The following is a 70,335-nucleotide window of genomic DNA, read 5'->3' on the forward strand; positions in this document are numbered from 1 at the left end:
AGTTAGAGGGAGCAGCCTGTGGAAAGATCCTAAGGCAAGAATACCTGAGGGGCGCCTGGTGGGCTCACTCAGTGGAGAGCCTGACTCTTGATCTCAGGGTTGTGAGTTCGAGCTTCACCCTGGGTGTAGAGATTACTTAAATATAACTTAATTACTTAAAAAAAGAGAGAGAGGGAGAGAGTGTCAGAATGTGAGAAGTGAACACTCGGAGTGCCAGCAAAGGGAGAAAGGGACTACGTTGGTGGTTTTTACCCATCTAGGACGCATCCCTCTTCTTCGGGTAACAACACCCCATTTTTCCTTTGGGGAAGCACCCCTTCCCCACTCGCCTTCCATATTGATCCCATTTCCCATCTGGGGGAGAGGGATGGCTCTGGACCCAGGTCCAGCCGATCAGAAACAGGGCCGAGGAGACAGTCTTGGGGTCCAGGGCTGGTGGTGGGGTAAGAGCCCCCCTGAGGAGGAAACCAGTCCCGAGGAAGGCAGAGCCAAGATCTGAAGCAAAGTCTTCATCTGAACTTTTACCTGCCGGTGGCTTCTGTACGTGAGGCAAAAAGAAATTCCCTTTTTGCTTGAGCCAGTGTGAGTGGGATTTTTTCTTAGTCACAAGAAAAAAATGTGTTGACTGGTGCCAAGTGGCTGGGACAGCCTCTCTGGGGAAAGGGCGTTTACACAGGGACCTGGAGGATGAGCAGCAGTGGGGCAGGTGGGGAGGTGGGGAAGATGTTCCAGCTGGAGGGACCAGCGAATGTGAAGGCCCCAGGAACGAACGGGTGAAGTGGGTTGGAGGAGCTCTGGGACAGTGGGTGTGGTGGTGGCAGGGAGAGTGAGGAGCTGGGCAGGGAGGAGACTGGACCTGGGTCCCTCACAGACGGCCTCCCAGGGGTTGTCAAGGATCAGGGACTTGATCCCACTAGCGACAGGGGAGTCCGGCAGCGTTTGAAATGGGGACTGACTTAATTTGCATTTTGACATTATTTGCATTTTAATAACACTCTGGGGGCTGTGTGGGGACTAGATTGACAGGAAAGGAAAGTAGTACAGGGGGATTATTTGGAAAATTATTGCAGACCTCCAGGCTAGAGATGACGAGCACAGATGACCTCCAGGCTAGAGATGATGACTCAGACAGAGTCGGGGCAGTGGGCAGTACAGAGACTAGATGGCTCTTGGGACAGCTAGTCTCCCAAGATGGCCCCAATGAACCAGCCTCATCCCACATTGAATCTGGGACAGCTCCGTGATCCGCTTTAGCCAATAGAATGCAGAGGAAGTGACACTGTGCCTTTCAAGGGCAGGAGGCCTGGTGTCCATGTCATTAAGGACTCAGCTATGTGACCTCTTTGAAGGACCCAGTCTCTCCCAGACATGAGGTGTGACTAGAAGCCTCTGGCTCCCTCTAGAGTGGATTCCAATGACTCTGGCTCTGACCTATCACCTGGGCACAGTCTCTGTGTCTCTGATTGGTGCCTTCACTGGAGGCCTAAGGATGTGGGGATGTTTAGTCAGCAGTGGGGGAGGGGAGCAGAGCACCCTGAGGTGCAGACATGGCTGCCTGGCTCCACTCTTCCTGGGGGTGAGTGAGCAGTTTTCCAGAGGAGAACATGACTACTACAGTAATTTAGAAAGAGGCCCAGCTTGGGTCGGGCTTGTATGACTCAGTGCTCAGCACATGGGCCTCAGTCCCATTTTCTTGGGGAATGGAATGGAATTCCACCACCCACCCCCTCATGCTGGGCTGACTCTCCTTGAGCCTCTGACCCCTGCTGGGTGTCCCTCAGCCCAGGTCGCCAGACAAACCTCTTGTGGGGCTGCTTCTCCCACCCTGCCCCAGCAGTGTCCTTCTGATACATTTCTGGATTTTCTCCTCTGGCCTCCTGGCTCAGGGTAATAACACTAATTGCTACTATGTAGGATGCATTTGTGAATGCACGTACCAGGCACTAGGCAAAAGCCACTGGAGAAGGCGGGAGAGGCCACGGCCTTTTCCGTCCCCTCCCAGTGGCTCCAGGGACGGCAGCTGGAGAAAGGGAGAATTTTCAACTGAGTCGTTTTTATTTGGTTGTTATTGTTTTCCTATCACATTTGTCAGAAATGACTCAGGTCTGGCTTGAGAGAGAGCGTGGGCATTCCTTAATTGTCACACACTATTACTATTTTTTCACATTCATGTTCCGCCTAAAAGAGAGTGGAAGTAAACATAAAGAGAACCCAGCTACCAAATTCAGCATCTCAGCACCTCACCCGTCTAGGGCAGGGGTGTGACAATCATCCCACATTCGGTTAACACCCTCGAACTTCGCCTCCTCAGTGCCTCGCCCTGGGCCTCTGTCCCTCCTGCCTCTATGTCAGGGGACCCAGGCACCTCACTAATAACTAGAATTCTGGGTTCCCAGGGTTGGGGTCCAAGGTCTGCTCCCACATGACACTGGGCTACACCACCCCAATCCCCTCACCGACAGCTCTGAGGTGGAGTCCAGGCTCTGCCGTCTGCCAGCTGTGTGGTCTTGGGAAAATCACTTGGCCTCTCTGGGCCTCAGATGCGTCCATCGTGAAGTGAGAGTAATAATTCTCACCTTGCAGGCTTGTTGGGAGGACGGAGGAAATGTATGTAGCCGGTGGTGCCACACTCACGCTGTGTGACCTTGGGGCGGCTAGCCTCTCCTGCGTGCTGCCTCCCCCATAACACCAACAGTCCACACCGTATAGGGCGGCTGAGAGGCCGCGTGATGGCCAGGACTCCGGCGATGTCAGCTATGACCATCAGTAAGCACATAATACCGTGCCCGGGGCCTAGAAGACGCTCAATCCATGGCAGCTGCCGGTGTTATTTGTTTCCATCCTTAACCTGAAGCCGGCTCTGACCTTGCCACGCCTCGCTTCTTCCAGCTTCTGGTTGCTTCAAAGTCTCCATCGCACTGAGCCTCCTGGGAGTTTGCAGTTCGTGCCCTTTCTGCCAGTTCATCTTGTGTCTGACTCTCAGTTCCAGCCTCTCTTGGGTCTCCTGTTGTTTGCTCTTGGCCTGGTCTTCGCCTTCTTTGTTCTGGCTTCCTGCCCCACTCCCAGGGCCTAGCTCATAGGCATCAGGTTTGCCGGACCAGAGTAAGGTCCCAGCTCTGTTACTCACTAGCCGTGGGATCTTAGACAAACGATTTAGTCCCAATTTTGTCATCTGTAAAATGGGACTAACGGGCATCTGGGTGGCTTAGTTGGTTAAGTATCTGCTTTCTGTTCAGGTCATGATCCCAGGGTCCTTCAAAAAAAAAAAAGATTTTTTTTATTTATTTATTTTTTGAGAGAGAGAGAGAGAGAGAGAGCATGGGGGTGGGCAGGGGCAGAGGGAGAGGCAGGCTCCCTGCTGAGCAGGGAGCCCAATGCAGGACTCCATCCAGGACTCTGGGATCATGACTTGAGCCCAAGGCAGACACTTAACCGACTGAGCCAGCCAGGCACCCCAAATAAATAAAATCTTAAAAACAAAAAGAAAAAAGAAAGAAAACAGGGTCTTTACATAAGTAATCAAGTTAAAATGAGGTCACTTGGGTGGGTCCTCCCCCAATATGACTGGAGTCCTTATTAAAAGGGGAAATTTGGACACAGAATCAGACACATACACAGGGAAGATGATGTGAAGATGCAGGGAGAAGACAGCCATGTGAGTGGGGGAAGATTCTCCCTAAGGACCATCAGAGAGAGCCTGGCACGGCTGACACCTTGATTCGGGACTTGCAGCCTCCAGAACCGTGACAATAAACATCGGTTGCTTCAGGCCAGCCGGTCTTTGGTACTTTGGTGCAGCAGCCTTAGGAAGGTAACAAATGTGCAATTTGGTGATGGCTGCCTGAGCGAACTTTCCTGATGGCTGCAGTGTGCAGCGCTGGTGTTTAACATCGGTAACAGTCGCGTGGAGATGGAGACGATCAGTCAGAAAGGATACCGAGCAGGAACAATTTGTCAATGTTAGCCCTGGGAATGCTCCAGCAGCCATTCTGGGCCATGAGGCTAACGGTCGGAGCTGAGGATGACAGAGTTGAAAGAGGGGAGGAGCCTTGGTTCCTGATAACCTTGTAGAAGGTCATGCCAGCTTGGACTGCCCACTTCCAATGTTACACTATAGACATAGCAGAATAAACCTGAGTTTGTTGATGGCTTTGTGATTTTTTTTTTAAGACTTTATTTCTTTATTTGTCAGAGAGAGAGAGAGCATGAGCAGGGGGAGCAGCAGGCAGAGGCAGAGGAGGAAGCAGGCTCCCCGCTGAGCAAGGAGCTCGATCTCAGGACCCCGGGATCATGACCTGAGCCGAAGGCAGACGCTTAACCCACTGAGCCATCCAGGCACCCTGCTTTGTGAGTTTTGACCTTTTATTTTCCTCAGCCAAGTTTGAATTGAAGCGATGTCCAATCCTGTGAAGCATTGGGAAGCCTGAATGAAATGATGAACCAGAAAGTATTTTGCAAACTCTCCAGTTCTCTACACACGTAAGGCATTTATATTTTTGTGGTAGTTGTGACTATAATTACGATTGGTTTAGGAAGAATGGGTTGAAATTGCCTGACACCTCCTGGCCGGAGATAGAGGCTCTTTGTCCTGCTTCAGCAACACGCTTTTGAGGGCTGTGCATGGATAACAGTGGTACAGGAGACTGGCAGAAGAGGAACCACCAGCCTCTGGTCCGGATGTCAGCAGGATGACTGGGTGACTTTTGTTGATCTGGGGCCCAAATGCTCAGGCACTGGTTGGCAGGTAAGCATAAAGGCTGAATTGGGATGTATGGGTTTAAATCTGGACTTCCCCCTTTACTTGCTATGTAACCCTGGGCAGGTTACCGAACTTCTCTGAGTTTCAGATTCGTCATCTATAAAATGGGAACAATTATAGCCCCTATGACATAGGGTTGTCATGGAGATTCAGTGACATCACATATCCAGGAAGGAAAAAGATAAATCCACAGCTTATCTGTATCCAGTCCAGGGTTACAGATTTTTCTACTCTGACTACTAACCCTTGACAAATTTCGAATAGACAGAGTGGATTCGGGCTTGTTTCTTCTTACCTTTTTTGATTCACTCAGTAAGAATATGAATGTGCCCACTTAAGTATATACCAGGTGATGAAAAGAGCTGGTGAGGCAAATTTAGACCATGGCATCCAAATACAGCCAGCTCAAAGAAAAATTGAAAAAAAAATAAAGCCAGTTTGTTTGAGTGCCCCTACTCTTCTCTTACTGTGATCTTATCTTGAGGTTTCTGCCATAGCTATGTTGGTCTACCCCCTCCCAACCAGTAGATGGTAGTTTCAGGAAGACCTCAGTCACTAATTCATATTATGGTGCAAATGATTGCAAATGTCTCAAAGCATGGACCTGCAAGGACCTGCAAATGACCCATCCTGTAAAGAGGACTGCCCCTGAAAGTCTGCTCCAGTGCATAGAAAGCAAGAAGGGTCCAGGCAGAAGGGCCTAGAAAATTCATTCAGTCTGAACCCTCTCAGTTCACAGAGGGGAAACCAAGCCAGGCAGAAAGAACCTTGGTCTGAGCAGGATGACCCCACCAAGCACACCCAGCGGTCATGTGTCCAGGCTGAGTGGGGAGCAAAAAATGGCTCTTCCATACTCTCATGGTCTACACCATATGTATGCTGAGTACCGTCTGATTAGGCTGTGCATGATGCCCTAGGGAGATACTGAGGGAGGACGAGAACTGCCTCTGGCTTTCAAGAAGCCTACAGCCTGACAGAGAACATGAACACATATGTTAGACGAAAGAGCCCTTTGGCCCCACTGATTTGAAATGCCGCCCCCATTGCCTATCGAATTCTCCAATATGCATGAGACTGTTCTAGACTCTGTCCTGTTTTACTGCTGTCTCTTCCTGCACAGCACCATGATGTTTTAAAGACTATAGCTTTAGAAAATATTTTGATATCTGGTGGAAGAAGTCCTTTCCNAATATGCATGAGACTGTTCTAGACTCTGTCCTGTTTTACTGCTGTCTCTTCCTGCACAGCACCATGATGTTTAAAGACTATAGCTTTAGAAAATATTTTGATATCTGGTGGAAGAAGTCCTTTCCTTCTTTCTTTCTTTCTTTCTTTCTTTCTTCCCTTCTTTCTTTCTTTTTTAAGAAAATGTCTCAGCTATTCTTGTATGATCACTGTTTCAGATGAACTTTTGAATTAGCTTTTGAGTAACACAGATCCAGAATCTTTAGCACTCTTGTTTATGCCAGGCACGGAGCACCCTGAGGAGTCAGGCACTCAGTTCCTGCCCTTGGGAGCTCACAAAATAGCTGGGAAGGGTGACCAAACAAGAAGTGTAAAGCGATAACAGGAATCTCATGCTCTGGGTAACAAGAGCCAAATGAGTGAGGAGTCCCCACAGATGTAACTGCTGTGAGTTCCATTGTCCCTCCAGGCTAGGAAAGTCATGGGACATTCAACAGGGAAGGTGACATTATGCTGTACTTTGAGAGCAGGAGTTTGTCAGGTGTAGAAGAGAAAAAATGCTTTGAGTTGAGGAAGTCAGAGAATGTATCTTGGAGGAGACATTTTATTTGAAGGCGAGTAGGAGTTTGGCGGATTCAGAAGGTGGGATGGGGGCACCTGAGTGGCTCAGTCGTTAGCTTCTGCCTTCCGCTCAGGGTGTGATCCTGGAGTTCTGGGATCGAGCCCCACGTCAGGCTCTCTTGCTGGGAGCCTGCTTCTTTCTCTCCCACTCCCCCTGCTTGTGTTCCCTCTCTCTTTGGCTGTCTCTCTCTGATAAATAAATAAATAAATAAACAAACAAACAAATAAATAAATAAATAAATAAAATCTTAAAAAAAAAAAAAAAGTTGGGATGAAGGGAGAGATTGCCCTGAGCTGGGAATCACATCTCTGAAGACATTTTAGCTGGGTTTTGAGTTGGAGGAATCAGAGAAGACGCTGGGAGAGATAATTAAATAAGAAGGATTTTATTAGAAAAGTAACACAAGGAGATGACATTTGACCTGTGCTTTGAGGGTTGAATGAGCAGATCACCACCAGAGTAGAGGAGAGAGGCACCGGGGAGTGGAGGTAGTCAGAGATTTCCCGGAGCAAGTAGGAAACCTGGCTTTCTGCCCGCTCGCTAAGATCCAAGATCCAGGACCTAAGCTTCCCAGCGTGTAGGCGCTCGGGATTCTGAGGAGGCGGCTCTGCAGTTCCCGTTTCCCAGCGTGGGGTAGCCGCGGAGCCCTCCGGCAGGGAGAATTGAGGCTTACTCGGGTTTGCTGAACAGAGTGGCACAGCTGAATGCTTTATGTCGGAATCGACCAATGGGATGGCTGCACCCGGTTGCCAGGGCTACGGAGGGGCCCCGAGTGGGGCGGGGCCTGGGCGCCAGGGGGCGGGGCCCTGGCGGGGCTTATATAAGCGGGCGGCAGGCGGCAGGCGGGGCGTGGGATCGGTGGCTGCTGGGCGGGCGGGGCGCAGGCCGCGGGGCCCGAGCCGTGGGGAGCGGGCGAGCGGAGGCGCGGAGGATCCGATTCACTCGCTGGGGAGACCTATGGGCCGAAGCCGTGTAAATGCGTTTTAAGGCGAGTGCGGGGAGTGGCTTGGGGAGCCTCCGGGGGCGGGCGCCCCCGGCTCCAGTGCTGACCTGCCCCCGGCCCCCTTGCCTCCTCTCAGCAGGGGCCTCGGCTCCGCAACTGCCACTCCTCCTTGGGGTGTTGCACAAGTTTCGAGGTCACCGGCGATCCCCCCTAGCAGCGCGCCTGGCTCTGGCCCCCGCGAAGGAGGACGGGGCTTGGTAAGGGGGTGTGGGGGGCGGGTCCTCGGCCCTGCACTCGGGAGGGCTCACCGGGGCAGAACCTCAGCCTTCGGTTCCCGCCCGGGAGCCTGCGACCCCTACCCACCATGTGGGCCCATGCACGCTTAGAATCCTGGCACGTCAGGACCTGCCCGCCCCCACCCCCCATTTACAAACGGTGAAACTGAGGCTCGGAGAGGGGACAGGGCGTACCCAAGGTCACGGAGCGGAGGGCGGACTCGAACCTAAGCTCCTGCTCTGGGGCTGAGACCCCTTGGTGGGGCCACTCCCAGCCTCTTTAGTTGGGCGTGGTCAAGACTGAGGGTCCCCTGAAAACTTCCCCACCCGAGCTTCTTGGCTTTCCTGCTCCCTCTCGTTCTTTCCCTTTTTGCTAAAACACGAATTTCGTAACTGGAAAGGAGCTCCACAATAATCCATCCATTTTACAAATGGGGAAACTGAGGCTCGGAGAGGCAGTGACATCTAGGCCTATTATGCCTTGCCCCAGTCCAGGATTCCTGACAGTCCCCACCCTTCTCAGGGGACCTAAGCTCCCCAGGCTTGTGCTGGAGGCGGGGTGTGACAGGACTGGGCGCCCTGGGTTGGGGAGGTCAGAGGGGCAGCGGAGAGCAGCCCCCCAGCGGGCCCCCTCACTTTATCCTCCCTTCCCCCCCGCAGTGTGTTGCATACTTTCTAAGGCGGCGGGGCGGCGGCTCCATCCAGCCCATCGGCTCCTCCTCCTCGGCATGGCTGGCTACTTGAGCGAAACAGACTTTGTGATGGTGGAGGAGGGCTTCAGCACCCGAGACCTGTTAGAGGAGCTCACTCTGGGGGCCTCACAGGCCACCGCGGTGAGGGACTGGGAGTAGGGGTGGATCTCTGGTTCCTGGTGCAGGCCCAGCTGCTTCTCTGGACAGACTCCTCTGGTCCTCATCTTCCCTTATATTTGGAGTTCAGTCCTTGCTGTTGCCCAGAGACGGGCTCATAGGACCCCCATTTCCTTGTTTCTGTCCCAAACTTTGCCCTTCCTTCCTGCCCGGCCCTGATGAACTACTGTCTACCCAGCCCGCTAGGTCAGAAACCTGGGAGTCCGGCTCCCCCCCCCCCATCAGGGCACCACCAAGCTCCTCACACCACCCGCCCGGCTGCTCTGCTGGGCCCTGGCTTTGTAGTTCACACCTCATCTCTCCAGGGGTCTGCTAACCTCCTCCCTGCCTCATCCCACCAGCCCGACTTGATCACAGGCACGCTCCAACTCAAAATTGTCTGGTGGTTCCCCACCACCTGCAGGGTCATGCCGGGGCTCGGCCTTCACAGCCCCGCTCCCGGCGTTGCCCACAGCGGACCATGCTCCATTGGAGCCGAACTGCTGTTGTTTCCCGATGACACCACGTGCTGGTATCGCCCCTCTGCCCAGGCTGTTCCCTCTGCCTGGAATGCCCTTCCGCCGGCCTCTCTTGCTCTTACCTATTTCTGTCCTTCCTCATTACTCATCAGTGTCACTTTGTCCTAATCTTCCAGGCCGATTTTGTATTTCCTTTTCTCTGTGGCCTCCGCTGCATTGTGGAGGAACTTCTGCGGAGCATTTATCGAACGGGCCTGTCATTGCTCAAAGGGTTGGTTGTCTTTAAGACCCAAGCGCCTTCAGGGCTAGAGCCCTGTCTGGTCACCTCTGTCCCTTAGTATCATGTCTGACACCAAGTGGGCTTCAGGTAAAAACTGTAGCATAAAAGGGAAACTGAGTTCCAGCGACTGCTAAAGTAATGCTGTCTCACCCAGAGCCTCGTACATGTTTTGCCCTCTGCAAATTTGTGATGACCGGTGGTTCATAGGCATGGGTTGCAACGGCAGTGGGACTCTCTCAATGCTTCAGCGAGAACCAACGTGTGGAAGGCCGTGGGCTGCAGGCCCTAGCTTTGGCCTGCAAGGAATCTATCTTTTTCTGGAGAAGACGAATGCATATACAGCTCCGATACTTGAAAGCATGTGCAAAAATGCAGTGAGAGCATTAAAGACAGAGTTGCCTTATTGTTTCGGGGAGGTACTTGAAGGTAGACTGGGAATTTGCCAGACCCGAGGGGGGTCAAGCGTATTCTGTGCGAAGGGCATGGTGGGAACAAGAGCTTGGAGGTGGCAAAATGCTCCAGAAAATGCTGAAACTTGAGCTGCAGTGAGGAGAGGGGCTGGAGCCAGATCACAGAACCCCTAGTGCAGACTGAGGAGTCGGCCTTCTGTCCAGAGAATCAGAGGGTTGGGTGGCTTGGTGGCCAGAGTCGGGCTTGGGGCAGGTGCCCGGGAGGACGGCAGATGGCACGCACCAGGAGGGAGCTGAGCGGGGTCTCACATTCTCTCTTCTTGCGCAGGGTGATGTTGCTGCCTTCTTCGTGGCCGACCTGGGCACTGTGGTGAGGAAGCACTTCTGCTTCCTGAAGTGCCTGCCACGAGTCCGGCCCTTTTACACGGTCAAGTGCAACAGCAGCCCAGGTGTGCTGAAGGTCCTGGCCGAGCTGGGGCTGGGCTTCAGCTGTGCCAACAAGGTGAGCCCCTGCCCCGCGCTGGCACACTGACCCTCGCTGCCTGCTTAGCACGCACGAGGTGGGGTGCTGACGGTGGGCCCTGGGGAAACGGGGTGACTTGCCATTGGCCCCTGCCCCCTGGGACGGGGCCACCCACTTGGGAGGGGGGTTGAAGGGATGAGGGAGGGAGAAACAGGCATGGAAGTTCTAAATGGGAACTGTGTGTGTCTCTGGGTAGATGGGACACCTTTTTAATGGAGATTTTCAAGCTTCTTGGCATAGAGCTATACGTGGTATTCTTCTAATTAAAACAAGACAAAAATACCTTCTTATCATTGGGTTTTTTCTTTTATAGTCTTGGTAATGTGTGACACTACATTTTCTCAACTAATCCTTTGAGAATTCTGTTGTGTTGCCAATTTTGCTGCCTCTCTAATGAGATTAATGCTGTCATCTTGATTTCTCTCCTGCTCTCTCTAGACTTACTTTGCTTATTTACTATTATTGTCTATTCGTTGCACTCCAGTGTGTGGGTCAGCGTGTAACTAGGGCTGGCAATACAGTGTTAAGACAGGCTCTGTCGTCTTGGAGTTGAATGCTTCACTCATCTATTTTCATCCTGTTCTTAGTTGATGAAAGCCTTCAAGTTTATAAAGTTTCCTCAGAGTATAGCTTTGGACATATGCATTCATTAAGCAAACCCTTTTTAGCATCTAGTAGGGAGCAAATACTATTCCAGGTGGGGATTTAGCAAGTGATCAAACCAAACCAAACCAAACCCAAAGGCTCTTCTTTCATGGAACTTGCTTTCTAAAAAACAAACAAGTTAAACAATGAAAAGCTATCTAATTTTAGATGGTCAATGCTAAGGAGAAATTTAAAGTGGGGAAGGGAAGTAGGGAATGTTGGGAAGGAGGACTGTGCTTTTATGTAGTTTGGCCAGGGAAGGCTTCGCTGAAATTTGAAAACAGACCTGAAGGAAGCAAAGGATCAAGCCAGGTGGATAACTGGGGGGAGAGCTTCCAGGCAGAGGGGACAGCAATTGCAAGGGCCCTGAGGTGAGAACAAAGCTGGTGGGTGTTGCTTCATGATATTGTCATTCCTGGTATTTTGTTAATGGTTAGTCATGATTGCTTTGAGGGGAACGCCTTTGAAATCCTGGTTCGCAGTATGGTTGGGTGTTGTGAAGAGGATTCTAGAAAGGGATCCTGGAGCAGAAAGGAGGAGAGCTAACCTGGGCAGGATGACAGAGGTGGAGGGATTCTGGGTGGGAAAGAGGTGTGCACAATGGTGGGATGGTGAGAACAAGCAGGTTAACCTTTCTCAAAGACGACAACGCTCTTAGTGATAGGTGAGTCTCTCCCTGTTGTCACCACAAAGCCCCTCTGTGTTAGCTCTTTGCACACCGAGCTTCATGTATGTCTCCCGTCAAGCCCAGGAGAGAGATCGCCATTTTACAGTCGAGGAGACTGGGGGCCACCTGCGTGCAGCTTGCTGGTAGCCCAGCCTGGACGTCCCCCTGTGGGCAAGCGGGGGCTCTGCTCTGGGAGCAGAGGAAGGAGCTCCTTTTCCAGGCTTCTTCGTCTAGGGGTGAAGAACAGGACCCAGACCCCCTGGAAAGCCAGAGGTGGGGCACTGTGCTAAGTCGCCTGGCCTCCGCACTGGCCTCCAGAGAGCAGAGTTAGAGGGTGTTAGGGCTTAGAAAGACCTTGCCGTCCTCGGGGACATTGAAAGCACGTACTGTTGCTGAGCGCTTCTGTCCTGCCAGGCACTTTGCCGAGTGTTTTCTGTATATGATCTCATTTTATTCTCGCCACAACCCTGTGAGGTAATTATTACTACCCTGATTCTGACAACAGCCATGTGAGGAAGCATTTAACAGACCGGCAAGGGGGTGCAGGGGGTGAACGACTGGCTGGGAAGCGGCCATGTGAGTAGGGCCAGCGGCAGGGCGTCTCCTGCTCTCTCTCTGCATGTTTCCATTGTCCTTGGGGAGGGGATGGCAGAGCTGGGCCCCAGCGGGTGCCTTCACTAACCCCCAGGGCCGAGAGAGGCCGCGGGCCCCCTCCCTGTAGGTGCGACAGTCACGCTTACTAAGAGGTGGAGCCGGGACACACAGCTTTTCTTGAAAGGCCGAGGCTGCCCTCTTCTGGTTGGCCATCATCAGTGACAACGCTTAACATCACCACGCCTTGGCCGACATTGACCTAGGGCTGTGTGTGTGTGTGTGTGTGTGTGTGTGTGTGTGTGTGTATGTGTAGGGGGGCTGGGTGTACATGTCATGGACAGGTCAAGGACACAGGCCATGCCTCGCAGGGCTCTGGTCCAACCACCCACCTACCCAAGGACCTTATGTCACCTCCCCTGCCCTCATACTGCCTTCTCTTGTCTCTATCAGCATCCTCCCATCTTAAAAAGCCTTTCTGGGACTCCACACCACGCCCTTGCCCAGTTCCATGCTTCAAACAGAGCTGTCTACACTCGCCTGTCTGCGTGCACCTGGCTCTTTCCCTTAGCCCCCGCATCTGAGCCATGCGTCCCCATTTCCACTCTCACTACTCTGAGGAATCTCTTACCAACGTCCCCAGCGATCTCCAAGATTCAGTAAGCACTTGATTTTAAACATGCATTTTGAATTATTCAAAGAATACATTGATTCACTCACACACACACGTAGGCCATCAGCTTTATGTCTCCAGAGGTAATCACCATTCTGACTTTGAGTTTGGTGGGTATATGGTGTTTAAAAAATATGTACAAATATGATCCATAGAAAATGTACAAAATATAAAAGATTTATATGGTGGATACTGTGTTGCAATAGCTTTAAACTCGGCAGGTGTTGGAGATCTGTCCATGTGGTTGCATTTAGACCTTGTCAGGGACAGTCCTTGGTCCTCTTATTATCCGGACTCTCAACAACACACAACATGGTTAACTGTTTGTTTTTGTGGTAAGAACAGTTAATGTGAGGGGCGCCTGGGTGGCTTGGTCAGTGAAGCGTCACCCTTTGGCTCAGGTCATGATCTCAGGGTCCTGGGATTGAGTTCCACATCGGGCTCCCCACTCAGTGGGGAGTCTGCTTCTCCCTCTTCCTCTGCTGCTCCCCCTGTTTGTGCATGCATGCATGCCCTCTCCCTCGCAAATAAATAAAACCTTAAAAAAAAAACACTTACCATGAGATCTACTCTCTTAACACATTTTTAAGTGTACAGCACAGTACGGTTGACTATATAAACAGATCATGAGGATGCCCTCCATCTTGCAGAATAGGAACTTTATACCCACTGAAGAGCAACTCCCCATTGGTGACAGATTCTTTTTTAAAAACACTGAACAATAACCTATGCTCCTCGTTTTAAAGACTTCAGGAGTAAATGAGCTGAACAGGAGCGCTGCTCTGCACCTGCCCCCATCCCCCGCACCTCCCCGGGCACCTGTGAGAGTTCACACCCTCCTTCTGTACAGACACGAGTTGTAAGACAAGGTTTGCTGCGACAAGAATATATGATCTATGTGTTGTTCCCCCTCTTCTAGATGCGTCCTACTTCCTCCCCTCTCCGCAGGTCCTGGGTGCCCGACTTCCCTCTGTCTCGGTGGGAGAGCTCCTCCGGATTCTGTCTCAGGCTCCCTTTCTCTCGTAAACTGTCCCTCCTCTTAGGGAATTTCATCTCCTCCCACTGCTGTAAATACCATCAGTATGCCGCCACCTCCCACATTTTGATCTCCAGCCAGCCCAGACCTTGCATCTCCAGCGGCTGCCTGGATACCACAGGATGCCTGGAACCCAGTGTGTTCCAAAGCTCTCAACTTCCCTTAGAACGGGGCTGCTTGGCCTGCGGGGCATGGAGTCAGACAGCCCCATGAGCCAGCCACCACCAGGCTTGCCAGCCTGCTCCCAAAATACCTCTCCCCCACCTGCTCCCTCGCCCTGGCCGATTGCGACCAGTCCCCTCAGAATCCTCTTGGCCCTTCCTGAGTCCGCGTTCACACGGTAGCCAGAGCGATGTGCATTTAAACCTTGCAGTTAAAGTGCAAGCCTGACCATGCCGTTTCCCTCCTTGAAACCCTTCCAAAGGATTCCCTTGGCTCACAAGATAAAATACAGACCCACATCAACCTTCTTGGTCTCCCTGCTGGCTCTGCCCACCTCCCTGCAACCCTGTCTTCCCCACCGTGCTCCCCCCGCCCAGGCCACTTCCTTGACCAGGCTGAGCACATTCTGCCTCAGTGTCTCCTGCTACCAGAAATGTTCTTTCCTTCCCTCTGGGCCTGGACGAGGCCTCCTGCAGAGCTCATCTTAACTTTCTGACCCTCAGAAAGGCTGTCCTTGGCTCCTCACATCCGGGTCCCCCATCCCACTCTCTAGTATCCTGTGTCTTTTCCACATTTGTAACTCCGTCATTATTCAGTGCTCATCTGTTCTTGCCTGTTTCCCACCACCTGAAGGCTCCACGGGCTCAGAGGCTTTGTCTGCTCTACTCACCACTTGTTTTCTGTAGCACCGGTCACAGAGCCTGGCATCCCAATCAATGCTCAAGAAACGCTTGTCAACTCAGCCTCGAGGTTGAATTCTCCATCACAGTACGGTCGTTATGAGCTCGTGTGCTGAAGTCAGACAGTCCTGGGTTAGAATCCCAGCTTTGGGGCACCTGGGAGGCTCAGTGGGTGAAGCATCTGCCTTCGGCTCAGGTCATGATCCTGGGGTCCTGGAATGGAGCCCTGTATTGGGCTCCCTGATCTGCAGGGAGTCTGCTTTTCCCTCTCCTTCTGCCACACCCTCTGCTCTGCTCTCTTGCTCACTCTCTCTCCAATAAATAAATATAGTCTTTAAAAAAAAAGAATCCCAGCTTTGCCATTTACAAGCTGTGTGGCTTTGGACAAGTCACTTCACCTCTGAGCCCCTGCTTCCTGCCTCATAAAATTATTATGAGGATTAAATAAAAATGTATATAAAATATTTAATGTGATGGCTGGCATATGGGAATCCTTCAATGAATAACAATAGTTACCGTGTAAGTACTTATAATCCAAGCTAAATCACAAGTCCCAGGTTGCCACCATGGCTTCCTCCTCTTACCGCAGGTGGTGAGGCTCGGAGCAAAAACACAATTTGCACATCCACTCGGACCCAGGGTCTCTGGAAGCCAGCTGTGCGGGCAGCAGTTCCAGCTCTGTCCCACTCTGCTGCGTACTGGCTGCGTTTCTGCAGGCAGGTGGACTTCTCTGAACTCAGTGTGGCCCTCTGTAAAATGTGGCCAGTGTGTACTTCACAGGATGGTTACAGGCATCCCGTGAGATAATGCACATCATTGCCCTGTGCTGAAAAGGGGCTACATTAAAATTAGAGCCTTTTTTTTTTTAAATATTTTATTTATTTATTTGACAGAGATAGAGACAGCCAGTGAGAGAAGGAACACAAGCAGGGGGAGTGGGAGAGGAAGAAGCAGGCTCATAGCGGAGGAACCTGATGTGGGGCTTGATCCCACAACGCCGGGATCACGCCCTGAGCCGAAGGCAGACGCTTAACCGCTGTGCCACCCAGGCGCCCCTAAAATTAGAGTCTTATTATAAACTCAGCATGGCTGAAGGTGGCCCTCTGTCTCCTACGGTGTTTCAGAACTGGCTTCCTCTTGATTTCTTGCCCTCCATCATTGTCAGACTTGAGTTTGAAAGCTGGTTCGGCCTCCTACCTGCTGCATTGCCTCCCTAAGTACCAGTGTNAAATTAGAGTCTTATTATAAACTCAGGATGGCTGAAGGTGGCCCTCTGTCTCCTACGGTGTTTCAGAACTGGCTTCCTCTCGATTTCTTGCCCTCCGTTTGTCAGACTTGAGTTTGAAAGCTGGTTCGGCCTCCTACCTGCTGCATTGCCTCCCTAAGTACCAGTGTCCTTCTCTCTAGAGTGGAGCCAGTACCCCTCTGACGGGGTTATTGTAAGGAGTAAAGTAGCGAATCCAAAGCAAGGGCTGGCGAACAATGGATGGTTAACCAGAGCCGGGCCACTGCCTGCTTCTGTCAAGTTCTCTTGGGTCACCGCCACGCTCGTTCACTTATGCGCTGTCCCTGGCTGCTTTGGTGTTGCGTGGATGTCACAGAACCTATGTGGCCGGGGCGCCTGGGTGGCTCAGTCTGTTGGGCGTCTGGCTCTTGGTTTCGGCTCAGCTCATGTTCTCGCATTTGTTCGATTGAGCCCCACATTGGGCTCTGTGCCTGGTGTGGAGTCTGCTTTGGATTCTCTCTTCCTCTTCCTCCCTCTCTGCCCCTCTGCTTCTCTCTCTGCTCGTGGCTTGCGCACAAGCACACGGGCGCTCTCTCTCCCTCTCTAAAAATAAATAAATAAAATCTTAAAAAAAAAAAAAAAAGAAGAAGAACCTATATGGCCCACCAAGCCCAAGCCTAAAATATTTGCTCTCTGGCCCTTTATAGAAAAAGTTTACTGATATCTCATTCAGTGCCCACTTGTGGTAGGTGCTCAGTGACAATGGTTGCTCTCATCATCATCATTGTCTGTGCCATTAATGCAGCAATCTGGTGGAACAGTGTTCTGTAAAGATGAGGAAGGGGAGGCCCCTGGGGGGGGGGAAGGGCTGGCCAGAGTCACCCAGCACAATGCCACACGCACAGCAGGCCTTAGGATGTGGGATGACCTATGTCAAAAAGATTCTTGGTCTGGTGAACTTTCCAATACATCAAGAAATTTTTTTTTAAGATTTTATTTATTTATTTGAGAGAGAGAGAGAACTTGCACAGGTGGGGGGAGGGGCAGAGAGAGAGGGAGAAGCAGGCTCCCCGCTGAGCAGGGACTCCAGGATCATGACCTGAGCCAAAGGCAGAGGCTTAACCAACTGAGCCACTCAGGTGCCCCCATCAAGCAAGAGTCTTTAAACATTAAAACTGTCAGGAAAATGTATCAGATGCCTATTGTTGGGGCTATCATGACTCCGTATGATGTCTTTGTGTGAATTAGAAAATGTACCCCATCCTTAAGGAACTTACTATACTGAATATACTGATTTTGTGAGACAGATGCTTTACTGCCAGGAAGTTGTAATAAACATATAAATCTACCATGGATTCTCTGTGAATGGGACCTCCTCCCCTCGATTGTACAGTGTGCCACCTGCACGGCTGTCTGTGGCAGTCTTGCCTTTCAAACTGTGATGAACCAGTGTGAGTCCTGATTTTCACGTATCTGTTGTGTAAAAATGAGGCCCACTTCTCAGGGACCTCCTCGTGCATACCTACGACTCTGCATCTCATTCGTGCTTCTTTGACTTCTGTGGGCCCCGTAGGCCCTGAGCCTCCTCACCGTCACCTTTGGGACCCACAGGCAGAGATGGAGTTGGTCCAGCGTATTGGCGTCCCTGCCAGTAAGATCATCTGCGCCAACCCCTGTAAGCAAATTGCACAGATCAAGTACGCTGCCAAGCACGGGGTCCGGCTGCTGAGCTTTGACAACGAGGTGGAGCTGGCAAAGGTGGTAAAGAGCCACCCCAGTGCCAAGTAAGCTGCGAGCCACTCGTGGGGAGGCCTGCGCTGAGTGTGAGGGCAGAGGGGGTGGGGGGAGCAGGCAGGAGCAGAGGACCCTGCCCTGGACCCGGCCGCAGTCCCAGGAGTTTGGGGCGGGCGCTCCTGGACAGGACCCAGCGAGTGGGGGTGGAGGGCTGACGAGGACCAAGGCAGAAATAACCATGACAGCCCAGGCAGAGCAAAGCTGGCGGTATTCTGGAGGTCAGAGTCCCGGGCTGAGGGTGGCGGTCAGGGAAGCTGCACGAAGGAGGTGGCCTTCGAGGTGGGCCTGAGGAGTGAGCAGAACTAGTGGAGGCACCCACAGTGTATCCCAGTGAACCGCCTGCATGGAGAATGCCTGGGGGTCTGAAGCGGCCCGGGGTGCTTGAGGCCTGAGCAGAAATTTGGTGTGGCCGGAATAGACCCTGTGTGAGGGGTGAGGGCAGCTGCGAAGGCTGCTGGGCCACGGCCTCGGGGCAGGGACTTGATGCACTCGGGCTTTGCCAGGAGCCAGGGCTGGACGTTTTGCTCTGGCAGGGGCTTTCACGTGGGGGTTCCAGGGAGGGCCTCCTCGGGGGTGACGGGAAGGCCAGGTGGGGGGCCACTCTGGTTCACCCAAAGCAGCTTCCATTTGGTCGGTTTTACGTGATCTTGGGGTTCTCAGTAAGACTGTGTTTAAAAAATGGTTCCCCTCATACAAGAAAAGTTGGAAAAGCCTGGCTGGTGTAGAGGCCGATTTGGAGGAAGTGGAGCGGCGGGGGAGAGCTGGTGAGGTTGGGGCCAGGGCAGGGGCCGCGGGGACGGGCCCAGGGACGTTTAGGGAATGGATTGGAGGCCTTGGAGGCTGACCGGCACTGCAGGGACAGGAAGGGGTCAGGGGCCGGGGGGGGCGGCTCTGAGTTTGTTCCCCTCTTCTCCGAGAGGACGTGATTGGGGTGGGGGGGTCCAGCCGGCGGAGGTGCGCTGCGTGTCTCCTCAGGATGGTTCTGTGCATTGCTACTGATGACTCTCGCTCCCTGACCCCCCTGAGCTTCAAGTTTGGGGCAACGCTGAAATCCTGCAGACACCTGCTTGAAAACGCCAAAAGGAGCCACGTGGAGGTGGTGGGGGTGAGGTGAGTGGCCGGGAGCCCCACCGTCCCTGCCAGGCCCACTGCCTCTTTCCCAGGAGTTAATCAATTCTCTACGAGACCTCCCTCAGGGCCTCCAAGGAAAGAAAGTGCAGTGTCCCACTGCCTCAACCCCATGATCCCCAGAAGCTCTTGTCCCAGGAGGTCCCAGGAAGGACCTGGCTTTGCAGGAGTTATGCTAACCTATAGGCCAAAGGTTGTGCAGCCACACCTTTGCTCTGCCTCTTTGCTCGAAGGGGTATTGAAGAAGTCATGATAATGACCTAATAGTATAGCTTTCTCGTTTATTCTGTGCTTTGGACCTGCCAGGCACTGTGCTAAGTGCTTCAGGTGTGTTATCCCGCAGCCTTGTGGGATCTTATACCCCCTTTATAGATGGGGGAACAAAAGCACAGCACTGACTGAGAGGTACATACAGACCTGGCTGACTCCGGGGCCCTGCTCTCATCCCAGAGGGCTCAGCCCCAGCGGCGGTGTGAAGGGATGGGAGGGACACCAAGTGCCAAGGGACCTTGTCTCTTGTCCACTCCTCACTTGCCCCATGACCCTCGACAATGCATTTAACCTCCGGGGCCCTCAGTCTCTATATCTGTGGAACGGGCACGATGCCCACTGTGCCCGTCCAAGGCTGCTCCTGGCTGCGGCTGAGGCGGTGGCGCCTGGGGCCCTGCATGCAAGCCGAGGGTTTTCCTCCCTTCCCAGTTTTCACGTTGGCAGCGGCTGTCCTGACCTTCACGCCTACACTCAGTCCATCGCAGACGCCCGGCTGGTGTTTGAAATGGGCGCTGAGCTGGGCCATGGGATGCACATCCTGGACCTTGGTGGTGGCTTCCCTGGATTGGAGGGGGCCAAAGTGAGATTCGAAGAGGTAACCCTGGGGTCCGAAGTGTGGTACTGGGCTCTGCGGGAGGAGGGGTCGGCGTACCCAGTGCTGTTCAGTGGATCCTAGGTGCTGCATGCTGTGCTTGGTGCTTTATCTGGATCGTTTTATTTATTATTATTATTTTTTTTAAAGATTTTGTTTATTTATTCGACAGAGATAGAGACAGCCAGAGAGAGAGGGAACACAAGCAGGGGGAGTGGGAGAAGAAGCAGGCTCATAGCAGAGGAGCCTGACGCGGGGCTCGATCCCATAACGCGGGGATCACGCCCTGAGCCGAAGGCAGACGCTTAACCGCTGTGCCACCCAGGCGCCCCTGGATCGTTTTATTATTAGCCCCGTGTTACAGCCCAGCAAACCGAGGCTCCTCGAGGTCACGTCACTTTCTGAGTCTGCGGCAGAGCTGGCTACACACCCAGCTCTCTCTGACTCTAGTCCCTGCACATATTTGAAGCTTAACCAGGCCTATTTGCATAAGGCCTGAAACTGTCTGAGGGCCTGGCGCGCTCTATTCTCCCTCAGGTGAGCTGATGAGAGGTCAAATGGGAGGGCAGGGAAAGGAAAAGCCCACATTCTGTCTGCTCCTTTCCATCGGACATGAAATCAAGAAAACTGTGCCACCGCAATCCCCACTCCAACCACTAGGGGTCGCCTCTCCCCAATAAGAGCCAAGTCCTGGGACATCCACACGTCAGGACTGACCCTAAGAAAATAATCCCTTACAGACACAAAGAGTGAGCTTCAAAGATGAGCATTGTAGCAGTGTTCAGAACAAAAACCCAGTGGACTTTCCTGGTCCATCTAACACCCGGGAAGTGGTTAAATTATGGTACATTTGTATGACCTCCACGTGAGGTCACTCACAGTCTGAGTAAAGCAGGTTATAAAACTTACGTTCAGCCGTATCATGTTTATAATAAAAAACAGTGTTTGTACAAAGAAAGAATTAAAGGAACTACTCCAAAAAGTTAACAATGATTCACAATCTCGATGACAGAATTAAGGGTGATTTTGACCTTCATTCTTCTATTTTCTGTGAAAAATGTGTCATTTAACACATTGGTCATTTATGAAAGAAAGATCTACATCAGGGCTTCTGGAACCTGAGTACCAAGTATTATGTTAAGAACACCTCTTCCCACTGTGGGGACATTGAGGCAGGTGATTTACACGAGCATAAGGGACTTGACCGAGCTCCGTCTGCTTCCTACCTTCCTGGCCAACTGTCTGCAGTCACCAGTTGGGGCCTTAGCAGCGGCCAAGTGCTTCTTTCTGAAATCAAAGCAGCTTTCAAGAAATAGACTTGCAGCTATATCAAGTCCTCAGTACGTAAACTCCACATTTCACACGTCATTGCCCCCTGTCCCTGTCCCACCAGATTGCTTCTGTGATCAACTCAGCCTTGGATCTGTACTTCCCGGAGGGCTGTGGCGTGGACATCCTTGCCAGGCTGGGGCGCTACTATGTGACTTCGGCCTTCACCTTGGCAGTCAGCATCATCGCCAAGAAGGAGGTTCTTCTGGACCAGCCTGGAAGGGAGGGTAGGTGCCAGGTGGGCAGCAGACCCTCATTTTTTCCCGAAGCTAGGGACAGTGGCTGGCTGAGCAAGGTCTGGTTTTAGGGGATGGGGAATCTGGAGAATGGATCCTTTCTGCAGGGAAACTTACAACCAAGTCCCCTTACCCCCAAGACACTTATTTAGTGTCAGTTTTCCCTATGCATGTTTATATTTTTTTAAGATTGAGATTAAAACAACCTTAGGGAGAACAGATCCTTTATTAACCCATTTTGCAGATGAGGAAATTGAGAGCCAAAGAGAATACAAGTGAATTGCTTGATAGTAAAAAGTAAAGCCTGCATTCCGCCCCATGTCTGTCTCCTCTCCAAAGTATAGGCTCTTACTCATCCTACTGCTGCCCATGACATAATGGAAATATTTAATGACAACTTTTATTTGTCTCAGCCTACTTTATAGATGACAGAACATAGGCCTGGAGAGGTTGAGTCACTAGCCCAAAGTCACACAGCTGGTAAGGGCCAATGCCTGGATTCAAGTTCAGGCTGGGCTGACTCAGGGTTCTCTGCCCATGCTGCAACACCTGCTGTCATCCCTGCCCTTCCAGAGAGATCAGTCCTTTCAGCAACCCCTTGAGTGAGTGGGGTCAGGAGCTCTGATCTTGGGGCCTTGCCTTCTGCTCCAGGGTCCCAGGCAGGAGAACTGAGGTCTGTGTGTCTTGCCCTGAGAATCCACTTGGAGGGGTGGTGGGCTCCAGGTAGAATGTCTTTCGTGTGTGTGTGTGTGTGTGTATATGTGTGTGTGTAAAGATGGCATTCTTCTGGCTTCCTTTATAAATCTGGGTAATTACCGTATCTAGTCCAGCCAGGAGACCTGGTTTCTCATTTCAGCTCATGCACTGCCCCATTGCGTGCCTCTGAGTAAGCGGCTTAACCCCTTGGGGTATTGAGGTGGGTGGGCTGCTCTTTTTCCTTTGCCGGGGCTTCCACGGGCTCACATGCAGGCAGGAAGTATGTCCTGCACGGGGCTGCTCAGCAGGGGTGAGTGTGCACCACGTGAGCCTCGTGTCGTAGGAGGCGGCAGTACCCACCCCATAGCTGAGGAAGGGGCAGCCTTTTTGTTTCAGTTACCCATCGTCCTTGCTGAGCCTCCCATGGTGCCATCGCCCCCCTCCCACCCCTTCACACCGCTGCTTGTGCGGCCCCTGACCCCTCCCCTCCCCACAGAGGAGAATGGTTCCACCCCCAAGACCATCGTGTACCACCTCGGTGAGGGCGTGTATGGAATCTTCAACTCAGTCCTGTTTGACAACACCTGCCCTACCCCCATCCTGCAGAAGGTGAGCCTACCCCATGTGGGCCTGTTTTCAATTGTGTGTGTGTGTTTGTGTGTTTAAATAACATTCTGGGGGTGTTTTTATATAATTTTTAAAAAGTAAAACACATTCATTGTAGAAGATGGCGGGATGAAGATTACCCATAATCCCACCACGTAGAGACAGACTCTTTGAACATTAGATTTCTTTTTAGTCTTTAAAAAATGTATTTGATTTTCAAAAATAAAGTTGGATTGTATTGTTTTGTAACTGCTTTTTTCCACTCGATATGGGATATAGCTCTTCCATGCCATTAGCTAACCTTGGCAACATGCTTGCTGAAGCCTACATAGGACTGTAACCCGTCTAACCTAGCGGCTGGTTTGCTGTTTTTGAGTGTTGTGAGTAAACCTATCTTGACATCCATCTCTGATCAAGCCCTGGAGTGAATTTCTAGAAGCAAAAAGAAACAGTTCATCTTTAGTGGGTTTTTCCAGAGGGACAAGGGAACAGGAATGGACAAAGAGGGGAACGAAAATCAGACACACCGCTGTAGTTTCGCATCTCCAGGCCTTTGTTTGTGTGGCCCCTTTTCTGGAAGGGAACTTCAGTGCCCTTCCAGGCACCCAGATCATCATGAGCATTCAGTGAGTTTTTTCTCTCTTTTTCCATCCTGTCTAGCTTTTTAAGACGCACTCAAATGTCAGCTCCTCTTCCTGCCCCTTATCTATCACAGGCAGAAGGAGCCCCCCCACCCGGTGCCCATGCCATGACTTGATTACGTCCTCATTCCATAGCTGGGTTGTTCCGTGTGGTTTCCTCCAGCTAGTCTGAGTAAACCTCCCTGATGTGCTCAGGAACTCAGTTTTCCGCTGTGATGCACTAGCCCCGCCTGCATTCCTATGGTTTCCCACATCCTACCGCACTGAGAAAGGACCAGGCCGGCTGCGCCCCAGGTCACACAGCGGGCGGCAGCTGCTTCCCAGGTCCTGTCCCCTCCAGACCCCCTCTGCCTTCCAATACCCCTCTTCCTGTCAAATGCCCACTTCCCATTCCCTTCATCAGCAACTCAGATGAACAGGACTGCGGGCCCAGTCACTAGACACCCCCATCTGGGGTCTCCGGTTGCTGCCCCTGCCTCGGGCACCAGGGTGCTACTGACCGTCTTTGTGACCAGCCTGCCCCTCCTCTGGACGCTGTTGAAGCTTCTTCCTTTGGGCTGTCAACCACTTACCAGGTCCAGCCACGTGATCGGATCCAGGGTGGGGCCCCTGTCCGGTCGTGGGACAGATGGCGACACACACAATAAATCCGCTGCAGCTGGACGTGTGTCGGAGAGACCCACCCTGGCTGGGGGTGTCAGCATCTTCTTCCCCAAAGAAGGTCCCCCTCACGAGTCATGGTGGCAGCTTTGCATCCCTGCTCTTCGTTCCCCAGGACTTTGTGTTTGGACTCAGGCACAGAAAGTTCTATTAAACATAATCAATGCATGGTTCAAAGTATACTTCTTATCGCTGGAGGCATCCTGGCTCTTTTTTGGTTTATTTTCTTTCTTTCTTTTTTCAAATTCAATAAACATTTGAGTATTCTCGGTATGCAAAGCTCTATACTGAGGCCTGCGCAGGACAGTAGGTGAGACAGAATTGTCTATGCTTTGGAAATGCAGTCCTGCTGGGTAGGGGTGTGTGTGTGTGTGCGTGCGTATGGTGATCAGTACACAGGCTACAACAGCGTCATAAGAAAAGCACAGAAAACGACATAACAAGTGTTACTGGAATTTTTTCAAAGATATGTCCGTATATATCTTTAAAAGGAAAGGACTTTAGAAAAATCATAATACCATTATCAAATTAAAAATGAACAATTCCATGGTATCCCCCGTCATCCCCCTCATAAATGGTTTTTCTAGTTGATTTACTGAAATCAGCAGCCAAAAAAGGTCCACATACTGCATTTGGTCAGTTGTCTCTCTCTTAACCTATTGGTTTCCCCAACTCTCTCTCTCTCTTTTAATCATTTGTTGATGAAACTGAGTTGTTGGTCCTAAAGTTTCCTGCATTCTGCATTTTCCTGATTGGTGGATTCCCTGGATTTACCTTTAGTGTTATCGACTATGTTATTCCAGGCCCTGTATTTCTTTGAAACTAGGTAGTTAGATTTCCTGGTTTCAGTGGATTCCTAATCAGTTTTGGGGTAAAAATGTTTCATGGGAGGACCTGTCTGTTTTCTTTTTAGTGAAATAAGCATTCTTATCATTTTACCGCCTCATTCCTTTGTCTCTTCCCGTGCAAAGCACCCACTGTTTTGACTCATCTGTTACCATTTTTTTCATATAGGTTTTTTTCTTTCTTTTTAATATAGTTTTTTTTCCTATTGCGGTAAGAACACTTAACATTAAGATCTACTCTTGTAACAGATGGTTAAGTGCATGACCCAGTACTACTATCCGTAGGCACACGTGCTACAGCAGATCTCTAGAATTTGTTCATCTTGTAGAGCCGAAATTTTATGCCCATTGATTATCAACTTCCCATCCCCCCCCATCAATCCCTGGCACCCACACTTCTATTCTTTGTTCCGTGAGTTTGACTATTAGATACCTCCTATAAATGCAAGCATGCAGTGCATGTCCTTCTGTGACTAGCTCATTTCAGTTAGCATAATGTCCTCAACCTTCATTCCTGCTGTTGCGTGTTGCAGGATTTCCTTCTTTGATTAGGCTGATAATATTTCATTGTATGGATATACTGCATTTTTTTAATCCATTCATCCATCCATGGACATTCAGGTCTTGGCAGCTGTTAACAGTGCTGCGATGGACACAGGAGTGCTAATGCCTCGTAGAGATTCTGATTTCAATTCTCTTGGATAAATACCCAGAAGCAGGATTGCTGGATTACACTGAATTTTTTGAGAAGCGCCATCGTATTTTCCACAGCGTCCACATCATGTGGCATTCTCTCCGGTGGCGTACCAGGGTTCCACTTTTTCCACGACCTTGTCAACGCCGGTCGTCTTTTGTTTTTTGAGACAGCCATCCTAACAGGTGTGAGGTGACATATCCTTGTGGTTTTGATTTGTATTTCTTTTATGAGCTTCATTTCATGTGCCTGCTTGCCATTCGCATGGCTTCTTTCACGTAGTTTTGTCACATCAAAGTTTATTCCTCGGGGCGCCTGGGTGGCACAGCGGTTAAGCGTCTGCCTTCGGCTCAGGGCGTGATCCCGGCGTTATGGGATCGAGCCCCACGTCAGGCTCTTCGCTATGAGCCTGCTTCTTCCTCTCCCACTCCCCCTGCTTGTGTTCCCTTTCTCGCTGGCTGTCTCTGTCTCTGTCGAATAAATAAATAAAATCTTTAAAAAAAAAAGTTTATTCCTCAATGTATTTATAATTTGTTTTTTTACTTTACAAAAAGGATGTTAGCCTGTACGTAACCTTTTTGAACTTTTTAAAATGCGTACTGTACAGTCTAAGATGCATGGCCGCTGCTGTGTGTACTAAGGCCCGTCCCTGGACTGCTGTTTCACACTGTCGGCCAGCACGCTGTGGCCTGTCCAGCCGCTCTCCTCTCCAGGCGCTGGGTTGTTTCTGGGTCTTCGCTACTGTGAAATACGCCACTCTGAATATCCTTGTTTGGGACTCCGCGACACAAGGACAAGGAGTGGGATTGCTGGGCATAGATAGGGCACGTGATTGTTCCACCTCATGAGATAGTGCCAGTTTTCCGAATGGGTGTACCGCTTGGCGATCCCCCCTCCCCGGGTAGAGGTCGGGTGGATCCTCGATTTTCCAACACTTGGCATTGTCAGACTTTATTCTCCCAACTGAGTGGATGTGAAATGGTTTCTCCTGTCTTGATGTGCACGCCCCTGATTACTAAGGAAGTTGGATATCTCTCTGTATATTTATTGGACATACATACTTTCTCTTCTTTCAGAGACTTGGTAACCTTCCCTTCTGTTACTGTCCTTCGAGTCTGAACCCCTCCAGCCAGTGGCCTGCACACGCTGCCTTGCCCCCTCAGCTCTCATTCCCTCTTCACACCTTTCCAACGGGATATCAATCGCACAGCCACACAGAGGATGCTCTTGAAAGTCCCTTGCATGTGGCCAGCGCGGGGGCAGCACTTCTGTCTTCAGCAGCTTACCTTCCTCCACCTTCATGCTCTTGGCTTTGCCTCCTCCCCTGTCATTCCCACCTTGCCTCTCTGGCATGTTCCCCGTGGCTTCACCCCCTGAATGATGACTCTCAGGCCTCCATTCTCAATCCTCTTCTCTGCCTACATGCATTTCCTAGGTGAGCTCTTCCAGACTGAGGCTTTCAATATCTTCTACAGTCTCATCATTTTCAAATCTCGATCTCTAGTCTGGCCCATCCCCCTGAGCTCCAGACTCGTGTATCCACCTACCCACTTGCCATTTCTACTGGATGTCTTACAGGCACTCAAATTTAACTTGTTCAGAAATGAACTCTTGCATTCCAAACCAAACTTCTTCCTCCCCACAGTTTTCTCTCAGTAAACAGCACAGCCAGCCAGCCAGCCAGCTGTTCAAGCTATAACACTTTGGCATTATTCTCGATTCTTGCTTTCTTCTCTTCCCACAGGCAGTTCACCTGCAATTTTTCAGTCTAATTCCAAAATACACTTGGAATCCATCTAATTTCTTCCCCGCCCCCGGGGCAGCACGCAAGCTGCCATCACCCCTTCCTGGGAAGTGTATCAATCACTAACTGGTCTTCTCGCCCCGACTCCTGCCTTCCTACCATTTTCCTTCCTACCATTGTTTACCACTGTAGACAAAGTGATTTTTTTAAATACCCAAAGACCATATCTCTCCTCTGTTTAAAACTTTCGGTGGCTCCTGTTGCTCTCAGAATAGAATCCAGACTCCTCACCCTGGCTGCCAAGGGTCCTGCGCACGTCTTTAGCCGCATCCGTCCCCACTGAGCCCCTCACTTACCTGCTTCAGTCCCAGTGGCCTCCTTTCTGCTCCTGGAGCACCTAAGCTCCTTCAGACCTAACGACCATTGTATTCACCTGCCCGAGTGCGCTTCCCCTTGCTCCTGAGATGATTTCCTTATTCTCTTCTGGTATGTCTCAGGTCGGATGTCAGCTCTTCGGGGAAACCTTTCCTGACTGCTCTCTCTCAAGGGGGCTTGCTTCTCACCATCAGATAGTATCGTCATCCCGTTGATTTTCTTCATAAAGTGTCAGAATCTGTAATTATTCTTATTTGGTTTTGTTTCCTTGCATATCATCTGCCTTCCCCACCAGCACGCAGGCTCTGTGGGGGCGGCCACTTTGTCTACTTGTTACCTCTGAATTCCCAGCAACTGGCACAGCAGCTGGTGCATAGTAGGTGCTCGATAACTACTTGATGAATGAATGATGAATGAATGGATCACCCACTACACTGTGAGCCCCTCGAGGGCAGAAACTGTTTCCCCAGTACAGGACCTGGCACATAGTGGGTGCTCTACATTGGAATGGAATCAATATTTAAAAATTATGGGAGCAACCTAAAATTTAAAGGAACAAAGGAGGAAGAAGCTCTGTAATCCTCTATGCTAATTTATCCATAATGTCCCCCCTCTTTCACCAGACACACCGAGTGGCATGTGGCTGTGAGCCTCACATTCAGTGGTGGTGGCTGAAGCCACCGTGCACTTACTGCATACATGGCACTACTCACTTAATCTTTATAATAATCCTATACGGTGGATACTGTTATCAGACCCATTTTACGGATGAGAAAACTGAGGCATGGGGGTGAAGCAACTTGCTCAAAGTCGCACAGTAATAAAGGGTAGAATTTTTAAACTGCAGACTGTGAGCTGCTTGGGGGTAGGGTGCATAGCTAATTTGTCTTCGATTATCTCGGTGTCACCAGAGAACGAGCTCTTAACTACTTTCCTATAAATTTATTGCCTCCAGATAAAATCTTCCCATCACTGGGCATTTGGACATTGCTAATTTTTTTTTAAGGTTTATTTATTTATTGGAGAGAGAGGGGGGAGGGGCAAAGAGAGGGAGAGGGGAAGCAGATTCCCTCCTTAGCGTGGAGCCTGATGCAGAGCTCCATCCCTCCACCCTGAGATCATGGCCTGTGCCGAAACCAAGAGTCGGACGCTCAACCGAGTCACCCAGGAGCCCGGACATTGCTGATTTTTGGTTATGTTCATTCACGTGTCTGAGTATTACCTCTGCCTAGAATGTGCTTTGTGACTCTCTTTGCGTGGCTGGCTCAAGTTACATCCACTGAAAGTAGATTCCCTTTAAAAAACTGCTTTCTTATGATGAGTCCCTAGAATAGGATTACCGGGTAAAAAGAAATGAGCATTTTTAGGTCTCTTGATACATACTGCCAGATTGTTTTCCTCAAAGCTTGGCCCAGTCTATACCGTTAGCAGCTGTGCTCATTTCATAATAAGCTCCCTAGCAGTGCACGCTGTGACTTTTTCTTGTGGCTAATTTATCTGAAATGGTATATACCTCAGTATCTCTTTCATTTCTGTCTTCTTGACAAGGATAAAGCATTTTGTTTATTGTTTTATTTCCTTTGATGTCAATATCTTTTTATATTCTCCGCTTACCTAATTTGGAGTTTTTTCTTACAAATGAAGATGAGCTTGCATATGCGTATATGTGTGTATTTCATATTGTAGTTGATACAAATAGTTTTTTTGTCAATCTGTTGGTTTTATTCTAATTTTATGATTCTTTGTTATTCTTTCATAGAAGTTTCAACATACTATCATACGTCTTAACTAAGTGCTCTGCAATTAATAGTGAGGGAGTTTGTCCCTCTTTACCTTTTGTGCTCTGTGGGTTAGAGATTACCTTTGTTTTATACATATTTTTTCTATTGTAGAAATAGAACGTGTATTCCTTGCTTTGGCAGCACATGTACTAAAATTGGAACAATACAGAGAAGATTAGCATGGCCCCGTGCAAGGATGACATGCGAATCTGTGAAGTGTCCCATAAATTAAAAAAGAGAGAGAGAGAGAATGTTTATTGGGGAAAATCTAGTACAAACAGCCATATAAAGTGATCCCTTAATCCCACCATTCAGTGATGATTATTATTAAAATTTACTTCGATTCCTTCTCTTTCTGAGTGTCATAGTACACATTATTTTTAACTTTTAAAAAGACGTATTGGGAGGTTTCCCTTAAACACTGATATGTTAGGTGGACTTTTTAATGTATAGACATTTTAAATGTTCGCTGAGTGGTCTAAAATGACATATACTTAGGGTTAAAGATATAACTTAATAACTGTGTATTGGCACTTTATAAATGAAAGGTAGAGTTGGGTGTGGGGAGGGACCCAGATGGGGCAAGTACCCCAGGAGTTTTTTAAGAATCTCGGGAACCAAAATTCAGGGTACAAGTTTCTGTCACTCCACTCTGTCCAGAGCCCCTCTCTGTGTTGACAGGATTGGGCTTTCTTACTTGCTATTGTATTTTATTCCAGTGATTTGTGGTTACAAAGTGGGACTCTGTCTTGAGTGTATTGCAATAGCATTTGTTAAGTGGATCTGGTTAGTTGTTGTCTTAAGAATTCTTAAGTAATGATTTCTAATGCTTTTTTGTTTTATTACTGCTTTGCCATACTGTACACTAGTTTTATTTTTTTCATCTCTTGTCTTTGTCCTGTCCTTTTGATATGTTTTTCTTTGTTCAGCCTATTCCGTAGCATTTTGGCAAAAGCTTTGTGCTGTGTTTAGAAAACCGGCAGGGTGCCTTCTATTTCCAGGAATGTGGCAGTCTAGGTACTCTGAACAGCCTCCCCACTGACAACAAAGAAAACTGTATCCTGACTTACAAGAAAGCGGGGGATCCTTCAGAGGTCAAAATTAAGTGAAAGCAGGCATCTCCACTTAGAGTAAAAGCCAGCCTATTCTCCACCCACTAGCCAGAGAGATCCTTTTAAAATGTAAGTCAAATCATGTCTAGTTTTATTAAAACTGCCTAAAACCCCGCGCTGGCTCCCGTCTCCCTCCAAATTAAAGCCAAAGTCCTCCGAGGGCTTCGAAGGCCCTTTGTGATTTGCCCCTGTCTCCCCTCTGATCCCCTCCCTTGCCACTCCCCCTCCCTGCAGTTCCTCGAGCTCCCCCAGGCACGGTCCTGCCTTAGCACCTTTGCACCAGCTTTTCCTTCTGCTTGGATCACCTTTCTTCCACATACCACACAGGCACACTCCTTGACCCCCTGTGCATCTTCGCCTGAAGGTCATCTCAGTGAGGCCTTATGCTTTATCTAATCCTGCCACCTGCCCCTCCCCCTGCTCTGGTCTTTCTTTTAATCAGTACCATTTATTATCTCCTAATTTACTATATAATTTACTTCTTTATTTTGTTGTGTGCCTCCCTCCTGCTGGACTGTAAATACTATGAGGACAGGCCTTGGTCTATTTTGTTCACTAGTGGGTCCCAAGCATGTAAAATCATGACTATTCAAATATGTGGTAAATGAATTCATTAACCCAGAGAGAAAACCTAACTGAAACTGGCTTTCTGTCTGGGAGTGTACGCTGAACAACTGCGGCACTGGTCTTCAGCTTTCACAGCTGCACGGTTCCTGGGCGCTCAGTCAGGATGGAGAATCTGATAGGACCCCTCACATAAAGCCAGGAACCCCCAAAAAGGAAATCAACGTTAGTGTAAGGGTAAACCAGAAAAGCACCTATCCCACAGAGGAGGACAGCAAAAAAACACATGTCTTTTGGATCTTGGTAGTGGTTGGAAGAGGGCACAAAATCGAGACTTTACAGACATAACCTAGCCTTTTCTTGGGTTTGTTGTCCAAATTCATATTAACTGTGTTGTCTGAAAAACCTCAAGGCGGAGAATTTATTTTAACTTGCAGAAGCAAACACAACATCTCACTGGAGTGGAAATCTTTAGCCTAGGTTTTTAAGAATTCTCATAAGTAAAGTGCCAAAGTACATGAGCTTGCAGTCAAAAGTCACAAAACACAAAGGAACAGGTCCCCATGAAGGCAAACCAGCAGAAGTAATAGACAGCAGAACCAGACCTGGAATTATTTCATGTATTAGAATTATCAGATGTTAAAGATAAACAGAATGTTTACAGTGTTTAAAGAAATTGAAAATGTGACCAAGGGGCACCTGGGTGGCTTAGTTGGTTAAGCCTCCAGCTCTTGACTTTCGTTCAGGTCATGATCACAGGGACATGTGATCAGCTCTACATACAGCATGGAGCCTGCTTAAGATTGTCTCTCCCTCTCCTTCTGCCCCTCCTCCCCTGCTTGTGTGCTCTCTCTTGAAAAGAAAAGAAAAGGTGACCAAAGTAAAAGCAAATATAAAAATATGATCTAGCAGATTTTTTTTTAAAGTAGGCTCCATGCCCAGCATGGAGCCCAACTCAGGGCTTGAACTCATGACCCTGAGATCAAGACCTGAGATCAAGAGTTGGCTGCTTAACCAGCTCAAACACCGAGGCGCCTCTCCAGCAGATTTTTAAAAGGATTAAACAGAGCTTCTAAAAATGAAAAAGTATGAAAATTGAAATAGTGCACAGAGTCAGCAAGCTATTAGAGAAGGTTGAAGCGAGAATTAGAGAATGGAAAGATGGAGCTAAAGAACTGATGCCAATGTAGCACAAAGACAGGGAGATAAAAAATACGGAAGGCACAGGAAATGGCAGAATGGGAACACATCAGACACAATGTCTAATTATAGTTTCAGGAAGAGATGGCACGAGGATACAGAAACCATACCAGTAATTTGGGCAGGGAAATTTCAATATAAAGAATTGTCAACTTGAAAGACGGTTAATTACTAAAAGGGGCAAAAGCAGTTACTACTGCTGGTAAGGGGGAGCGAACAAGGAAGAACACAGAGGAGGGCTCCTCCCTCCAAGGCTGAGGTTGAAACCTTTGAAAAAAGGCTGTGATCGTCACAGAGATACGCAGCCTGCTAGTGGCAAAGAAGCTTGTCAGAGGGTGCCTGCCACAGCTGGGTCATAGGGGCAGCCTGCTGCTGAGTGGAAGGGATGCTTGCTGGAGGGTGTGGGCCACGGCTGGACTGTAAGGATCCCTGAGGGGAAGGCTACCAGACCCTCATATGCTGAGCCATAGAGGCCACACAAGATAGCATGCTAAAAGAAGGACAGTCTCTTCTTCCTGATCTGTCCTTGCAGTGTCTTTCTAGCAACCTCTGTTGACAAAGCCTAACATAGAGCTACCTGGCAAAGAAGGAATGTCTATAAGGTTCAGCTCCAGTAACCCAAAGCAAGACAAAGAAGGGTGGATTGGGGACTGAGAAGCAAAAAGTTAGTAACTGGCAGACTGTCAATAGAATGGGAGAGAGGAAGACCCATCTTCAGATTTAGGAAATCCCACAAATCCCACACTTAGACAACATATTAGTGAAACGGGATACCAAAGGCGAAGAGAAGATCTTAAAACTAGTAAGAGAAATGAGACAGATAGAAGATTACCTGTAGAAGAATGACAGACCTAGAGCTTTTCTCTCATAACAATGGAAGGTGGGAGATACTGGAATAGCAGCTTTAATATATCAACCTAGAATTTTGTATCCAGCAAAATCGTTTTTCAAGAATGAGTACGAAATGTAGGCATTTTCAGACAAGGAAATATGATATCCGCTAACAGAAGTTCTAAAGGATATATTTCAGGCATAAGGAAAATGATTCCAGAGGGATGGTCTGTGTTGCAAGAAGGAATGGTGACCAAAGATAGCTAAATATATGGGTCTATCTAAAGGATCATTGACTGTCACCACCACCACCACCACCAGTAACATTTAATTTGTGGGGTTAGAAACAGTTTTCAGGGGCGCCTGGGTGGCTCAGTTGGTTAAGTGTCTGCCTTCGGTTCAGGTCATGATCCCGGGACCTTGGGATCAGGCCCATGTCGGGCTCCTTGCTCAGCGGGGAGTCTGCTTCTCTCTCTCCCTCTTCCTCTGCCTGCCACTTCCCCAGCTTGTGCTCTCTCTCAAATAAATAAATAATAAATAGGTAATATAATGGATAATAGATTATATATAATAGAAATATAGATGTACATAAATAGATAATATAATTGCCAACATTGAAGGCAATTAAAATGGTTTAGTTTAGACACCAGCACTAAAAAAAAATAGAAAAAAACATAGTTGAGAGCACAGGAAAAACCCATACATATCTGGAAAATTGATTTTTGACAGGGCTTACAAAGCAGATCATTGGGGATTGTTTAATATATAATGTTGGGACACCTGATTGTCCACATGCAAAAAATGAAGTTGAATCCCTATCTCAATGCACATGTGAATATAAATCCCAGAAATCCATACAGAATATCTGTTTGACCTTGAAGCAGGGAAGAACAGTAAAGAATCTCTTACAAAGCAAAAAAGGAAAAGACCGATGTTCGTCTACATTAAAATGAAGAGCTTCTGTTCATCTGTTAGCAAAAGGAAAGAGGAAATCACACCCTGGGAGAAAATACGGAAACACATATACAACTGGATAAGGGATCAGTACAGAGAATTTATGAAGGATTCTTTTTTTAAAAAATATTTGAGAGAGAGAGCACGCACACACAGAAGGAGGGTGAGAGGGAGAAGCAGACTCCCCGTGGAGCAGAGAGCCAACCGTGGAGCTCAATCCCAGGACCCCGAGATCACGACCCGAGCCGAAGGCAGACACTCAACCAACTGAGCCACCCAAGCGCCCTATATGAAGGATTCTTACACAAGAATCTTAAGAAAATAAGAAGAAAAGCAGTAAAATATAGAAAGCAATAGAAATATAGACAAAAGACTTTAATAGGCAGTTCACAGAAGAGGAAATCCAAATAGAAAATGAAAAAGTGCTCAACCTCGTTGGTAATCAAGGAAACACAAATTCCAGTGAAAGGGAGACACCATTTTCTACTGACTAGATAAGAAAAAAATTAAAGGCATGACAATATCAAGAGCTGATGGAGGGTACAGAGTAGTTGGATCTCAGACACTGACAGTAGGAGGTGGTATTTCTATTTTGGGAAACAAGTTGGCATTATTCATATAAAGTTAGACATGTGTATACCCTACCTTCCAGCAAGTTCTTAGATAGATATTGTAAAGAATCTCTTGGCACGTGTATCTGAGGAGATATATAAGAATGTTCACAGGAGCAATTTTTATAGTATAAAACACTGGAAACAACATTAACATTTGTTGGCAGGGTAACAGATAAATAAATTACAGTGTATTCCATATAATGAATTTGATGCAGCATACTGTGAATTATGGCTACATATATCAGTTGGATGAATCCAGGCAATGAGTTTCAACAACAAAAAAAGCAAGTTTCAGAGATTACATACTCTATAATTTCATTTTACATAAATTTCAAAAGTGCACTAAATACTGTGCCAAATAGGAGAATGAAAACAAAATTCAGCATAATGGATACCTCTGGAAGGGTTAGGGAAATAGCATGTCATTGGGGTGGGCCATGTGGGGGTTTCAAAAATCTTGGAAATTATATATTTATTTAGCTGGTGGTGGGTAACCAGATATTCATCTTATTGTTATTCTTTATATCTTACATGTGGTACAAATATTTTTTGGTAGAAATTAAGTATTTAACAAAAATTGAGTCTGTCATTATTGCTTATTAGTATTCTTTGATAGACTCACGTTTATTCTTTTATCATGCCACCTCTAACATTCCGAAAGATATCTTGGGGATTTTAATTAGTAGAAGCCTACTCAATCTATTTATTAAATTGGGGAGAATTCTCTTTTTCGCTTTATTAAGTTTTTCCAGCTAGGAGAGGTAGAGCTCTTGTATTTTATTTCTCTCATTAAGGTTTTATTATTTTCTTTGAATAAGTTATTGTGGTTCAAGTACATCCAAGAATTTAATAACATAATGCTTTCATTATTATTGTGAGTGGAAACATTTCCCTGTGTTTCTGAGCTGAGACAATGGCTTGCATACTGAGACTTATTGATTTTCCCCCAAAACTACCCCTTCTCTTTGGATTTTCCAGGTAGGCAAACATGTCATCTGCAATATATATTTTTTTCATTTTCTATATATTCTACCTTTTTGTTTCTTCTCCCCCCAATAGCTATTGCCCACATTTCTCACGATATATAAAATAAGAATGGTGACAGAAAGCTTCAAACTTGGGAGTCAGAAGACATGGGTTTGAGCCCTGCCTTTATTATATAGTAGCTGAGTAACGTTAGTCAGGTTAACTTAATCTCTCTGAGCCTGTTTCTCCCATTTCTTCATCTGGAAAATGAAGGGCTGAACTTAATTACTAAGGTTGATTCTGGTTCTGAAATGAGGCCATTCTAACGTATTTCCATTAAGTTTGAGTTGCCTCTTTATTTTAAATAGTCTCTTTGCACTGCAGGGTTTGACTTTGTTTTGTCTGTAGTTTTAATCAAGAATAGGTGTTACAGGGGCGCCTGGGTGGCACAGCGGTTGGGCGTCTGCCTTCAGCTCAGGGCGTGATCCCGGCGTTATGGGATCGAGCCCCACATCAGGCTCTTCCGCTATGGGCCTGCTTCTTCCTCTCCCACTCCTCCTGCTTGTGTTCCCTCTCTAGCTGGCTGTCTCTATCTCTGTCGAAAAAATAAATAAAATCTTAAAAAAAAAAAAAAAAAGAATAGGTGTTACAGGCTATTGAATGCCGTATTGACATGTACTGGGAAAACTAGATTTGAATTGTAGATTTATATTTTCCATATTATGATGAAGCCAGTGGTTGCCTTGATCATATTGTTCCTGTCTTCCAAGAGAGGTAAATTGTCTATATTGTTCTTAGAGGAAAATCACTGAAGGTGATTCTCTGGCTCTGAGCGCAGATTTGGTTAGTTACAGTTTCATTTCAGACTTTCCCTAACGTTCGCAAGTTAAATTCTGACCATGTTTTTGTTCTTTCTTTTTCCTTTTTGTGTGCTGCCCTTGTTCATTCCATTTTTTTCTTTTAAAAATATTTTTGTGCACTTTATGTAGACGAGTGATTATTGATTTATTCTTTAAAAGTTGGGCAATTATTTAAGGACTCCATCAGGGCCAGAAGACATTTTAAATATTTGTCCTTGTTTCTTGTGTGGATCCACTCACTTATTGGGCCTCTCTGAGGAAGGCAGCCAGTTGGTGCAGCTAGAAGGCCCCTTGTCTGGGACCACTTGGAGTTCTGCTACTATCTCCCTCCAGAACCTAGAGCAGGTCACTTCCATTCTCTGACTTTTCTCATCTGTAAAATGGGACCTGCAGCTGCCTGCCAGATGAGGTGTGAGGCAATGGTGGGCATGCTCTGTAAACGCCCTGCCCTCTCTCACAGAGGGGGCCTGGCAGCAGATTGGGCAGCTTGTATGTTTACAGGTGCTTATCCATTTCCACTCAGTTTCCAGACTCATAAAAAGAGCTAAGACTTAATAAGCCTGTCACCACGTGCTTTTGGAATATTTATTTTGCAGGGTTTTTTTGTTTCTTTTTTTCTTAAAGAAAGGGGGGGTTTATTTTTTTAAAGATTCATTTGTTTGTTTGTATATTTATTTGTTTATTTGTCAGAAAGAGAGAGAGCACAAGCAGGGGGAGCGGCAGGCAGAGGGAGAAGCAGGCTCCCTGCTGAGTAAGGAGCCTGATGTGGGACTCGATCCCAGGACTCTGGGATCATGACCTGAGCTGAAGACACTTAACTGACTGAGTCACCCAGGCATTCCGGCGGTGGGGGGGGGGGGCTTTAAATAGCAAAAGGGTAGCTTTGCATTATTTCCTGTGAAGTTAAAATTTTTTTCCACTGATTTTTATTTATGCCACTAATAAGAGGTAAGAGAACTCTTATTATAACACAAGGGTGTCTTTTCTTTTTACTTTATTGGGGAAGAATTTTGGAATCTCTTTTCTCAGGATCCTCATGGATTCATTTATATAGCATTTCCCCCAAAAGCTTTAAAAGTTAGCTTAACGCTTTTTAAGAAGTGGAGCTAAGGGAAATAATTCAGAGCAACTGAGATTAATTTTACTTATTAACAGAAAGCTCATAAACAAGAATGTTAAGTTATATGAACAAGGATATATTTGTCTCCCTTTTCCAGAATATATACTTCCCAGCTCCTAGATTGGAGCCTGGCACATAGTAGGTGCTCAATAAGTATTTGTTGAATGACTCAATTAATGAATAGGGACAGCTTGAATTTTTGACTTTAATATGTGCGTGTTTTTCATTAAAGAGACTAACAGCTTATTAGCTTTTTATCATATACATGAATATTATTTCTGCTTATGCAATCTGTGGCTTTTCTTTCTCAATTTTACTCATCCCTGCTGCTGGCTATGGTATTGTAACACTTTTTCTTTTTCCCCTGTTGGTCTTCTCCACTACCTCCTTCTAGACTCTTTAGATGGCTTCTATTAATCTCTTCTTCCTTTCTTCCTCCCTCCCTCCCTCCTTTTTCTTTTTCTTTCCTTCCTCTGGTTCTTTCTCGTTCTCATCACTCATGTATTTTTCATTCATTCATTCATTCATTCATTCATTCATTCATTCATTCAAAAGATATTTTTCAAAAAAGCACCTACTCTATGCCAGACTGCTAGGCATGGGGGAGCCAGGAGCGAACAAGACGGTCGTGATCTCTGGGGTCGTGGGATTTAGAGTCTGACAGGAAAGACAGGCCTGAGCGGGTACATTTCACAAATACCTAATTATAAATTATGACAAATGCTATGAAGTCTAAGCCTGTTGGGGGTGCATGGAGCTTTAGAAAAGGCTTTCATGAAGCCGTTGTGGCTGAGATCTAAAGGAAAATCAGGAGTTGGTGGGGTTGGGGCCTCAGGGAACAGCAGGGGGAGGGTTGGGGAGGGGGAAAGGAAGCGAGGTTTTCCTGGGAGCCCAGAGCAAGTAGAGTAACTGGAACACAGTAGCACAGCGGGGATGGACAAGGGGACTAAAGGGCACAGAGTTCATTCGTATCCATCTTTCAGTCAGGACTCCTCCCCTAGGACCTGCCCGGCAGGATCCCACACTGTGACAAATTGCACTGGTTGTCGGCAAATGGTCTGTGTTACAGATTTCTTTCCTGGATTTTTAAGTTATTTAAGAAGAAAGTTTTAATTTTATGTAATTGGTAGTTGTGTCTTTGGGCAAGTCACGTAAACTCTCAGAGCCTCAGTTTTCCTGAAATGGGAGGAATTTTGTCTACCCCATGGGGTCCTCTGTGACCTCTGCCAGGTCACCCTGTGATTATCTGTTGGAGGCCCATCTTCCTGCCCAGACTGAGAGTCAAAGGAGGGGGCGGTCTAGCTCACCTGTGTACTTCTGGTTGCTGTGACGGGTCCTGGCATGGAATGAGGGCATCCGGGAGGCCTTCATAAAAGAGGGAGCCCCAGAGTTGGGCCCAGGGGCCAAGCTGATTTGAGGAAGGGGGAAGGGCTGCAGAGGTGTGGACAGACCCAGGGTCTAGAAAGTGGCAGGCCAGTGAAGACCAAAGCAGAGAGGTAGTAACAATAACAATAATGATAGCGCTACCTTACTGGGTCCATGTCATGTGCCAGACACTGGTCTAAACGCTCTACATATATTCATTTATCCTTTCAGTGACCCTACGAGTTAGGTACTATAATTATTCCCATTTTACAAATGAGCAAACTGAGGTTCAGAGGGATTAAGTACCTTGCCCAAGGTCACATATCTAGTAAGTGTTGGAGCCTGAATTGAAGACCAGGCATTGTGGCTTCAGAATGTACAAGGCAATGAATGCAGAGAAGTAGGAGGGACTTAAATGCCAGACTAGAAGGCCCCTCCAATCTTTATTGTACTGGATATGGGAGCCATGGAAAGCTTTTGAGGGAGGGAGTGCTGAGGCTGTGCTCAGTGTGCCCAGGAAAGCTGACTGTGACTGTGCCTCTCTCCTGCAGAAATCATCCGCGGAGCAGCCCCTGTACAGCAGCAGCCTGTGGGGCCCTGTGGCCGATGGCTGTGACTGCGTGGCTGAGGGCCTGTGGCTTCCGCAGCTACACGTAGGGGACTGGCTGGTCTTTGAGAACATGGGCGCCTACACCGTGGGCATGGCTTCCCTCCTTGGGGGGAACCAGACCTGCCGAGTCACCTATGCCATGTCCCGGGTGGCCTGGTAAGGGGGCCCTGCTAAGAAGGGAGTGGGGAAGGAGAAGGGAGCAGGTAGGGAACAAGAGAAATTTGAGATTTGAGACTGGTTTCCATGTAATCCAGTTTGACAAGTAGCTCTTGGCTATTGATTCCAAGTGAGGCCTGAGCTTGGCACCTGACCGTGGCCATGAATGAGACGGAGCTTCCCTTGAGGAGCTCAGCACCCTGTGAGAGACACAGAGGAGCAGACAGGCACTCCTGATAAAAACCCCCATGCTGTGGAACCTGAGAGCCCTCCCTGATGCCCAGACGGGGACCTCCTGGAGGAAGGAAGATGGGAGTTAGCTGGCAGGAGGCAGCAGGGGTTCCAGGCAGAAGCATGCTGCCTTCAAGAAACTCCCTGAGGTTGGTTGTGGCTGGAGAGGGAGCAGGGCTGGATCTGAGAAGGGTTTTGAAGGTCGAGTGAAGGGCTTTGAGCAGTGGGAAGCACGGACTGATTTGAAGCAGGGGAGTGACACGGTCCGGTTTGGATTTTAGAAAGACCACTCTGGCTACTGGGGCAGTAAGGGAGGACAAGGACAGATGGCGACTGAGCAGACTGGTCGGGGGGCTGCTCTGTGGCCCGGGAAAGACTTGCCTGCTGGCGGAGCCTCCTGAGAAAATGCACACAACTCCCCGCTTGCCTGACCGGGCCAGTGCTGGGACCCAGTGAGGCAAGAGGGGCACGAGACAGACCCAAGTCACATTTGTTAAACCCTTCTGTCAGGCATTGTATGATTATCACCTCTCGCCTGCACAGAATCAGTGCTATCACAGAGAGGTTTGGTCAGTGGTGAAGAGGCCCCTCTGTGGGCTAGGCGGTGCCTGCAGAGGCAGGAGCGGCTGGCGGGACCTCTATGCCGGGCCCCAGGAGTGAGTGCAGCCTGTGTTCTGGAGGATTGAGCACCCTGCCCCCCAACAGTGCTACCAACCCCTATCAAAGTCACCTTTCATTCAACCAGGCAACAGACCTTTGTTGTATCTACTCCCTGCAGGAGCACAGGATTGGGCTGATTCAGCCATTGTGACATCAGGGGTGTTGCGACAAGGCCTGAACCAAACTTAAAAAGCCAACCACACAGGCCTCCTTGTCCCATCCCGGCTGCATCATAAGCAAACACTGGCAGAGGAGGTGCCGGGAGTCAGTTTATTCATTGCTAGAAACAAAACATTTTGATGTATTCAAATGGCTGTGCCAGAAATTCCCCCTATCAAAGGAGTCCCGCCCAAAAGGCCTGCTTTAGAGCCTGGCTTTGTGCCGGGTCCTAAGAGGTAAGAGCACCCGAGATGGCATGGTGACCTGCACACACAGACACGGCGCAGAGAGCAGAAAGGTCACTGGGGAGCACGGGACAGCGGGGGGGGCGGGTGTCAGGGCTAGGAGGAGTCAGCCAGGCGCAAGAAGCTGACGGGGGTGGTCCAGGCTGAGAGATGTCGGGATTTGAGTCCAGTTCATTCAAAGAACTGCAAATAGTTGCATCTAGCTGGAGTGGCCTGTGCAGAAGACTGGAGAGAGAAGGACTCTGGCGGCCCAGGTTGGACTTGATCTCGAAGGCAGTAGGGAGTCAGTCACTGATGCTTTTTAAGAAACTGGGCCAACCCATTTTGAGAGATAAGGAGACAGACAAAGGCGCTTGGCCTGGGGAGCATCCTGCCGGCAAGAACAGCCTGACCACTGACTTGCTGTGGAAGTGTACATGTCAGCAAGGAGGGAGACCTTCCTGCAGGTGGGACACTGGGCTGGGCAGGGCCTGAGAGCAGACGGAAGCTGCTGGCGACTCAAGTGCAGGGATTTGCCTCCTGGAAAAATGAACCTGGGCCAGAATTGTCTGCAGGAGGCAGGAGCAGAGCAGGGAGACTGTGTAGCCCCGGCTAGAGACAGTGGTGGCCCTGGGAATAGAGACAGGTGGGTACCTGTGAGGAAGTTCGGGAGCTGGGCTCGGCAGGGATGGACTGGGAGCGGGAACAAGATTCCAGGCTTGTGGTTGAGTAGTTGGTCAGACGGTGGAGCCATTTATCAACCTGGGTAGGTAGGTTTGTAGGATTTTTGAGGGGGGTAGGAGAGGATTTTTTTTTTTTAAGTCCTAAGCCCGGGAAATAAAGAATGTGGGCTTTGGACTGAGAGAGTTGTGTTGAATCCTGGTTCTACCACTTTCTAGGATGTGACCTTATGCAGGTCACTTCTCTCTCAACCTCAATTTCGTCATTGATAAAATGGGGATGATAATGCTGCCCTTACATGGTCTGGGGGAGGACACAATTAGATACTAAAGCAAGGTGCCTGACACAATGTGTGGCCTGTAGTAAGTACTCAATAAATGTGGGTTGCTTTTCCCTTCCTATGGAGGTGGGCCACAGAAGAGAAGAGAGCGGTGGGGCAAGAAGTCAGCAGACCCACCCCCATTCCTGCCCTAGGCTGGGCTCTGGGGCCAGGTGGGAACCCTATATACAGAGGGGGCTGGCTCTTCTGGCGCAGAGGCCTTCAGGAGCCCCTGGCCTGTGGGCCCCATGCTGCCTGCCTCCAGGGCCCCTCTCTCGCCTGCAGGGAAGCCCTTCGAGGGCAGCTGCTGCCTGCCGAACAGGATGAGGACACCGAGGGCATGTGCAAGCCTCTGTCCTGTGGCTGGGAGATCACAGACACCTTGTGCGTGGGCCCTGTCTTCACCCCGGCGAGCATCATGTGAGCAGACCCCGTTCCCCACCCCCGGAGAACTCCAGCAGGGCCGCAGAGATGTCTCTGGGAGATGTGGGGAAGGCAGCAAGCAGGGGCACGCTCTGGCCAGGACTCTGGTGCTCGCTCTGCTGCCCCCCCCGCCCCACCTGTGGTGTTTCCGCCCTGTAAATAGGACCAGTCTTACACTCGCTGTAGTTCAAGTATGCAACATAAATCCTGTCCCTTCCAGCTGTGTCCGCCTCCTGTGCAGCGCAAGGGGCCTGGTCAGCCAGGTGGGGGGGGTTCTTGGGGTCTCCCTCGGTCTCCTTCCCACCTTTGTAAATATGAAGCAAATAAATATTTAGGTGTTTTTTTTTTAATACTCCAGTGGAATCTAGCAGTTCAATTCACAAAGCAGCCCGGACTAGGCCAGGGCTGAGACTCTCCCACCCTGCACTGATGACCCCATGGCTTCTGCTTCAGTCCTGACCCAGCTGCACTGTGGGAATCTCCTACTGGCACCCGGCTTCTCTGACTCATCTCTGTCCTCTGCACAGGCCGCCAAGCCGGTGTCATGAGAAAGAGCGAGCTGTTAGGGATGAGGCGGGAGTCAGAGTTGCCATCCTTCAGCCTTGGAGCTGCAGCTCCCGACTGGTGAGGGGCCTCTGTGTGAACCCAACACCCAGCCTAAGGCCTGGCCCAACATGGGGGTGACTGAGTACCTGACACAGCTTTGGAAATTCTTACCAAAGATAAAGAGCAAAGAGATGGGCATTAGAGACGTTCTGGAGAGACCCTGAACCCTTACTGTCCTTGCAGGTCTGCAAGGCAGTAAGAGCGATGCAGATATGGGCGGTTGGTTTTGCTCATTCAGGCAATAACTGCCAGGGCCAGGCTGGCCACACAGCACTGCCACATACGGTGCCAAGGGCCTGATACTGATGCGTCCTCAACTGGAAGTTCCTTGTCACTGCTAGGGTCCCAGGCGATGCGCCTGGGGGTGTGTGAGCTGCTTAGCAAAGGAGATCAGACTTTAGAGCTCCCCCAGCTGCTACAGGGGACCTGAAAGATTTTTCTTCTGCAATTACAAAAAATTGAAATGTAAAATTCACATGCCTTAAAACCCACCCTTTCCAAGTACAGAATTCAGTGGTTTTTAGTACATACACAGAGTCTGCACAACCATCACTACTGCCCAATCCCAGAACATGTTCACTACCTCGAAGAGAAACCCTGTGCCCGTTAGCATTCACGCCCCATTTCCCCCCTCCCCAGCCACTGGCAGTCACTAATCTACTGCCCATCCCTGTGGATTATTGACCTGTTCTGGACATAACATTATGACTGTTTTTATACCTTCACTTGAGCTCCTCTCTGGGTAAGCCTGGTACGTGGGGTTTTTTTCCACACTGCCAAGCCATTCTCCAACACCAGCTGTGTGTCCCGCAATTCAACTCGATTCTGCCACTATCTACCCAGAGATAGCTTCAGATCCCATGGGTTAAGGGCTCAGTCCTACAAGACCGCCCCACTCTCCCCCCACTTCAGACACTGATCACCAAGTCCAGGCTGTGACCTGTGTTTGCACCAACTGGCTATAGAAAGGAGGTTCCAATAACCCCCTTCCTTGGGTTCAATTAACTCGCTAGAGTGGCTCACGGAACTCAGGGCAACGCTTTACTTACTATATTGCTGGTTTATTATGAAAGGATGTAACTCAGGACTAGCCAGAGAAAGAGCTGCATGGGGCAGGCTCTGGAGAAAGGGTGCAGAGCTCCCGTGCCCTCTCTAAGCATCAGTCTCCCAGCACTCCCATGTGTTCACCAGCCTGGCGGCTCCCCAAACCCTGTCCTGTGGGGCTTTTATGGAGGCTTCATTACCTAGGCAGGACTGATTAAATCATCGGCATCGGCGATTGAAACTCAATCTCCAGCCACCTCCCCTCCCCAGAGTTTGAGGGCAGCCTATAACAAAAGACACCTTTGTCACTCTCATCACTTAGGAAATTTTAGGATCTCTGTGCCAGGAATGGGGATGAAAACAAAACACACGTCTGTTATTGTAAGTCACAATATCCTACCTGGTCAGCCAGTTTCAGCGTCTCAGCCAGTCCTGGGTCCTGCATGTGGCTCCGAGGTCACCTCAGGAGGCAACGTGTTCTGAGTGAACTGGGAGCTTATTAAAAGCAGAGATGCCTCTTCCAGGCTGGGCCTAGTTTGTGTTACTTTGACAATAAGCAGGCTGAAAGGTCAGGACCCCAAGAGACGCGGGGACCAAGCAGATAGGGTCACTGCACTGCCCGCTGGTTCTCCACCCCCCACCAGGTTCTGCATCTTACCGTGCTGGGCTCTGCCCTCGGACATGAGGCTATTTCTGAGACGTCTTCCGTTTTGATGCTCGAGCAGCTCTGGACCCGCTCATGCTTGTCTGGAGAAGAGGAAAGGAGGGCAAACACAGGTTCTGCTGGAACCGGCCATCTGCTTCCAAAGGCAGCAGATGTGCTACTAAGACCGCTGGCTGCAGGGAGATCCAGGCATAACTCACTGCCTTGTCCGAGGCAGGTTCGCTGGGGGGATGCCTCTGTGGCTTTTAAAGTGACAGCAGCTGGCACGGAGTTGGAACTGATTTCTCACTGGAGCCTTTCAAATGTTTCATGTTCCATTTGCTGCAAGAGTGTGAAATTTATACTTTTCAGAGAGAGATATACACAGAAGTTGATGTGACTTGCTTGAGAATAATAAACAGTCATTTCAGTTGTTTTCGTTTGTCATTCCCATCTTTTTGTGAAGAGGAGAGTATTAAACGTGTGGAGGATGTTAAGGCCCTCAGGCCTGTACAAGGGAATCTGACCCGGGTCTCCTGGAGCCCGGGCTGCACATGCATTTGCCTCCTTTGAGCACCTCCCCAAGCAACCCACTGGCAATGAGCCTGCATGCCCCCCGCTGGGTGCCCCAGAGGTCACTTTCCTGTCGGCCTCTGCCACACCCATCCTGTCCTGGGACCTCTCACCTAAGGGACACCCTTGTTCTCAACACCTCCCCACAACCCATCTGTGCCTCCTGGGGCTTCTCTTCTGGGCTCACTCGCTCACTCCCTCCCACTCTGGGAGGTTCACGGACCTGCTCCTGCCACCCCCAGACCAAGCTGCCACCCCTCTCACCCAGGGACTGGCCCCCTCCTGCCCCTCCACCATCCACTCTGCTCAGTGCTGGATCCAGTCCTCACCAGGATTCCCATTGAGAATAACATTTAAAGTCCTCATCCAACTACTTCTCTGTCTCCCTCCCTCCTCCCTTACTCACTCCTTCCCAGACACACTGCCCCCTCCTTGCCTAACACTCCATACATCGCACCCATGCCGGGCCTGCATTTGCTGTCCCCTCTCTCTCTGAAATGACTTTCCCAGGTTACCGGTGGGGCTCACTCACTTCATTCAAGTTCTACTCAAGTGTTTTCTCCAGGCAAAGGCTTCTCTGATCAGTCTTTAGAAAACAGCGCTTTCCCGTCTCTCTCTTTCCTTAACTGGTTTTCTTTTTTTTCACAGTACCTATCAGCACTCGACACACTGCACTACATATTCTGTGCATCGTCTGTCAGCCCTTCCAGAACGCGCGCTTGGCAGCAGAAACTTTCGTTTTTTCACTGCTAGGTCTTCACTACTCAGAACTCAGTAGGTGCTCGAAAAGCGTATATCAAATGGACAAGTGAATAAACATAGCATCTGACCTGTCTGAATCCTTTTCCTCCTTTGTAAAACGGGGCTACTGACTATAGTTCCCTCATAGGGTTATTGGTATCATGTACTCAGCTCAGGGCCTGGCATATTATTAGGCGCTAAGTCTATGATGTTGAAAGGTAATTCCTTGACCATTTACTGTGGCCGTGCCCTGTAGCAGACGCTGGTGATGGATGCAGAGACGAGTCCTCAAGGAACTCACAGTGCAGTGGGGTCATGAAGGACCCTGAATGAGAGTAAGGGGTCTGACCTTAATTCTGTAGGCTGTAGGGAGCCTCATATGCTTCTGGAACAGAAGCACGACAGGATCTTTGAGAAGAGAATTGAAAGTATATTCAAAAGGGGCAGAAGGCGAAGAGCTGGTGGGCCAGTGGTAGCATGCACTTCATTCACCCCACCCCAGTCTGATGAAGGCGGGGCCCGCCTGGGAGCCTTATGGAGGTCCCAGGGACACAAGTTGTCATCTGTCTATGCCTGTTCTGGAGGGAAACTGTGGCTCTCTGGGTGTCATCCCTCCCTTTGGAAGCCCACCTGCCCAGGCCAGCTCATTCAGCAGTAAAGAGACCACAGGGAAGGTTACAGGATGGGAGTTCCCACTCAACACTTTGCTCCATTTTAAATCCTCTTCCTGGCACCTCTGGGATGAGCAGCTAAACCTGTGTGAATTCAACCAGCAAAATTATCCAAGACAGCCTCTTAGCAGTCAGAGGGATTTTATTGAAACCTGAACCTGATTTTGTCAGTCCTCTGCTGAAAGCCTTCAGTTTATTCCCACTATGATGCCAATAAAAGCGAAATTGCCTGAGACCTCTGCTCTCACCATGCTCCAGCCTACTGGCCTCTTTTCAGTTCCTCACATTTACAGACTTCTTTCCTGCCTCCAGGCCTCTGTCCTTGCCGTTCCCTCTGCTGCTCCTGGGTTGACTCATTCTCATTTTAAACGGTTACCTTAAATGTCACCTTCTTGGGAAGGCCTTTTCCGAATACCATACAAAGTGGCCCCCCATCTACATTAGGTGGAGTCACATTTTATAGGAATTAGATCCTTGAAGGCGTCATTTAAGGTAAGGAACACATCAAGATTATCCCTGAAAATCCTTAGAACCCCAAACAGCTCCACGATCTCTCTCCCTCACCCCTTCAGGTCTTTGCTCAAATGTCACCTTCTCAGTGAAGCCTTCCTGAACACCACTCTTCAAAACAAACACTCCCACCCCACCATTCTGTAACCCCTTGGTACGCTTACTCTACGCCCACCCCCTCACCCTGCCCCATAGCTCACCCTCTTATATACTATATATTTTATTTGGAATTAACCACGTAAAGGCAGAGATTTGTTCACTACCTGTCCCCACTGCCTAGACTCTGCTCTATGCATAGCTGTTCCGTAAATAACTGTTAAAGGAAGGACTCTGGGGTCTCAGATTAGGTGTCTCTCCCTTTTGGCTAGGTAATGCTTCCTTAAGCATTCACAGTATCCTGTATCTATCCACCCGCATTAAAGGACTGTTAATCACAAGGTACTTTTTCTCTACATTTGTTAATCTCACAAAGACAGGGAGCTTCTCCTAAATGCCAATGTCACCTGGAGCCTGGGTTTGCGCCTGGTAGCGTAGGTGCGTAGTGTCTTTTGAATAAACTAGTCTTGGAGGGCGAGGGGAGGCGGGTGGGCATCTGGCCCCTTCGGCTCAGCTCCCGAAAAAGCAGCGTGGATCCCGCGGAGGGCCGACCACTGACTGGCACGCCCTGGGGGCCCTGCAGGCCACCTCAGCAGAGTGAGGTCGACTCACGGGTGAGCCTTAGCAGGGAAGGCACAGGTGCCTCTGTAGCTGTTTCTGCTCCTCCACTCAGCTGGGTGATCTTGGCCTAGGCCTGCCGGAGAGATCTGGATTCAGACAAACAACGGGCAAGTTGTTGTTTTTTTTTTTTAGTAAACTTTATGTCCCGGACACTATGTGGGATATTCTTAGAGAGAGACGTTACTTGTGGTTTACCTGAAATTCAGCTCTGACTGGGCGTCCTGCATGGTGTTTGCTAACGCTGGGAACCTCACCCTGTCTCTCTCTGGGTTTCGTTTTCCCCATCAGCGAAACGGGGGTACTTCTGCAAGACCGGCCTCGGGCGCTCCCCAGGCGGAGAAAACCCCCGCCCCCGGGGCCGTCCCTCTGCTGAGTCGCGTGCGAGCGCGCTGGTCTCGGGAGAGTTTCTCGCCGAGTGAATACGTGCAACGCTCTTCTCCCAAGAGCTCGGTTTTCTCACTGAACAAACGACACGGCCAGGAGCAGAAACCATTGTCTCAGCCGCTGCCTTAAGGAACCTCGAATGCCCGGCTTCCAGCCGCGACGACCGCGGATTTCCGGTGGCGTCACGTCACTTCCGTGGTAGAGAGGCTCCTAGGCCTCGAGCCCTGCGCTCTCGCGCTCTCTACCGGCCCGGAGGAGGAGCTGACTTTACCAAACGGAAGAGAGAGCGGAGTCCATTGGTTGAAAGACCGACGCAGCTACCAGCCTCCACCAATAGAAAACCGAACCTTCGCCATGGGCGGGGCTCCCACAGGAAAGGGGTCAGCCCGGGACGAAAGAGGCGTGGGAAGGCGGCGACCTGGTCTCGGCCGGTCGACAAAGGCTCAAAGTAACACCGGAAGTGGGCTTGTTACCCACTAGCTACTTCCGGCTCACTTACAAAGTGGGAGGATCCTTGAAGAAAAGGATCCGAGAGCCGTAGGGACCCGGTAGGCTCGTCTCAGTTGTCCTCCCTGCCAATCCGTTTTCTATACGAGTTCACGCAGAATATCAGGGGCTTTGAACGAATTCTAGACTTGGAGGCCAAGGTGTTTTTACGTTTTTAAAATAATAAAGACTACTTACTGTGTGCCATGCCCTGCCCTTGCCACTCACTAGCTTTATTTTGTTTAATCCGCTCAAGCCTGTGAAGTTATTTTTACAGATTCCGACCCCTCCCTCACTGCCTGTGTTGGAATCCTGGTTCTGTCAGTTAATTGCCTGTTTCCCGGGACAAGTTCATGTTTTGTGCTACAGTTTCTGCGTCTGTGAAATGGAATAATTGTACTTATCTCATACCATGTTCTAAGGATTAAATTAAGGAACATTTAAAGCACTTAAAACTGCACCTGACCTGCTAACATAGCAACTGCTTAAGTTATTTCCACTTACAAGTTAGGAGACTAAGGTTTCGATAGGAAGTAGCTTGGCTAGAACAGATAGTAATCAATGAAGGCAGGCTGGGAGCATCTCTGCCTGCTCTGGAGGAACCTCTCAACCCTTATTCACCCAGGCCTCTTCCTGTGGAAGCCTGCGGGGACCATAATTGCCTTTACAGAAGCATATGTATCTATTTAGTAGGACCCTATTACCAAATGGCTGTTCTCTGGGCATTTTAATAACATCAGTTAAGATGGTGAAGTTCAATAACTTGTTCTGTACATCTCCGGTTAAGAGGGTGAGGCTCCAAGATCCATCTGCTAAATCCCATCAATATGAAAATCAGCAGAAATGAACTTCTGGGGGCACCTGGGTGGCTCAATAAATTAAGCCTCTGCCTTTGGCTCAGGTCATGATCTTGGGTTCCTGGGATGGAGCCCCCCAGCAGGGTTCCCTGCTCAGCTGGGATTCTGCTTCTCCCTCTCCCTCTGCTCGTTCTCTCTCTCTCTCAAATGAATAAAATCTTTTAAAAAAAGGAAATGAACTTTTGAACATGTTAAGTTTAAGATCAGGTGAGAGATACGAGTGGAGATAATTATGATTAGGTGTGGTAAGTGCTGTTAGTGGAAAGCACAGGGTGCCAAGGGAGGTCTGATTAGGGATAGATGTAACTGCCTGCTAGGGTTAGGACAGAAGCAGTGGGCTTTGATGGATGGGTAGGAGTTGGCTAGGTAGAAAAGCCAGGGGAGGTTGAGGGGAGCATTCCAGACCAGGGAAATGGTGTGTACAAAGGAATAATGATGTGAAAATTTAGAGTCCTTTCTTGGGAACTGGAGTACTGGATGGAGGTTGAGAATGAAATGGAGGTTGGGGCATATTATGAAGGTTGTGTCCTTGAGGTATCAGCAAGTCAACAGAAGTTTCTGAGCAGGAGAGAGAAAGGGTCAGCTATGTGCTTTACATGGCTTCCTAGGAGGCAGTGAAGAGGATGTGGTAGGCAGTCTCTAAGATGTCACCAATGATCCTGAACTTCAGTATTCACACCCTGGTGAGATTCCTTCCCCTTAAGTATGGACTGTGTGTATTGATTCCATTCTAATGAATAGAACGTGTTAGAAATGATTGATTATTATTTCTGAGATTAGATTACAAAAGCTGTGGCTTTTGTTCTGGCTACCCTCTCTTTCTCTTTCTTTCACTTGTTCTTATGAAAGATATATGCCAAGGTGTGAGCTGCCCTTTGGAGAGGCCTATGTGTCAAAGAACTGATGTCTTTGTCTAATAGCTAGCACAGACTTGAGGACTTCCAATAGTCATGTGAGTGAGCTTGGAGGTTGATCCTCCCCCAGGCAGGCTTTGGAATGATTTTGGCCATGGCCAACACCTGATGGCATCCATGTGACAGACCCTGAGGCAGAGGTACCCAGCTAAGCCACTACCAGGTTTCTGACCCAAAGAAACTGTGGGATAATATGTTTGTAGTTTTAAGTTTTAATGAAATTTTAAAATAATTTGGCATGCAGCAATAGCTAACTAGATAATATAGAGAGATGAGAAGCAAAGAGAGAAAGCAGGGAGATTAGGAGGAGACTTGTTGTAGGCCAGGGAAGAGATGATGAGAATCGCAATCGGGACAGTGGCTGTGGGGCAGAAGAGCAGGGGACAAATTTGAGATGTGTCTGGAAACAAAATGAAGACATTTGGCAATGGAGTTGGATGTGGGAATGGGGGAGAAGGAAGAGGAGAGAACAGTGTCAGTGTCTGGTAACAATGTGCGGGATGGTATTAGCTGGAGTTGTTAACATGCCGGCCATGGGGATGAGTTTGAAAAGTAGTTCCTTAAGATTTCTGGCAACAACAAGGTAGATCAACAAGCAGACTGTAGGGTGGACAAGGAGAAAACAACTACCGTGGTCTGGGGAAGAAACGCTGCAGTGGAACAGAGTCAAGGAAGCGAGAACTGGAGGGAACTCCCTTCCCTGAGGTAGGTTTAGTTGTTAAAGTGTACAGGGTGCTACTCTCCTCTTCCTCCAGTCATTCATTCAGCAAATACTTAGTAAGTGCCTTCTCTGGGCTAGGCACTGTTGCGGGCACTGGGGACACAAAAATGAGCATAAAAGTCCCTGCCTTCATGGCATTCATGTCTTGCTTGTGAGAAGAGAAGCAATACCATATTTAGCTTCTGGCTGTCACTCTCTCCAACACTGCTTCTGTTTTATTCTTTGACGATTTCAATATACACAGAGATGGTCCTTCCAACATTCTGTCCTCTCAGTGTCTTGCTTTAAAGATTTTGTCTTCTTTTCACCTCAGCCACTCACTCAGAGTCATACCATTGACTTTGCCATGAATCTGACTTTCTAAGCAACACCTCGTATCTTTTCAGTTATTCTCTCCTACTCTGACTACATCAAACCTTCAATGCCAGGAACTGAAATCTAGTAATCCTACAATTTGCGCTTCCTCTCTCTGTTAATGTTCTCTCTTCCAGCTATATCCGTCAGGATAGGCTGACTGGTGGTAATGGAGTAACAATCCCAAAATTTTTGACTTACATTTAAGGTTTACATTTTAAGCTTTAACACAATAAGGGTTTATTTCTTGCTCATACAACTTGAACCTTGTGGGTTTATGGGGGCTCTGCTTATTGTAGTCACAAACCCAGGCTGACAGAAAAGCCAACATCTCAAGTCATGTTGGTCAGTCTGCCGGAGGAAAAACAGAACTCTGAGGGTTTTGTGGTCGATTATATGCTCCAGCTAGGATCTGTTACTAGTCGGCAAAACTAGTCACATGGCCATGCGTAATGTCAAGTGAAGAGGAAAGTGTATTTTTACCCAAAGTCCAGAAGGTTGAGGCAGAGGGGTGGGGCTGGAGAGCTGGAATATTTATGAACAGCACTTAGAGATTCCCGCGCCCACTTAAATTCCGATCATACTTTAGCATCATTCCCTCACGACCATCCTCAACGATCTTGTCTCTTTTCTGTTTGTTGTATTCTCTTGGCAAAACCATAACCCCGTTTTTCAATACAACTCTCCACTGTCACTCATGCAGCTGAAATCACTGCACCTCTCAGAGTTGCCGACAACTTCCCAGAACAGGACTTTTAGCCTACCTAGTTTGGAGGGCACCAATATTCCTGGCTTTCATATTTCAGGATTGGAGGTTAGGTGTGGGCAGGAGTATTCAGAGAAGACTTCCTTTCTTCCTTCCTCCTTCCCTCCCCCACTTCCTTCCTTCCTTTCTTTTTCATTTTTTTTTTTAAGTGAGCTTTACACCAGACGTGGGGCTTGAACTCATGAACATGAGATCCAGAGTCTGGTGTTCTACATACTGAGTCATTCAGGCACCTCTGGAGAAGACTTTCCTGAGGAAGGAAGGAGATGTTTGTTAATTGATCCCCTGCTGTGAACCACTCTGCATGCGTAACTGCCATGGACCACAGCCTTAAGAATTGGGAGGATTTGCTTCTTCAGTTGCCAGAGAGAAAAGCAGATATTTGGGTTGGGTTGGTGGGGAGGAGATGCACAGAGGTGTGCAGGTACAAATAGCGCTCGTGTGTCGGGCAACAGTAATGATGAGGCATGCTGTGTCTGTCTCCTAAGCATTTCTTCTTTTTTTAAAAGATTTTATTTATTTATTTGACAGAGAGAGACAGCCAGCGAGAGAGGGAACACAGGCAGGGGGAGTGGGAGAGGAAGAAGCAGGCTCACAGCAGAGGAGCCTGATGTGGGGCTCAATCCCATAACTCCGGGATCACGCCCTGAGCCGAAGGCAGACGCCCAACCGCTGTGCCACCCAGGCGCCCCCCTCCTAAGCATTTCTTGAATTCAGTTGTATCTCAGTATTCCTGCCGCCGCTGCCAAAGCCTGTCATCACCTCTCATCTCTCATCTGGATGACTTTAACTCCTCCCAGCTGATTAGCCTTAATTCCTGTCCAGTCTATTCTTTAAGAGGAAGTCAGAATGATCTTCCTAAAATGAATCTTTTTAAATCATGTTACTTCCTGGCTTGGATCTCTTTGGGGGATGCCTCTGCTTTCAGAACGAAGTCAGGACTTTTTAGCTGCCCCTCCACGGCCCTGAGGATCTAAATCTCTGCTGTCCATTATGGTAGCTGCCGACCTCATGTGGCTACGGAGTGCTCCAAATGTGGCTAGTCTGATTTGAGATGTGCTATAAATGTAAGATACACCCCGGATTTCAAAGATGTAATTCCAAGAGAACGTAAAATATCTCATTAACGATTTTTAAATATTGGCTACATACTGAAATATTTGTATATATTGGGTGAAAGAAAATATGTTATTAAAATTAATTTCGCTCATTTTTTTTAGCTTCTTCAGTGTGCCTACTAGAAAATGTGAAATTGTGTATATGGTTCCTATTATACTTACATTGAACTGTGCTGATGAAACTTACATACCCCTCCAGCTTCACCTTTCTCCCCTCCCTGAATTTTAGTTAGAGTTATTAAAAATAACAGAAACGGACTTTGAAAGGAAATGAAAATTTAAAGTTTGGGGAATTGATTGCAAGGGGCTCCTGACTCCAAGGAATTGATTAAACCAGTCTGACGGCCTCATCAGCAGAGGTTCACAGCCGTTATTGTAACTCAGCTCCATTTCTGGGTCTTACATTCCACATTTCAAATTCCTAGGAAGAGAGAATCTGATTAGATCAGTTTATTTATTTATTTTTTAAAAGATCTGTTTATTCATTTGAGAGAGAGAGAACAAGCACAAGTCGGGGGGAGGGGCAGAGAGCGAGGGAGGGAGACTCCCAAACAGCTCCCCCACTGAGCATGGAGCCTGATGTGAGGCTGATCTCAGAACCCCGAGATCATGACCCCAGCTGAAATCAAGAGTCAGAAGCTTAATAGACTGAGTCACCCAGGTGCCCCTGATTAGATCAGTTTAAATCAGATGTGTCTATTCCTGGGTCAATCCATTAAGGACTCATTGTGAGCTGCCTTCTGCACATTTCCTTCCTCTACCCACCAGCCATTATGTTCCTAAAGGGCAGCATGAGTTCTGTAACCTCTAGGAGTCACCAAACTTTCTCTGCTAAGGGCCAGATAGTAATTATTTTATTGTTACAAGCCATGGTATCTCTGTCATAACTATTTCACTCTGCTGTGTGTGGCAACAGCAGTCAGAGAAATACATAAGTGAATTGGATATGACTATGTTCCCATAAAACTTTATTTATAAAACCAGGAAGTGGGCCGTATTTTGCCAACCCCTACACTGTACCTTCTGTTCCCGCTACCTTTTCCACCTTCCTTCCAACCAGTTGTTAGTCATTCTTCAGTTCTTGGTTTAGATGCCACTTGGAAATCTCCTTAATTCTGGCTGTTTAATGGTCTCTTCTCTATGCTTTCACAAACTCCTGGACCCCATCCAAGCACTTCTCATTGTCATTGTTCTGTTCCAAGCACAGATTACTAGTCTGGACCTCATTTGTCGTTGTGAACCCAGCACCCAACATACTTGGTTATCATTAGATGGGTGGAAGAAGCCATGAACCTGTGGCTGGCAGACAGTCAGAACAAACATCTGAGATCTTAGGGAACTAGTGAGAATTCTGGGCTTTTGTATTAACTGTGTGATACCCGCTTCCTCCCTTTGTTGTCCCTCTGAATCCCAGAGATCAGGCAGTGGATAAAGTAGAGGGGAGGCTCCAGGCTGGGCAGGGGATCAGGGCACGGCAATTTCCATGCCATCCAAGCCTTGCCTATCGGGCTTGGGGCCATATTCTCCAGAAGAACCATGTAATAAGTGAAATTCCATGGCCTCAGGAAAGCACAGGTGGTGTGAGTGTTTTAAGATATGACAAGCGGTGGGGTGCCTGGGTGGCTCTGTTGCTTACATGTCTCCTTCAGCTCGGGTCATGATCCCAGAGTCCTGGGATCGAGCCTTTTGTCAGGCTCCCTGATCAGTGGGGAGCCTGCTTCTCCTTCTCCCACTCCCCCTGCTTGTGCTCTCTCTCTGTCAAATAAATAAATAAATAAAATCTTGAAAAAAGAAGATATAACAGGTGGAACATTCTAAGGACAGCAAGCCTTGGATAATGTGATTAGCCACACCCCAATGGGGGTGAAACCGCATGCTCTCATCTAGTCCCTGGAACAGGACTTCCTGTTCCTTGGTGAGGTTCCCTGTGGAAGTCCCTCGGGTCAGGGAAAGGGGGTTTTCAGGGAGCTAAGGGGGCAGTGTGTGGCCAAGGGCAGCCTTGGTCTCACAGTCACCCAGAGCCACAGTTACAGGGGCTGCAGAATGGACTTCCTTTAGCCAAGGGTTTGTGAGTAATATCCAACAGAAACTGGACAATGGTACAGGAGGCTATGAGGCCACACAACATGGCTGCAACCTGTGCGAGGCTTTATCTGGCTCAGCACGTTATTGCTTATTGCCTCAAGAGAGTAGAGGGGTTTCTTCTCTTGATTTAAGGGTTACATGTCACACCTTTGGGCAATACAGATGTGATAGGTCTTTTCCCCAGTGTTGTGCACAAAGAGACCAAGGATAAAACAGAAATGGAAACTTCCAGTCTTTCAGTCCTTGAGTGGCTTACCTGGGCTCCTGATGGGGATGGCGGGCTGGGGTGGGTGACCCGAGACCACCGGCAGCATGTCCTCCATAGCATGCAGCTGACGATCAGCAGAGTGGACGAGGACAACAGGGCCGGAATGAGGATAACCTCAGCCTGCAAGCCACCCACATCTGACCAAAGAGACTGCAGTGTCAAGGCAGGCGTAGCAGACTGCTCTCCAGGGGCAGGTTGTGCCCCTGCCCTCAGTAGCTGTGCCCACACAAGGTTGGGATCCCAGGTCTGGAGGAGGCATGGGACAGGGCAAGAACAGACTTGGAGTGACCTTGGGCAAGTAGCCAATAGTTCTTTCTTCCCAGTGGTTGGCACTTAGAAGTACATGGTACTTGGTCCATGTTTGTGGGCTCTAAGTTAGAGAAGTGATGTTAATAACACCAGGTGCTTTATATGCCTTGTCTTATCCAACCCGGCAAACTGCTTGTGACATTCCTCTCTACCAGATGGAGAAGCTGAGATGCAGAGGCTGGCTTGTCTGAGGTTAAAAAGTTAGTAAGGGACAGAGAGAGGATTTGAACCCAGGTCTGCATGCTGCCGGGTCTTCATGCTATCCACGTGATTCCCAACCAGAATGAGCCAGGCGTGTGGTCCAGCCCAGAAAGAAAACACCTGGCACATGATAGTCCCTCAATAAATTCCAGCTCTCATTAGGTATTAATATTAGTTTGACTCATTGGGTCCTCACAGTAAGGATAGATATTATTCCGATTTCTCAGGCAGGAAAACAGAGGCTAGGGCAGTGAAGGGTCTTGCCTAAGATCACCCAGCGGGGCAGTGGCAAGCCTAAGAGTCAAACCCAGGCAGACTCCCCTTTTCTCACGTCGGCTAAGGTGCTTAGGTAGTAGGGGTCCAGGACTCCTGCCTCAGTCTATTCAGCTGAAGAATAGGAAAGTGTCCTTGGAAAAGCAGTAACAGGGGGATCTTCAAAGGGCCATCGTATGAAAAGGCGGCCAGTCTTGTCTGGGGGACGCAGAGGACAGATCTAGGACCAGTGGGGACACAAGGGGACCCACATAAGGAAAGGCCTCCTAATCACTATGATGCAGTAGTGGGGTGGGCTGGGGCAGAGCTAGTGAGCTCCCTGCTACCAGACATGCTTTCCCAGGGATGCCTTGGTGTGGGAGACAGCAGGAATCCCATTCTAAGGGTTCTGCTGGTGGGAGGAAGAATGTGGGAACTGCCAGCTTGCTGTACCTGTCCTCTCTGGGGCTCTTGAAGGAAGGGGATGAGGCTGAGCACTACGGCTCCTAAACAGCTCCTGTGCTCCCAGGAGGATTCTCCCTTCTTCCGTCTTTCTCTCCAGCCCTGCTGCAGCCTCGCCAGCCTTCTCTCTGCCTCCAGTTTTGCTCTACCCTATGCAAATATGACCTCACCCCTGCCCCGCTTAAAACCTTGTCATGGCTCCACAGTGCACTCAGCCATCTCACAGCATGGTGTGACCCAGCCCTGCTTTCCTCTCCAGCTGCATTGCTCTGCTCTCTGTGTCACATTCAACCCTCAGCCACATAACCCGGTTTCTGGCCCCCTAACCCTTGCACATGCTGTTCCCTCTTCCTGAAACACTCTTCCCAGTTCTGACGCATCTTGCAGGCCCCAGCTTCAGCAGTACTTCCTCCTGCAGCCTCCTCTCTAGCCTTGCCTCTGTACATGAGCTGCGACTGCCTGGTCACTGTCAACTCTTGGATAGAGACCTGGGATGCATCTGTCATTGCTTATCTTGGTGGTAGCACATAGTAGGCACTTTCTACTGGTTTGTTGGATGAGTGATTGAATGAGAGAGAGAGGAGAGCACAGAGGGTCTGTTTTGGAGGAGAATGGAGAAGGATTGGGGGCGTCCTCTGGCCCAGCCCTCCCCCACTCCACAGGTAATGTCACCTTTTTTCCCTTTAAGACTTGCCCAAAGTCAACACTTCCCTAGATCAAGCTCGGGGAGGGTGGACCCAGGCTGGGCTGAACAAACATGAATTTCCCCACCTGACCACCCCACTCCCATTCAGTTCTGGGCATTTGACTCCAGCTCAAGGGTTGTGTCTGGTTCATCAGCTTCCCTCTTCAAAAATTAGCGAGTGCTGGGCAGGAGGTAAGGGTAAGCCTGGAGGCACAAAGCCCGGATTCACCCAGCTCTGCCATGAACTTGCTGTGGGACTTTGAGGAATTCACTTCCCTTCTCTGGCCTCAGTTTCACCAACTCTAATAAGGAAAGTTGATCCCCACACACATCACAGGGTGTAATGGGAATGGCAAAATAATAAGGAGCATGGGTTTGGGAGTCACATAGCCCTGAGATCAAATCTGAACTCTACTGCTTAATTGGAAAGTCATCTTAACTCTCTGGACTTAGTGTTCTTGTCTATAAAATGGGGATAAAGTAGTACCCCTCTCAGGCTTGTACTAAGGAGTAACTGAGATGAGAGCTGATGATAATTATTATGCTAATGCCGCCTCAAACAAGGCCTGGTGCACGATTACTTCCAATACCTCATAAGGTGTGCAGGGACTTGGAGAGAAAAGAGAGCATTTGGAAACATGACTTCACATTTAGTTATAGAATTCCAGAGTTGGGAAGGTGCCTGAGGAACCACATGGAATGTGGGTGAGGACACGGAGACCCCCTTGGAGGGGAGAAGGGTCTTGCCCAAGATCACACTCAAGTCCTTAGTATTTGGCTAGAAAATTCCTGGGGCAGAGCACGGGCCTGGGCAGGAAGCTGGTTATTTGTTCTGGGAACCGGAAAATGTTCAAGGGGCTCAGCTCCCTCCCCACCACCCCTGGCATGGGCTGTTCCTTCCCCAGTCCTGTAAGTCTGAGGGAAAGCTGGCTGAAGAGCTGGCTGAAGTACAAGGGTAAGTGGCACTTTTCTCCAACTCCCTCCCACCACTTGAGCCCAGAGGCCCTCTTCTGCCTCAAAATCAGGACCATCCAAGCCCTCCACGCCCCATGATCAGAGGAGCCCAGTGTTCAAGAAAGCGGCAGAGGAAAGGGGCAAAGTTCTACTTACCACACCGGTGAGCAGCCGTGGAGAAGTTGTAAGCGGGCTCTGTGCCCATCAGTGGGGTGCCGGGGCCTCAGCCCAGAAGGGGTGAAGGTGGCAGGTGCTCAAGGCCTTCCGAGGGCCTTCCCTTTCTGAAAGCGAGGGGCAGACCCAGGTTACATCCTGGAGCAACTGTGGCAGCAGCCTCCCTACTCAGAATGGGGGTCAGGAAAAGCAGGCTTCCAGGGGCTCTGAGATCAAACATCCCTTATGCTGTTAAACTAATGCGGTAAAAGACTATTTGACAACATGGAAAATGAACACAATCTGTTGTAAGTGGGGAAAAATAGGGTATGGAGTAATAAGAGATTGTGTTCTGACTTTTGTAAATAAACACACTCACATGGGAAAAAAGACTGTAAATGTTATCGCCAAAGCACCGTCAGTGGTTATCTCTGAACAGTGGCTGATGGATGATTTTTACTTTGTGTGTCTTGACTGTATTTTCTCAATTTTCTATAATAAGCACGTTATAAGAAAAAATTTACTCAGGAAAGCAACACATGTTAAGCGAGCAAGCCTTTCACCGACAATTCCATTTGTAGGAATTTACCCCGCAGAACACATAGAAACATGAAGAATGATCATATTTTCATTAAAAAATTCTATTTTTGTTTATGCATAAGCAAAAATGCCTGGAAGGACCTGACCCAAACTGTTAACAGCTGTTGACTTCTGGGAGCCAGAGGAGGGAGATTTCTGCTTTATATTCTTATATTTATTTGAATTTTTAAACAATGAGCAGAGGTTATTTTCTAATTTTTTAAAAAGGCAAATGATCAAACAGCATTCCTAGTGTTCCCTGGCTCTCTCTGGTTCTCCCTGTGCAGAATCTGGCTGAGGGTGGTGGGGTGGTCAGTGGGCTCCCTTTGGGGGCTCAGTTTCCATTCGGGCATCTTTAGGGAGGAGCTTTCTCTGGTCTCTAAGTTTGCCCCTCAACTTAGAGCCAGGTGGCCTCAGGATTCCATCTTTGACACCAGCCAGTTACAGCCAGCAAACATTTCTTGAGGCCCTCTCTGAACCCAGTGGGCAGAACTGGGAAACATGATCCCTGCCCCAAGATGTTCATGGTAGTGGGAGACCAGTGGGAGACCATCTGCAGGGGCCCAGAGCACTGAGATCTCCTGGGTGTGAAAGACTGGGACAGTTGCACCTTCAGTGGGACATGAAGGATGGACAAACAGGATAGCAACAGGAAGAAAAAGGAGGGCAAGGGCATTCTAGGCAGGGGGACAAGTATTAACAAAAGCAGAGGTGCTGAGGACCAAAATATGCTTAACATGTTGCATTTAGAATCCTAATATTCTGAGTGCTCTCCTTCTACCATTATATGCAGTCTTTTCCTCTTCTACAGGTAGCCCCTGGAAACAGAAAAGCTATGTCGTGTCACCAGCAGCCCGTGTCGGGGTGTTGGTGAGGGGGAGTGAGGGTGAGGGCTGGGCCAGAGCGACAATTGCATTGGCCAGGTACATGGGAGCCACTGCCACGTTTAGCTGGATCTGTGCCCACACAGTAACAGCTTATGACCCAAATGGTTATAAGAAGATCCCTCCTTCTTCCATCCCCCCTATAAACTTCACCTACCTGCTTGGTGTGGTGCCTGAAATCCCACCACTAGTCACTCTTTTGGGAATGGCTCCTATGATGAATGTGCATAGGTTGGGAGGGGGACTGTATCTCAGGTCATAAACCAGTTACCCTGAGGAACACAGGAGGGTGTGTTTTGATGGAGGAAGGAAAGGGACAGAGGAGGACATTTCAGGAGTATGACAGAGGAAGAGGGAGGGTGAAGGGGGTGGGCAATGTTAGGCAAACTCCACAAGGCTACCCCCAGCTAGAACCTTAGAACCAGGAGTTGCCCCATTGCCCAGGGCCACCCATCCCTCTTGTGGAACCAATGAGGAATGGACACCCTGAAGGTAGAGATGAAGGGAGCTGGAGGGTCAGGGATGGAGTCAGGACCCAATCCAGATTTAGCAAGGTTCTTCCAGGTCTCGGCCTTCAGTCCCACACCTGTGACATACCAAGCAAGCCCTGCTTTTTCTGGGATCTCCTGGGGTCCTCATCTGCATCCCCATTCTCCCAGTGGCGAGAGCAGATTGCTGGGTCCCAGGACTTCCTTCCTGGTTCATAGATCTGGCAGTTTGGTTAGGGAGGGGCTTCTGCCTGAGGTTTGTAGTAGGCAATGGAAGCAGGTTCAGGGGCTCAGACTTCAGGGACTAAGGGGCAAAAGCCCCTTCTCTTGGAAAAAAGATTCCAAAACCTCCAAAACACTGAAGTCCCAGGGCTGATTCTAGTGCCATGGAATCAGGGTACCCACTTGGGCCATTGCCCCTGATGCCCTCACTTACCTGGAACTCCCTGTGGCTCCAGCAGCTGCCTGGCTGGCTTTGTCTCTGCTATGGCTGATGCTGGCTCTGGACTCTATTGCCAGTAAGGGAGGTCCCAGGTGTGGGCAGGCACCAACTGGCTTCTCCCTGGAGGAGGGACGTTAGGGTTGAGGCTAACTGTCCCTTCTTGGGGAAGAAGACAGAGAAAGGCACTTGGCTCTTGGTGTCTGGGTCTGTGGGGGCCCTAGCTGCTCCCCTTTTCTTCCTGCTCAGGCTCCAGGTTCCCAAGGGGTGGGAGAAGGCACCAGAATCCACAGGGGGAGATTAAAGGTTGCATGAAAGGAGTCAATGACTGGGAAGCAGGAGACCTGGGTTGGGCCCGGCTATGGCCCACAGGCTGGTGTATTCTCACTTGGGCCACAGTGACCTTCTCCGTAAAATGACATGGCTGAAGTCAGTGGTCTCTCATCAGCCGTCCTGTGATGCTGACTGGCATGCTCAGTTGGGCTGTCTCCCTCCCAGAGAGGACTTTTCAACCTTGTGACCCCTTTGTCCTCTCTTCCTCTCTAAGGGCACGGCAGCCAACTCTGAGGGTACCCCTTCACCCCCACTGACCATCTTAGACATGGGATCCTTCTTGAGTGCCTCCCTCCTCAGCCCTGCTCCTGCCCCCTTCCAGCCGGCCTTCTCTGCTTCTTTTCCTTGTCTGGGCAGGGCAATCTTAGCTGGCCATTCTCCCTCCTCTGTGTACTGACTGGTAATCAGGACACCTGGGTTCAGGTCTTGGCTCTGCCATGTGCTGTGTGCCCTTGAACTAGGAATCAACCTTCTGTGAGCCTCAGGATCTTCCAGGCCCCACAAGCATTCAGACTTTATCACACCCAGGCCTACAATTTCTGGGCATTTCTCACTGGGACCTGGGCATTGTGCCCCTGGCTTCAGCCTCTTGAAAGGCCCCCCTTGTCATGACATCAGAGTAGGAAGCTCCTGGGCCTCTGGTCCAAATTGTCAATCCTTCCCATACTTCATCTAATTCCTAAGCTGAGTGGCAGGCATTTTGAAATAGTCAGGAATATAACAGAACTATCAATTTTTTTTTAAGATTTTATTTATTTATTCGACAGAGATAGAGACAGCCAGCTAGAGAGGGAACACAAGCAGGGGTAGAGGGAGAGGAAGAACCAGGCTCATAGCAGAGGAGCCTGACGTGGGGCTCGATCCCATAACGCCGGGATCACGCCCTGAGCCGAAGGCAGACGTTTAACCGCTGTGCCACCCAGGCGCCCCAGAACTATCAAATTTTTTTTTTAAAGATTTTATTTATTTATTTGACAGAGATAGAGACAGCTAGCGAGAGAGGGAACACAAGCAGGGGGAGTGGGAAAGGAAGAAGCAGGCTCATAGTAGAAGCCTGATGTGGGGCTCGATCCCGTAACGTCGGGATCACGCCCTGAGCCGAAGGCAGACGCTCAACCGCTGTGCCACCCAGGCGCCCCAAGAACTATCAATTTTTTGAAAGAAAATAGAAGATTGTTCTATTCGGTACACAGGGTAAACACACACACACACACACACACACACACACACACACGCACACTGTTATTTCATCCAGATAAAAGGGAAAAAAAACAAAGGAAAATGAACACATTTCAAAATAAAAGTACCCCTTCTCCAAATTTTTTGGAGGCTGTGCCTCCTGACTGCATCTCTTTCTTTCTGTCTCTGTTTCTGTTTTGCTTCCCATCACCCTGCCTTTGGGGGGTGGTTCAGGTTTCCCGGAGAGACAGTAGAATCATAGGTGTCCCAGAGTAAGGAGAAATAACCACGCCCTGGTGGGCAATTATGATTCAGCACCTTGGCCAGCACCCACCGCTCCCCGATCCCCACTCCACTTCAAGCCCCCTTCATTTAAGCTTGTGGCATGATCCTTTGTAACTGACCTCCTGGTGGAGTGTTTGGGAACAGTGAACAGAGTCAGGACCCAGGCAGGATGAGAGGAAGCCAGGAATACTGCCCAGGTGTGAGCAGTCAGCCTCCTGGGACGACCTTTCTAGCTGAGCTCTGTGCTGCCAAGAGACCTTATCTCTGTTGTTTTCTATTCCTGCTGCCACCCCAGAGAGAAAGACCCAGAGCTAATGGCCTTGTTAGGTTCTGAGCAGGACAAACCCTGCATTAGACTTACAGAATCCTGGATGATCAGAACCAGACCTTGGCAATCAATTAATTGGATCCCTGGCCCCTTCCCAAAAGAGATGGGGATGCTGAGGTCCAGGAAGAGAGAGGTACCTGTTAAGGGACACATAGTACCTTCTTGAGTCTACCCCTGACCCTGAGAGACACATGAGTCTTGGCTTGAAGTTGAGACTTGACTCACAATTGCACAAATGCACAATGGTGTGGAGCCAGGGTTAAGGTCCCACTTTGAATCCCAGAGGGATCCAGTCTGGTGTCTGCTGCCTGTCCCTGAAGTGCTCCTCAAAGTTGAGAAGCATTCCCAGGGAGGTCGAGTGAAGAGTTTGGCTTTAGCTTTGGATGGGACTGGGTCTGATTTCCAATTCTGTTGATTACTGGCTATGGGTCTCCTGGGAGGTGATGTTTCTCCACTCAAACACTGAGAAAATGATACCAACCTCACGGGCTTGTCTTGATGTTAGATAAGTACCAGCACTTTGCTGCCGCAAACTGGAATCCAAATAGGGACACAGTTCTCTCCTGCTCTGGGTAAGAATTTTGCTGATCCCTTCTTCCTCCCCAAGACTGGGATGCCTTTGCCTCGCCTCTTTGCTTGCCTGTGTTAAATGGGGGATTCCTGGTATCAGCCTGACAACTCCAGATTATTTCATTCAGGAATTTTTTGAACACTTCATACCTTTGGAGATGTTCTGATTTCCTGGAGTCTTGAGTTGGGTGTGCAAATTTGGCCCCTAAAGTTACTCCCAGACCCTGGGAAATGGAAAGTGAAGCCTGGGATGTGGCCAGCACTTCTTTGACCTTGTGCCGAGGCTGAGTGGGGGAAGGGTGGGAAGGATTGTGGAGGGGGTGTTTTTCCCCCCAGAAGACAGATCCACTGAGCAAAGATGGAGGGGCATGGCTTTGGGGGAGCCACAGAGATTTGAGAGCCTTGGGTGGGGTAGGGGGATTGGGGATACTTAGTCTCAAAATCACCTCCCCTCAAACTGGGTCCTCTCCATCAACCAATCAGAGACCTTTCCTTCTACTCCTGCTAATTTCCTAATCTTTGTTCATGCCCCTCTTTCTAGAACTCCAAGCAATACAACGAGTGTGGTGGCTCCCTCTCTGCTCTCCTTAGCTCCAGTTATAAGTGAAGATCAGGGAGCAGCCAGTGTGATCTCCCTCATTTGAATGTAAGGAGATTGGGGAGAAGCACTTCAGGTACAGAAAGAGTCAACACAGAACTAAGACGAGGCTCAGGACTCCTGTTTCCCAGGTCGCTGCACTGTGCAGCTGTGGGGCCGCAGGGCCTTGCCACTTACAGTGTGCACAGCTCATCTGTCCATATTCAGGGCCCTGCCTGACTCCTAGCTTGACTCCTTCCCCATCAGGCAGAGGTAGGATGGACCTCCTTCTATACAGCAGACCTGGGGACATTACTGGCCAAGGCAGTCCCACTCTCCACACAAGGCCTAAGGAGAAAGATAGACCCCTTAGGGTCAGATTCCTTAGGGCACTGACTCTGGGAGGCAGCTGGAGTGAGAGGCAGGACTTCCCTAAGTGCACTGCACTTTGTAGCTTACCAATAAATCATGAGATGGGTGTTATTATCCCCATTTTCCATGTGGAAAAACCAAGGCCCAGAGAGGTTAAGGTATTTCTCTAAAGTCATACAGAGCCTGGGTTCAAGCCCAGGTTTGTGGAATTCAGGAGACCATGACACCGTCTCATGAGCTTCCTTTTGCTCCCAAGGCTACCACTAATGCCTCCTCCAGGCAGACTGCCAGTCTTCCCTGACTAGTAAGTTGTGATGTGAGTGCTTGCTTTAAAACTTAGTTCTAATCCACATTTTGCCCCTTAGCAGCGTGGGACATGAAACTGTGGGCATGTCACATCCTCTCTCTGAACCTCATTTTCTATCTCTGTGAAGTGGGCATAATGTTACATAGCCAGTAGGGTTGCTTTGTGGATTAGCCATGTTAATATATGTACACCGCCTGGGACTGAAAAGATGGGCCTTTTTCAAAATGAATGGAACTGACCACTGACATTCTGTAACTTTAATACAAATTCATCATAACTCACAAAATGGGCAACATTTAAAATAAAAATACTGCTGGGGGTGGCCCAGATTCTGGTAAATGTAGAGGTGGGGTGAGACTGAGGATTCCTCCTGCCCAAGAGAGACACCAATGGGCAGCAGTTGTGAGGGGAACCCCCCAAGTTCAGCTAGTCTGGCTCCTTTGAGATGAGTGTGGTCACGGACCCCACGAGCTCCGAATCTAGGCTCCGGATGAGAAAGCAAAGCTGAGGCTTGAGACATTTCGGCCACTCCTGCAGATCCACGTCCTGGGGCTGTCACCCCTGGGCAGGGCCAGAGCCAGGGAGCAGGACAGCTGGAGGCTCTGCGGCTTCAAAGCCAAGACCTGGAGGTGAACCCCTGTGCACGGGCTTGTTCAGCACCTGCTCTCACCTCCTTCCGGGCCCTTTTCATGTGGCTGGGGCTGGAAAGAAGAATCCATTTCCCAGACACCCTTGCAGCCAAAGTTCTGGGCCGGGTTTGTGTTTCCCCAACAGTGCCCCTCATCCAGATTGGGATTTGGGAATTAAATTGAGTGGAGAGAGGCAGGCCTCAGGACATCCATTCATTGGCACGGCCAGCAGTGGAGGGAGCACAGCTCTGCAGTCCACGGCTTCCTGATGCAGTGGCTTACTGCAGGCGGGAGCAGCGTTTCTGATCAGGACAGGCATGATGAATCTGGCGGCTGGGAGTTATTCCTGGAAATTCAGTAGAGTCTGTTCCTCCAGTCCTTCCAATGATTCTGCAATGCCAGCAGGGATGTGATAATAAATCCCATCTAATTAGACTAGCTAAAACAGCTCTTGTTATCTGCAACCGGATCTGAATGGAGACAGACGCCAAGCCTGATGCGAGGTCCCGGCCAACAGCCTGTCCCAGTGCTCAGGCCCTGACGGAGATGCCACTCTCCACAGCCTCCCCGCACCCTAGCCTGGTCACAGAGACCTGGGTGGACCCTTACCCAGGTTTCTGGGGACCTCCATCACCCAGGGATGCTTGTCCTGCAGCTGTCTGTAGGCTACTGGTCTCTGCCTCGGACTCAGGGTGGGCCGTCACCCTGCTTTTTGACCCGTGGGCTGGAAGGTGGTGGCACAGTGGCTAACATGTGGCCTCACTGACTGGTGCCTCCCACAGGCCACAGCATCATCTCCACCTGCAGCTCAGTGAGAACAACAGGAACCCTAAAGCCCTTGGTCTGGAGGTAGAAGAGGCGGTTCTCGGACAACCCTAGGACCCGCTACTGCCTATGTCCACTGTGGGCCATGGTCAAGGGTAACACGGCCCACGGCTCAGTGACGGCAAGTCTTAGACGTGGGAGCACAAGAGGGGGTTCCTGTGTATCTTTTGGGCTGCCAACTGCTGGCAACACTCTGCCACATCCTGAGATCAGGGCGTGTGGGCAGGAGGGAGACTAGGGAGGTGGTCCCCCTGCCCGGGAGAGGATGGGGATGAGGGCTGGGCAGGGGCTGCCCGGAGGAGAAGCCATGTCCCATCCTTGGACCACAGCTGCCTCCCCATCAAGGTCAGAACTACAGGACATCAATGCTGATGGAGTCTAGTAATCATGGAGCACAACCTCCATTTCACAGACAGGGAAACGGAGGCAGAAGGGTGAACTAGCGGTCTGAGACCTCACGGTGGCCACGCCGCACCGGAGCCCAGGCCTCTCGTCTCCTGGGCGGCGCTCTTGCGGCTGCCGCAGCGCAGGTGGCGTCTGGGGGCTCCCTCCGCCGCCCTAGATGCGGACGGTATTGATTCTCAGGGGCTGCACGTTCTTGCCGTTGGCGTGGCTCTGCCCGGGGCTGAAGTAGGAGCAGAGCTTGCCCGGGAACTTCTCGCGGAAGGTGTAGAGCCAGGACATGTCGTCGGCGTTGTAGAAGATGAGCAGGCCTTGATCATAGTCCAGGAACACGCCCACCTTGTCAAGCTTGTCGCGGACGTTGAGCCGGGTCCAGGGCTCCGTGCAGGCGCTGTACTGGTTGCCGTCGTGCATGACGATGCAGTAGAAGCCGCGGCTGGGCTGGATCTGGATGCTGCCCTTGCGGCTGGCCGCCTCGTGGGCCAGCCCGATCACCCACTGGGTCTTCTCCGCCACCACCACCTCCCAGTAGTGGACGCCGCTGCTGAAAGCCTCGGAGCCCAGCACCGACACCTCCACGTCGAAGCGCTTCGGCGAGTCCTGCAGCGGCTGCGGGTGCAGGTTGCCATAGGCCACGATGGTGCAGTCGTCCGACAGGATCAGGCGCTGGTGTGCAGTGCCCGGGTCCAGGGTCAGGGCAGCAGGCACTGCTCGGGACGGAGGAGGGAGAGGAGGTGAGTGGAGAGAAGGCTGTGGACCCGCTCTGCCGTCCTCCCTGAGAGCCGGGCTCTGGCTGGTCCCCAGAAGGTTGTGTGATGCTGGACGCTAGCCTGCCCTCTCTGGCCCTCAGCTCCCTCCTCTGTAAAATGGAAAGGTGATGGCCAAGGTCCTTCCAGATTTAAACCGGCTGCAGAGGGGCGGGAGCTGTGACTGCCTGGGGCAAGGAACACAGTGGGTACCCCACAAAAGTTTGTCCGGTAAACCATAATGAAATCCAGAATTAGGAAACTGCAGAGCTGGGAGAGCTTAGAGATTATCCAGGTGCTGGTAAGCACCCTGGTGGGGATCAGGACATGTGTGGGGGTTTTGGGGTTTCTCAATAGGTGGGATCCATGCATCCAAACACCCTGAATAAAATGCACAGGGCAGTCCCGCGACCCCCTTGCCACCCATAAATTCTTAAATGTTCAACCAGACATTCATGTGGATTAAAAACTTGTTTACAATAACCTAAAATTACAACGTAACTGCATTTTATGTATAAACAGGATGTAATTTCTTGTACAGTTTTAATATACTGAGTATTTTAGGACACTACCACCATGGAAACTGAGGGGAGATTGAATTTGTGTTGTTTAGAACTTCACTGAAAATTGCTCACTTTTGGGGAAAATACATCTGTTAAGAAAAATGCCACTGGCTCATACAATCTTCCTGTTTCAGACCACATCTGAGGCAGAATGGTGTTTTTACCTATGGTGTGAGCACCTGACTACTTCCTTATGTTTTCCAGTGTGGCTGTAGTGTGCACCTAGAGACCGACATGTACAATATTTTCTTATAAATCATTTCTGTGTATTTTTCCTTTAGATTATCATCAGAGTGTGGATATATAAAATTTCAAGTATATATATATATAATGAAAAGGTTATATTATCTTTGAGACATTACAAATTATTTGTTAGGAAATGTAGGTGACAGGTCTGAAAAAGCTGTAAACCATTAATTCTGAGCCAACTCTTCCATTCGACAGATGGGGAAAATGAGACCCAGAGAGGAGAGGGGACTCATCTGAGGTCACACAGCACCCAGCGGCAGAGTGAGGGCTAATGTGCATCCGGCTCCAGCTCTCTCCTCCAGCCTCCCTGTCACATGCCGCCCCACCTCACTCAGCCCCAAAGCCTCCACTCAGACCGAACAGCTGACTCCACTGACCCCTCTCTGCTTGTGGTAATCACCCTTGCACGCGGCTCCGCTCCAGGACCCATCCTCTGGGAAGCCTTCTTAGTTGCCCAGCAGGTGTGCTCACTCTTTCTTCTGAGAGTCCTTAACTCCATGTCGCCTCCTGATTCTATAAGGGGCACAGTCTCCTGTGCCCACATCTTACACCCATTTGCACCAGGAGGGCAAGGGCCGTGTTCCATCCAGCTGGGCTCTCCTTTGTGTGCCCGGTGCCCAGCACAGAGCCAGGCATGGCAAAGGTCTCCAGAAAGGCTCACCAAATTAAACTGCCCCCGTCTGTGTTGCTCTTGGGCACGCAGCACAGGCTGGGTCATCCTGTTCTGGGCTGGCCACACTGGCTTAGCAGGTCTGGCTCTCAGAGTTTCTGTTTACTCTTTCCTCCTTGAGGGAGCTGATGCTCAGCCAGGAGATGGGGGAACCTGGAAGTGGCCCTCCTGAGCCTGGATGACCATTTGCAGGCCAGAGCAAGACAGAGGCGAAGAAGGGTGAGGAGAAGGAATCCTGCCACCAGTTCCTAGGCGCAAAGGATTTCTTCACGCTGCTCTCTGGCACTTCCCTTATCTGGGGGAGCAGAAGCGTGATTCCACTTGGCTGCAGCATTACCCCCTACTTCTGTCACCCCCGTTGGCTGCATGCATGCACAGGAACAAAGCACCTCAGTGGTGGCAACTGTCCCCAAAGGGAGCAAAAGCCAGTGTCTGAACTGTGCTCCCGTTCACACATCCACTAACAAAGCTCACCGTTGACTTATCTCAAGTTCTTTCCTCCAGCTCTGTTAGGAGTCAATTGAGTTTTGCATTTTACATTCTCCTTTCCTGTTCTTAGAGCTCGGAGGGCTGAATGGAAACAATTAGCCCTGTGACTAGAGGGGTCAATGGAAACACAGCTCTCTATCCAGGGACGTTGAGGAGGGGGAGCTATGAGAAGGAAGACACTGAATCAGAGTAGAGCCTTCTACCCCGTTGTCCGGGTGGTCACCGCGCAGCCTGACGGAACCGGAAGCTCCCGCTGCGTGGAATGTGGGAATCCCCACAGTGGCTTCGGGAGGTGAGAGCTGCAGGGAGGTGTAGGAAGTGTGTGTGGAGGGGAGGCTGGGGAAGCAAGAAGAATCTAATTAGAGACAGATGGGCCACTCCTACTGGCTGTGGAATGTGGGTCACACTCAGGCGTCTGAAGCAGAGGAGCAGAGCAGGCACAAGGCCAAGGTGTGGGCAGCCGCCATCCTGAGTGCCACGCGGGAACCTGTGGTGCTCAGGATG

General features: G+C 49.5%; 2 protein-coding genes, 1 long non-coding RNA gene and 1 other non-coding gene across 20 annotated transcripts in view; 2 read left to right on the top strand and 2 right to left on the bottom strand.

Annotated features, from left to right (window-relative positions):
• The first annotated feature begins 7,628 nt into the window (after nt 1-7,628).
• Nucleotides 7,629-48,960, top strand: AZIN2 (antizyme inhibitor 2). Of its 14 annotated transcripts, none has more exons than XM_019802421.2 (11): nt 7,629-7,766; nt 8,445-8,617; nt 10,130-10,303; nt 17,615-17,787; nt 18,773-18,907; nt 19,625-19,790; nt 21,181-21,343; nt 22,545-22,657; nt 39,532-39,746; nt 42,306-42,440; nt 45,958-46,102. In XM_019802421.2, exons 2-11 carry the CDS (start codon nt 8,513-8,515, stop codon nt 46,085-46,087), a joined length of 1,509 nt encoding a protein of 502 aa, XP_019657980.1. In that variant the 5' UTR covers nt 7,629-7,766; nt 8,445-8,512; the 3' UTR covers nt 46,088-46,102.
• On the top strand, nt 29,524-29,625 carry LOC117801209. The gene has a single exon (XR_004623739.1). It is a non-coding gene; the product is annotated as a U6 spliceosomal RNA (small nuclear RNA).
• LOC109490045 lies at nt 42,774-48,463 on the bottom strand. Of its 4 annotated transcripts, none has more exons than XR_004622251.1 (3): nt 48,144-48,463; nt 44,958-45,078; nt 42,774-44,840 (listed from the first exon to the last, which is right to left on the bottom strand). It is a non-coding gene; the product is annotated as an uncharacterized LOC109490045 (long non-coding RNA). The 4 variants fall into 4 exon arrangements; XR_004622239.1 differs by adding an exon at nt 47,735-48,021 and having other exon boundaries at nt 42,774-45,078; XR_004622245.1 differs by adding an exon at nt 47,735-48,034 and having other exon boundaries at nt 42,774-45,078.
• Nucleotides 48,961-65,500: 16,540 nt separating the features above from the next.
• The window catches only part of LOC100474646 (E3 ubiquitin-protein ligase TRIM62), a 29,593-nt gene continuing 24,758 nt past the window's right edge, over nt 65,501-70,335 (bottom strand). Inside the window, exon 6 of the mRNA XM_034648727.1 lies at nt 65,501-67,821. Coding sequence (XP_034504618.1) covers nt 67,271-67,821 — 551 coding nt within the window. The 3' untranslated portion in view covers nt 65,501-67,270. The remainder of the gene's footprint in view (nt 67,822-70,335) is intronic.

This window comes from Ailuropoda melanoleuca, chromosome 2 (genome assembly GCF_002007445.2).
Source record: "Ailuropoda melanoleuca isolate Jingjing chromosome 2, ASM200744v2, whole genome shotgun sequence".
NCBI classification, from domain to species: domain Eukaryota; kingdom Metazoa; phylum Chordata; class Mammalia; order Carnivora; family Ursidae; genus Ailuropoda; species Ailuropoda melanoleuca.

Bases quoted from the DNA above. Each gene is read 5' to 3' on its own strand.
- AZIN2 (XM_019802420.2), top strand. From the start codon at position 8,513: ATGGCTGGCTACTTGAGCGAAACAGACTTTGTGATGGTGGAGGAGGGC. The intron at 18,908-19,624 runs GTGAGTGGCCGG...CTCCCTTCCCAG, and splicing joins GTGGAGGTGGTGGGGGTGAG to TTTTCACGTTGGCAGCGGCT. The intron at 42,441-42,970 runs GTGAGCAGACCC...TCCTCTGCACAG, and splicing joins TTCACCCCGGCGAGCATCAT to GCCGCCAAGCCGGTGTCATG.